Raw genomic sequence first — 71,491 nt, 5'->3', positions numbered from 1 at the left:
GTATTTTACACGATTAACCTGCAAAAATGCGAAACAAAAATGGCGAATGCCGGTTTATCATGCCTATCGAAATTCATCCAAAAAATATGCAAGTAACTAAATATTGATTAAAAAATGAAAAGGAATAGATGAAAAAACAAACATTTTAAAGGTTTCATATCATTTTAATCGCCGATGGCTCAAATTTAACGGATGAATATAAAGATTTTCTTACCTATACAAAGTAATCTCAAAAATGATCACCGGTTGCCTGACCAAGGAGTAGTTGCCAACTGCGCGTGCGCACAGTCTTTACAATAATTTTTACATATTTTTAACCGTTCAAAATGAAACCTAAAATAGCGCATTTATTACCAAACATGTATATTAAAATAAATTTCAAAATTAAATATTATATAAGCACAATATAATTAAAAGTAAAAAATATTAATTAACTTAAATATTACTCCAAATTTTGAATTGATTTTTTTGCATAATTGACCAGGTCCGCTGGTGCCCTAGAAATTTTGAGTACTGCTCAATACTCAATTCTCTTAGCTTATTGAATAAATAATGACCGTTATTACACTGAAAATCCATGGTAATATTAATCTAATAGTATTCACCCCTAACATATATTAAATTGGAGAACATGGTAAAGAAACCTAAATTAATATTATATCACGTGATAATTGGAAGAATTTTGCTAGGACGATGCACTGAATTTGGGTACTCAAATCCAGGTATAAATTTCGCCTCTATGTTTTCAGACGCTCTCGCTCGTCTAAACTTTCCTAAACGCGTTTGCTAAACCAAACGATGCTAAGTAAAAACTTAAAATGATAATTTAACAAAACAATGATTAAAAAAATACGAGGTGATGAAAATATTGAAGAACTTAAGTGGCACAAAATATAAAAGGGCATTGTTTAATTTGTGTTCATGGCTCAGCTTCCGATTGTATAGTCAATTATGAACTGTTGTGTGATACATTCCTCTACCCAAGTTCAAAACTAATTTGAGCAATTTTACAAATTATTACTCTGAGCCTCTTATCTAATTTTTAACTGATATTTCTTATTGTTTTTTTGTTTGCAGAATTTATGGATTTGTTTTTAAACACTTAGGCCTAATCAATACCATTATCATTATAGTTAACTATATCTATGTGATATAGTTATCTATGTCATAATAGTTATTTAAAATCAATTCAATTCAATTTCATTTTATTGCAAACATCATTATATAAGGCTAAGTAAAAAAAAAAATAGTTTCTCATTCTAATATTTTGAACAAAGAAGAATGAGGGCACTTTTTTTAATTTTTTTTTATTGCAAGTTGGCAAATTGAAGATGGTCCAATGGGAAATAGTACTACTTCCTCACTTTTACCAACTAGACACATTGAAAGCAAATAAAAGAAGCACTAGACACGATTCATACCATGCATCCCCAACCACGGATAATCGAGAGAGGAATTTTACTAATGCAAGCTAGCCAGATTTTCATACATTTTGTAAAATAAAGGATATTAAAAAAAAAAAAATTGGTAAAGGCAGAGAAATTGGATGCGCGAGGGGATGAGAAACTAGTGATTTTTTTTATTTGGCCTAATATAAAATGATAAATATAAAAAAATGCACATACATTAAATAGTGATTACATAAAAAAATGAAAAACATTATATAAAAAAATTCCAATTTAGAATTAAAAAAATTATTATATAAAAAAGAGACAATCTATCATAATTTTCATTACATTGTTATTGTCATAATATCATTCAAGATTCAAGATTCAAGAAATTTTATTTGTCTTCATAATACATACAAAGAAATTTTGGCTGTGCAGCATTTTAAAAATTACAATAATTAAAAAGAAACGTATACGAACACACAGTAACAATAAAAAATACAACAAGGCAACATACCAAAAAACTGGTCTAAAACAATAAATTTTTAAAAAGTTAAAAAGTTAAAAAATTTTAAAATTGATTAAAAAGTAAAACTTCGATTTATCTTTTAACACCGACATTAAAAATATGGATGGAATTTGGGACAAATGAGTTTCTGTAGCGACAACGCAGTGTACGAGGAGGGCAAAGTCTTATACCTGATCTATTAAAACTATAGCAACTGTGAAGGGGGGTGTGTAGGGTCTTTCATTATCATTTTCATATTATTATAATTAATGTGACTTTATCATTGTATTGTATTTTTTATGTTTCATTGTTTGAGCAGATATTGATGGCACTTGCAGCAATAAAGAAATTGAATTTATTTAATTATAAAATTCATTAACATTATATTATTATTATACTTATTAATTTATTTATCATTCTCATTATCATTTTTATAACATAAAATGAACATGTAAATACAAATAATGAGAAAAAGGCATGATGATTCCATGGTTTGACCCATTATTGAGACCAGGATCATTGTCATTTAAATTTTCATTTTACAAGGACCTCACCACATGAATATCGTTTGAAACGCATTAATGGTCTCTCAACGCACATGACGCTACCGCACTAATACAATTCTGGAATTTGAGCACCAGGATTCAGTAAGATAATAATAGAAGGATTATTTATTGTGGAGGAAGAGAACAAAAAAAGTCTCGGGAGTCCGCCTTGGTCGCTTGATGATAGGAACGGATAAGTCGAGATGCAAATATTATGGCTTTCTTTTTTGTAAATGTCTGCAGATTTTCAGGATGTAACTTAACATTTTCATCTGTTAATCGACTGATTGAACATATCGAGGATGCACACATTGGTAAATATATGGAGAGATACAGTGTTTTCATTGTGTGTTGTTGTGTATGGCCAGCACTGCAGACAGCGAGAGCGAGAGAGAGATAATCAACACTGCACCTGGTGTGCATCAGGCTAGGCCTAGGCCTATAAAGTATTTGTGATGAGTAGATGAGTCCTGTTGTATGCCATAGTAGATATGAAGATGATTGAGTGGATGTCAGTTGACCCTCTGCATGAGTGATTGATTGACATAAATTTTGCCTAGGCCAGAGAGGTCCTAGGCTAGCTAGCCTAGTGTGTGGTGAAGTAACAGTAACACCATAAATTAAAAATGCACACTTTTTTAAACTATGGCCCTGGGCCTAGCCTAGGCTAGGCCTAGAGGAGGCCTGTCAGGAAAAATTAGGTCTGGGGCCAAAATCGGTCCGCCAGAACGATTGTGGCTTTAAAATTACCTGCCAAATGTATTTCATGAGCCAAAATCGGTCCGGCACCTAGGCCTATTATAGTAATAAAGTAACCTGTATTTTTTGGGTGCAGGTCAACTCAGCCCTTAACCAACTCGGACCATACCGACTCGGCCCATCACCAACTCGGCCCATGAACAAACTCGGCCCTTGCCGACTCGGCCCTTAACCTACTCGGCCCATAACCGACTCGGCCCATAACCGACTCAGCCCTTGCCAACTCGGCCATTAACCTGCTCGGCCCATAATAACCGACTGGTGGACTAGGCTAGCCTAGGCCTAGGTTCTAGTAAAGTAATACTATTACTGGGGCCTGCCCTAACTCTGTATTATTGTTTGTTCCATATTACATATTTTGTGTTGAACCTTAAGCCTATGTCCTTTTTCTTTTTTATATAATGTTATATCGAAAATAACGGTCATATCGAATATATATTAAAAAAAGGGACATAAGGTTCAACTACAACTACGGGTGCATTCTGAAAGTGGGTCGCTACCTAAAAAAAGGTTGAGAAGCAAGTTTCTACAGTACCGTAATTCCTGAATCAGTTTAGGCTGTGCCCAGGCTGTGCCTACATTTTATTATTCATTGTCAATTGTGTGTTTTGTTGTCACAGTGTACTTTCTTGTATTCTTTTTTTTTTAAAACTTTGGCACTATATATGTATATATGCTTTTTTTTCGTCATCTGCATGCAAAGCAATAAAATTTTCTATATTTTTCTATGGACAAATATAATTTCCTGAATCTTTAATGATGAATCTTTTGTATCAAAATATCCTCATTCATTACATCGAAAGCCTTTGATAGGTCCGTAATAACACTGACATGATGATAGGATCATCTTTAACGATCTCAAAGATGGCATGCGAGATGGGGTGTTTTGAAGAATTCCGTTTTAACAAAACATTTATTAGTACTATACTACGCCTACTGTATGTGGATAATATTACCACAAAAAATTTCCAATGACACTTTATAGGATAACTTTTTAATAAATTGTGTGTATGTTTATACTGTAATAAGTTATTGCAAAACAGTTTGATAAGATTTGCTAAGATTTTCTTGCTCATGTTAATTTATATCAGAAATTTTCACACAAGGATCATCTGCCTTTCATGACAGTAGGCCTACTACAGTATATAGATAGGAAAAATGAATCAGTTCAGTATATTGAAACATTTATTTCCCAAGATTTGTATTTCTCTATACATAGTTTATTTCGTTTGGCAGTAGCCTGTTGCAGTGTTCAGCTATTTAAAAATAATATTTAAGGTATCCATATATGCTATGCTTAGCAAGTAAATTTTTCATGGATATAACACTTTTCGACGTTGTATGCACAGTTGGTTTGGAACTAGAGCCATCTAAAATATTTAAACAACACTCTTCACATTTCAGCATTTTTGTACCTCCTGAAATTAAATAAAAATAAATTTAAAAACAGTATTCCAAGGCTACAGTAATTACATTAAAATGTAAAACCCGTAACTTAGCATTTCATTTCATGAGGCTGTTACATCCAACTGGAGAGGGCAGCAGACACCATTTCTGGAACATCAGACAGTAGTTCCAGCCGTTCGATAATGGTAGTGGGACGAGTTGGCAAGGCCGAGTTGGTGTATGGGCCAAGTTTGGCAAGGGCCGAGTTAGTATATGGGCCGAGTTGGTTATAGGCTGCCTTAGTTAAGGGCCGAGTTGAGAAGGGCTGAATTGGTATATGGGCCGAATTGGTATATGGGCCGAGTCGGTTATGGGCCAAGTTGGTTAAGGACCGAGTTGGTATGGTTTGAGTCGGATAAGAGCCGAGTTGACTGAAAACCTATTTTTTTAGCGTTGTTCATATTTGTTTTTAATCAAATGATAGATTAATATCTCATCTCTATATAATATTTTTTCATTCGTTGTGTCACGTGTGAAATTGAGTATACTGTACAACCACAAAAATTAGTATGTTATTTTCGCTCTTTGTGCCCAATAAACTCTTTTGTGTAAAAAAAAAGTTAGAAAAGAAGTTAACGATATGATCGTAAATCGTGTTGGTCCGCTTTAGTTTATTTTTTACCTTGCTTTGTTTTGGTTGTGTGCTTGCTAACGCCGTGATGAAAGACATGAGAATCATTTCAAAGAAATTATTGACCCCTTTATTTTCATGTAATAGAACAATTACTGTATTTTATGACCTAATAACCCACACAATAATATGAAATATGTAAAACTAATAAATCAGTCTTGTGTTTCATTTTAGGCCCAAACCTAGGCCAAGCATGGCTGCAGTGCTGAAAATGATGCGTGCTGTGTGTCGCCTAGGAAATGCATTATCATGTGTGTTTGATAAAACATGTCCACAAAAGTTTAATACGAATCATTCTGTTACTGCAAAAGATTTTTCAAGTGTGGGAGAAGCATAAATTACTTCCCTCCGCTCCATTGGAGAAACAATCTTACCCTACGTGCAGCAGACACTTTACAAGTGGCTAGGCTGACAGACCAATTTTATCCAAGTGGGACCGAACCAACCCAGTGGACCGATTTTAGCGGCCAAAATCTGTCCGCCGGACCTTTCTTGGCCCAGACCAATTTTGGCGTGACAGGCCTAGGCTAGGTTAGCATTCTCGGATGCAACGGTAGGCTGGTTTCAGATCGTGGGGGGAGGGGTTCGAAAAATGGGAATGTGGAATCATACCAGAATGCGAAACAACAGGGTATTAATCAATTTTGCTCTGTGCTTTAACTCTTTATTATTTTGCATGTGTTAATGAATTTTTATGATAATATTAGAGTAACATATTACCATCTACTGGATTAGAACTTCTGGGTCAATAGTGTTTTAATTGTTGAAAGTGAAAATGGTGAATGGAATTCTAAAATTAAAAAGGCTCCAAAACCTTCATGTTCATACACTCTATGGTAATCCTTGGTGGTCACCAGGACCATGGGCCTTTCTGGAGTGTCAATGGCCGTATTCGACTGGTCCTTCTTCGTTAAACCCCGCCCACCTGCGCAGTGGTATAATCTTACTTAAAGAAAATGACCGGTTGAAAAAAATACTGGTAAATACTCAAAAAAAAAAAAAAATGGCTGCATAGTTACTGCGATACACGCTGTGTAATCAAAGCTGCTTCGGATTTTGACAGTATGGGTTTTTCGTAAAAAAAAATGTTTCATCCAGTTTTTGAATTCTGTTAGCCTACAGTTATTTTTTGACTTCAATGTGGGTAAATATTATGATTTTTATTTTCTGAAATATAATCTAAATTATATTAAGGCAAATGTTGTTGCTAAACTGACCAATCGGCCATATTTCTTTGGTCACATGCATAGCTCAATGCTGATTAACGCATTCTGGTACGTTAATTTTCGTTGTCAACGAAGTCTATTTTACGAACCAGTCGAATGAAAATAATACTCAACGAAAATTCGTACTCAACGAAATAAACCAGTTGAATAAGCCCAATGAAACTTAACCACTGACCAATCAAAACAGGGCTAAGATTATGTGCATCTCATAAGCATGTTGTCCCACAAATGTACATCTTTGCGTATGTTGTTGTACTATTGTTTTGTGGGACTTCTTTTGTGGGGCTTAGATGAAATTGTTCATTTTCAGGCTCTTGAGAACTATATTGATTGTATACTTAGAATGAAATACCCTTGCATACTGTACAGTAGGTGTATACAAATATCAGTAACTTGAGACTACATAATTATTGGTACAAGTGTAGCATTTAGAATGCTTTTTCAGTGATATCCAAAATGGACAATTTGCTGCTGAAACAAAATTAAGTGACTAAACTGAAAATGTTGTAACAAAAAAAACCAAGGTTTATTTAAGATGTTCTGACCAATGATGCAGGAAATTGCAAAATTTGTAAAAATAGTTTTACCATCAAAGATGTTGCACATTTGTTTTAAATTTATGCCCAGTCATAAACGATATCAGAAATGGCAGCTTGATATCAGGGATAAATTAGCCATTCTTTAGACATTGAAGAAAAATTTAATTTTACATTCAGCAATAAAAATGATACATTTTATAAAATTCAGTTGCGACAACAATTAATGATTACAATAATTAGACAAATTCTGTAAATTACTGACTAAAAAAAAACTATTGAAAAATGTTCATTGTTAATGATTGACACTGAATGAATGTACACCATGTTTTAATTTCTGATACATTTTTGTGGTTATTGCTATTTTTTAAATTTTTGTTATTTCTGATTTGTGTAACTTTTTTCATAAAAATTAACAATAATGTTATTATATTTGCTTAATTAAGCATACTTAATTTTGTTATTTTTTAGGTTTTCATGATTTTATTCAGTACTGCATTATGTATTGCTGACATTTCAAGACATTTTTTTCTCTAGAATAGATAAATAAATTAATAAATAATTATCCTGGTTGTTAAAAATATTCATATATAAAAGTGTGATTTCAATCCACATCCTGGAGAATTTTTTCTGCCATAAATGTAAATTCATTAATTTAAATACACATCAAAATAATGACACACAGTAGCGACGACTGCTGTCTGCCCAAGAGAGAGACCGATCAATGGCAATGATCTCCGACCTCTGTGTCTGTATATTTGCATATCCTGTGGCCAGGTGTGCTGCGAAGGGCAGGCCAGGAGGCTTGGAGAATTGTTGATATTCGTACAACAAATACTGTGCAGCTGACATTCTGGAATTTAATTAAGCTGAAAGAGTCAGCCTCTATAAATATGGTATCAAAAAGTGAAAAGAATAACAATTTTGAATGTCAATTGTAAATTTGTTCGCCAGTGGCTTACAATGTGTACCATGTATAATTATTGCAGTACTCTTTTACATGAATATACTTTCTCATTATTCTTTCAGACAAGGACCCTGGATTCCTAGAAAAACAAGAGCTGCAGCAGCCCACGTCTGTAGCACTCAGCTATGTTAAAAGGTTTGCAATTCTTCATTGAAATAATTTATTAATCCATTTACTTCAAATCCAACTTAAATTTGCCACTTAAAGTGTAGGTGGAATGTTGCATGATATATGTGATACAACTATCTTAATACTTATACTGACATTACCCAGTACTCTAAATCATATTAAATAATCCAACATAAAAATAATGCTATATTAAGACCTTTAAGCTTTTATTTTCATTACTTTTTTTATTATATTTGTTGACAAATTTATAGTTGGTAAAAGGAAAGTGAATTAAAACCTTTAACCCTAGTTTTTATACACTGGATAATACATACATCTCAACAGATTCTTAGTTTAGCACTAGATTATTATTTATTTTTCCCTTCTACTTTAGGTTTGTAACAGAGGCTGCAAAAAATGGCCAGCAAAATTCACCTATACCATCAAGTCACAGTCGAAAGAAGTTAAAGAACCACTTAAATGCAATGATAAGCCATGTGGTCACACCGGTCTTAGGAACCCCAAGAAGTTCAACACCAACAGGTGATTTTTATTTAATATAAATGTTTTCAAATAAACGTGTCTTTCGATTAAAATTTATTATGCTTCTTGGTATTTGCAATTCAGGCAGTGTCGTACAACGCAGAATGACATGATTTGTTGTCGCATCTGGTATGTGTGAGTTAGACGCAAACTAGGCGCGTCTTAAATATTAAACATGTCCAATATTCTCACGATTAACTAAAACTGTGGTGTTGGGCTGCTGTGTACACGGCGCTGTCCGTCTTTTAAGATAACATTGTGTTAAATTTGGTGTGTTTTTTTTTTCACATTTAAAGTCTATCAAATATTGACAAAATTTTGTTAATCATAATCCTCAAAGTGGTCCTTTTTTTTTAATACACGTTTTGCAGGTAGGTGGTTACGATGTTGCTTTAGTTAAAAAATAATCATTGAAACAAATAAATGTTTAAATTAAGTGACCAAGTTTAACTTAAAAATACTTCAATTACTGTAGGACATGTAGGATATATTTTGTTTGTGTTTATATTTGTAATAAATAAGATTTCCTCTATATCTAGGATTTCATGTTGTGGATTTCTATTTAGAAAATGTAGAATATGCTATGAAAATTGTTGCTCACAAAAGCAAATTCTCTTGCATGCACCACTAGTTTACAATTCTGAGATCTAAAAAAAAATTATATAAAATATGAATTGTTAAAAATATTAATTTTATATAAAATGGACTTTTTGTTGATTTCGGGTGTTTGGGTGGGTTGAGTTGTGGTCGCAAAGTTGATTTTTCTAGAATTGTCTATCTGCTGACTGGTAATTTATTACATGTTAACCCATCAATGCTATATTGTAGGAAGTGAATTCGATGAAGATTTTGGTAGCGAATCAGACAGCGATAATTCATGGACAACGCAAGATGAGTTCAGCTCTGATCTGATTCTACGCATGGCCAGCACAAGTGGCTCCGATGACAAACCTTTTGTCTGTCCCGTACCAGGCTGTAAGAAACGCTACAAAAATGCCAATGGGATTAAATACCATGCCAGGAACGGACACAGAAAGGAAATCAAAGTAAGGTTTATCAGGATTAGGATTTTTGGAAGGATAGTAGGATTGAGGAGCTTATCCAACATCCTAAGACTTCCTGAAAAGAAACATTTGCATCAGAAATATGACACTGTGTCATTCCAATCACCGATTAATGATTCATTTTTTAAAGGGTTATTTTTGCATTGAGAGTACTAAATTTATTATTACCCCAGGTCTTAAATATTTAAACTGGTATGCACAATGAAATAATCTTCTATGCTCCCTGAGATTAATATTCATAGTCATCTTGCTGTAGATTAAATGCAAAGACCACATAGTATAGAACATTCACATATGCTACCAGGTAGCTATGCAAATGATCTAGCAACTAAGACGGGCACTACAGCATGTAACTTAAACATTGGTGTTAGTTCAAGACTCAAGGTGTTTGTCTTCTGGGAAAGGGACTTGAAACCCTGTGGACTTATAAAACCCAGAATATCTTTTGTTCAACACAAAATAAATTAAAGTATATATAATGCTGCAACTTAATTATGTATTTCAGATAAAGAAGACATATAAATGTAGATGCGGTAAAAGTTACAAGACTGCACAAGGACTGCGTTCACACATGATTTCACACCATCCCCCGACAGTCCTCACCCCTTCTCCTTCACCTAAGGCAGTGCAGCCGATACAGATCCCTCACTCTAATTCTACTCCACTTCTGACTACATCCCTCACAAGCCTAAGCATTCCAACAACACCGCTGACCCCAACATCTTCCAAAGGCATCATTCTGACTCAGCTGAATAACGTCCTGGCTACGCCAACTTCCGCTGGGGTAGTGAAGTCTGTGGAGCCTGGAACACCAGTAACACCAGGAACTCAGATTAACCTTGGCTCACCAACAACAATTATGCCTAAAGCTGCTACATCTGGCTTTACTATCATCACCGTGCCGTCGCAAATCACGGGCAACACAATAACACCCGGCGTCTCTTAAAATATTCCAGAAAACTTTTTTATAAACATACATATGGTATATTTTGGGGAGGGGTGATTATGGTGATCTTGCAGAGCAAAGCATATGCAGTGCTCATCACCCGTCATCATAATATTGCAAAAGCGCCCTCACGTTCAAACAACCTTGAAGTGGTTATTATTTTCCAGTAAAATACTTTTATTTTCATTTTGTTTTCAAATTAAGATGCATCATATGACAATCTTCAAAAATACAAATCCGTGCAATTTATTCGCCGCTAAAGTATTATTACAATACAAATTTTTATATATGCTGTGATATAGATTATGACAACTCAACAATAGAGATGGGATTGAACTTCTCTAAAAAATCTAAAATTAACATATTTTTCCTAATATATAAAAAAAACCATTGCAATCATCGTTTCTATAGACACTTTAACAAACTTGCCCTAAAAATTTATTCCAAAATATTCATGTTCTCATAGTTGATAGATTAGTATTTAATATTTTATATATTTGTTTAGTATGGTGCATGCATAACGTTTTATACATCTCTTTAAATTAGCTTGGTTGATTATCAGTTTTTTACAACTCAATTTCTGCAAGCTGAAATCGGAAATTAGAAACGAATCTCTGTAGATAGTTTGAATATTTTTTTTATTTTGAAGATTTCAGTGATTCGTTTTGGTTTGAAACATGAGAAGCTTGTTTTTGTCATCATTGTGTAAATATATCCAGCTTTATCAATATGTGCAATTTTAATGGTCAAAAACCACAGAGCTGTATAGCAAAAGTTATATTTTGGATATTTTTTTATTGCTGCAAACAAAAGCGATTGTTAATCTTAATTTTTTTTTGTATTTTTTTCACTCTGGTTGTAATTAAGATGTTAATTTAATTGAAGTCGAATGTTGTAAATTTCAAGGGTTGGGCTGTTTTTTTTTTTAATAGATAAGTAGTAGATTAAACAAAATGTAATGAGAAAAAAATATGTTCGATGTAGATATTTGACATAGATTTAATTGTTGTGAAAATACAGTAACCTTCAATGTAAGCTGTGAGAAATAAGGTTGATATTTGTAATGTCTTTACAAATATTGTTGAATTTTTTCACAAGAGTTGCTTATTTGTTTTGGTTCAATGCATATCATGGTACTCGCTGTGTTTTTGTGGAATGATTAAAATTTAAATACAATATAGGAAAATGATGGAAATTCCTAAAGGCATCATTTAGATGTACGCTAGGACCCAAGAAAAACTAATTTTAGTCTCCGACATGAAACATGTTTTTCTTGTGCATGCCAAAGAAGAAAAAAGATTCAAAATTAATTTACAAAATACTGTAGTGTCTTTCTTTTGTTATAGAAAACTTAGTGTATATGAATGTGATTATGGTGCAGGATGAAAGAATATCTGTTGAGGTTCTTTTAAATGCATGGGACGTTGGCTGTTGTTTCAAAAGTTTAAATGTGAAAATGTAAAAAAAATGGTTTAGTAGTATACAAATGATAATTATATAAAAGAAAAATATATTATAGTAAAAAATATGAAAATGTATGTGATGTAATCCTAAAAAGGAAGTGACATCAAGCTAAGGGATTGTGGGATTGCAGGATTGCCAAGTTAAGTGCAAATACCAGTATTGTTCTAGCTGTTCACATCTGTCCATTCTTGTATTCTGTGATACTGTATTTTTTTTTCATGTTCTATCTTTTCACATGTCCTTAGATGTTTAATGTTTGTGTTTAATATTGTTTTGCATAGCTTTCATGTCACAGTAATTATTGATAAAATAAAGTGAGTTATTGATAAAATATAAACTTAAATATTTATTGTGTATGTTGTATAAAGTACAGTATTGTAGAGTATTGGTGATTACGTCTTTGTAGGAACACAATAAGGAACCTATTAGAAACGTTTTTGAGATGAAAAAGTATATAAAAAAGTGAAAAATATTGTATATTAAATCATTTTGTACATTATATATAATAGAGTAGTTTATTAAAAGTGAGCTATTATACTTGTTATAATGTTATGTAGTTGCAATTTCTTCATGTCGTAATGTTGCGGTTGATATGATTGTGTTATACTCGTTTACAGTGAATGTTCCCCCAATGTATTTGCATTGGCTCTATCTCAGGTACGATTCTCGTCTCAGTTTGATGAACAAATTCAGTTGATCACATGCATTTTCAGTAGTCTAAAGCAAAGCATACTTTAGTGATACCTTATTGCCCTGTTGTCTGCTGTATCTGAAACAAGTTGGGTGAAAATGTTTATTGAGTTAAGTGACAGTCACATGTATTCCAGTAATCATTTAGTAAGAGCCAACATTAATACAGCTTATCCTTTTGAAAGTGGAAACATCCTTTTTCTCTCATGCTGAATCAGTCTAGAAAAGTGATGATTGACAATTTCAACTCATCAAATGAAACCTTATCCATTACTTAAGTCCTTCAGAGTCCAACAGTTTTTGTTATGGCTTATATTAAAGTTGTCATGGTAACTAAATCAATGCATATCTAATGGACATATTTTGCATTAAAATGTCATTCAAAGGTTTCGTGTTAGATGGACAATTAATGATTGTTGTGGTCTGCAGATATTATGAATCTTTAATAATATCCTTAATATTAATCTATAATATTAACGAAACATGGGGGTAATTATGTAAAGCACTACATAAGTCAAACACATTATTAAAAGGGTAAGCAGACTACAGAAGGAGGTACGTAAAAGCTGAGTTGACAGAGTTTAAATTAGGGAAAACTCTATCAGACTTTTTTGTCTGTCAGACTTCACAGATATTGTTTGATAAGACTACTTAATTATGTCTGGGCATTTCATTTACATGATTTACATCATTATCATCATTTGTTTCATCATTTATCATTTCATTAATTCCCACCTCATCTTCTTGGACATCTTTCTCCTCCTCCAGGGCAACCAATTTCACTTCTTCAATAGACATGGGGTCCTTGCCTGTCCTCCAACGATACACTGTAGTGTTACCATGTTGAAGAATATAACCCAAAGCTGGACAGATTGGGAATTGCTCATCTGTACCACTGTCTTGACTAGAAAGAATAGTATATTTGTTAAATCTGCATACCTTATGTATCAATGAAAATTTCAAAAGGATTGTCATCATTATTACCATTGTCATTATCTCTGATTTTTCTATCCATTGTCAAACTAATCCTCGACCTGTAAATCGACAATTGTTGTAGTTTTCCCATATTTTTTATAGGCTTACATCAATGCTTTCTTTTGTGAATTTTGTAAATTTTTTGTGCATGTTTTTAGCGGATATTGGCCCATAATGGCTTTCAAGGCAATTAAAGAAATTGAATTGAATTGAATTGAAACATCATCCTGTTTGTTGATGAAGTCATTTCCACTGTGGCTTCTTTCCCCGCTGCCGCCCCACTGATAAAAACGTCAATTCCTTTGCACCTGTCTAGTAACAGATGATATATTTTTATCTTTGAAGTACACTGTGTAAGTCACTAAATTGGAATACACTGTGTGTTACAGCAATTCAATGCAAAAAGCAATGAGTGCACTATCTTCAATATTATATAAATACTATATTTAACCATAACTTTTAAAATATGATCCTCATGAAATAGAAACTATATAATTATGCAACATTGTACACATGTAGGCACTGTGAGTATAACATCAAATTAGAGAACATATTATTTGGGAATCAATTATTTGGAATTACCTGCCAACTGTAAATTGTACAAATGCCTCATAGAACTCTGTAACCTTGTGTAGCTTTTGTGCCTTCGATAAGATTTTACTATAAATCTGTGGAAGATCTGCTACAAGTTTTATCAGCTCTGTTTTTATCTTTTCTCCCTGAAAAGAGAAAAATCAGTTATTGGTGATAAGAAGGATAACAAATTATACACGAATCAGCTGTGATATTGTTAGTCTATGAATGATGATACCTGGATAAACCGATACATGACAGTCTCCTTTTTGTAACTGTCAGACAAGGTAGTGCATATACTGTATGCATATAATGGATAGTTTATTTAATATGTAAGTGAAAAGGAAAGTGGAAGGTAAGCATTCACAAAATAGAAGATGGGAATGATGATGAGGCCAAAAAGAAAGAAAAATATTCTCTTTCCAAGCATTAGACAAACTTTAAAACTTGTATTTCGAGCTCCTGCTTGGAAAAGACATATTTTTGTCAAACAAATTTGGGCTTTACTTCGTAAAGTACTGTACTTAAATTGTAATAATAACAGCAATAATTTGAAATGTAATTTTTTTCCAACCTTAATTCCAAGCTTTTTACAGGACGTCTGGAAGTCATCTTTAGCTGATGCAGCTTGGCTTATGTAATCCTTCTCCTTTCTATCACATTCCTGTTTATTGGAATCAAAATCATTCAAAAATGGCATTGCAACTGTGAATATTATGCATAGTCACACAATATTGAAAATCAACATGATAACAATTTTAATTTAATAGTAATTGTTATTGTCGTGAAGGAATAATAGACAATAACTGGATTTGCGTCAGGAGAAACATGTATAGGTGTTTTAATTTACATAAATATTTTCTACAAAAATAATAGTTATTAAAAAGATGATGATGATAATCAATATGAAGACTATGATTACAAAGAGTGCTATTTATAAAGGCAACAAATGCTAATTTGCTGTTTAACATACCGCTTGGAGTTGTTTACATTTCAAGATGCTCCTACGAATTGCGGGAATCTCATAGTTCACATTCTGGGTTAGCAGATGAGCAGACTCAGCAAGATATATGTTATCACGTTCGTATATGGAAACAACTTCTAGCCAATCCTAGCACAAAATACAACATCAATTACTGCAATTTAATACAAATTCCCTCATAATGTTTGTGACAAGGTAGAACTCCAGAAATGATGTATAAGACCACATCATATCAATCCACGTGGCCCTCAATGTGTTGTGTTACACTCTACACAATGTATTTATCATATAAAACCTGACAGATTATCCTTTTATGACATAAATATTTGTTATTATTATCATTTCATCATTAAATAGATTGTATTTTGAATGTTATATATTCTATTTTTATATATTTTCTGCATGTAAAATAAATGATTTTTAATAACAATATTTAATTGAAATTATCTTACCTTCATACGCTGCGATGAGTAACGGCCAAAGATATTCTTTGTGTTGGATTCAGAAACCTTTAATAACTCAACAATTCTTTTGCAATGAAAGTAATTAATATCTATAAACAAACAAAATACATAATCATGCATTACAATAAATGAACAATTTCTAATTATTAATTAGTCTAAATAGGTCTTATAAAATTACGTCATGACAGTACAATCTAGTGCACAATGACTGTCACACACGCAACCTTTGCAGTTTCTTCTATTGTCTGCATCCTCAGCGAAGAATGACAAATATCAATGATTGGTTAGAATTTCCTCTGTCAAACAACAATTCATGAGTATATACAGTCACTGGTTCCTGAGCAACATGTCGCTCTTCATGTCCGCGCGAATTACATTCAGTTTGTAGCACAATACTTATCCCCGGTGGAGGCATTTCTTCACACTAAAATTATCATCATGTGATTCACCATCAGGAATATAATAGGTTAAAATATTTTGCTGTCCCATGTTGCAGGCACGCTCTTTCTAAATAGGCCTTAATGATGCTATATAACTATACTTGCATGTTCCAACAACGAGCTGTTTTATCTCTTCCACCTCTGGCATATCTTGTATGGCGTTGTTGATTTTCTCACGCACAGTCAGTGCCACTGATGTCCACTTGCCTTGAACATGTCTGCGATCAATCAGCCAATCTGGAATGTTCAAACCAAACTCTTGTAATTTCTTTTATTTTAATGAAAAAAAACTAGTAGTGAAATTGAGATATCTTGTGCTAAAGTAGTCTTAAATCAAATACAACCTCATTTCATAAAATCCAACCCAGTAACAAATTACTATTTAAAAACACAATATTTAAAATAGAAAAATAATCAAAAATGTTAGCATATAAAACTATATATTAAATGAATCTATATTTTTGATTTCTTGTACAAGTAACAAAATATAACAAGTATTTAAAAAATGAGTATAAAAGTGTAAATGAGTATAAAACTCTAAAAATAATATGAATAAAGTGCCTCAGTGAACAGAAAGTTAAAAAAATAAAAAGATAAAATTGTGAATTTGCCTAAAAATTAGGCTACATACCAAGAAGCTTGTTGGATGAAATATCAATGGGAAGATTATCTACACTTGTGTCGGACATTATTCAAGTTTCAGCCCAGCTAGGTAGGAAAATGGTATGCACCTGTACAGATAATGATCAAAACAAATACTGTTTAACATTATGTTCTCTTGTAAGTGTAAAACGCAGGTGGACAATGTGCGGCCCTAGCGATTTTTTTTGTGTTCTGCGAAAATGAATTAAAACCCCTATGTGTGCGGCCTGCCAATCAACATTGGCTAGAAAACAGTTTTTTATGGCCTGACACGGACCATATGTAAAAAGTAAAATAAAACTCATAATAAATTGGTGTAAAAGCAGTTCTTGGAGGTTTTTGGAAGCACACTGGAAACAAGAAAGTTTGGGTGCGGCCCTCGGTATTAAATCAAAAATTCACTTTGGCCCTCCGACACATTTTGGACCACACAAAGCCATAAAAAAAATCTCCCTGTGAACCCTACATGGGAGGTTTATTCCAGGTCGTCGACCGAGGCTTCGTCAGCCTCTTGGCTCAGACCCTTTGGTTGGACATACCCCATGTCAACAAATTTCTGGCGCCTCCGCTGTTCCTTAACATGATATAGATAGACCTAGCTAGGCCTATAATAATAATTAATAAATAGGCTAGGCCTATTTTAATAATGGTTATGTCAGTCACAGCAGGGAGTTGTAAATAATAACTCCCTGGTCACAGGCCCCTTTTTTGCTTGCCAGGCCTAGGCTAGGCCTACACTAGAGACAGGGCCTTGCTTTCTTGGACTTGACCTAGCCTAGGCCTAGCCTAGCTTAGCTACGCTAGGTAGCGCCCTAACCCGGCCCTGCGTTTACACTTCCAGCCTAGGCCTAGCCTAGTCACGTTATCCGCTTTGCTGACTTTTTACTGATAAATACGTATGAACGTACGAACAAAAGAGTAGAAATTTTCATTTAATTATGATAAACAACAAACCCATATGTTTCTTCAGCACGTCAGCATGAAAACCAAAACAAGTGTACAGTGTTTATAGAGGGCGCTACATACGTTAAGCAATTATGCAAATAAGTTGATAGACTTCATGCATTCGGTCGGAACGAACTGTACTGCTGCTGGGGATACATAGTCTAGTCGTTGCCTAGTGAAAACAAAATGGTGGCATATACACGATAAGAACATTTCCGAAAGATGTTAACAAACATTACTACAGACGGGTTACTTCATATAGAAAGCGTTTGATAGTAAGTGCCTATAATACCACAGAATATTAGGCGCCATTATTGTTAGTAAGGTAAAAGTTTTTACACATTTGGCTAAGCTAGGCCTAGCTAGATAGATAGATAGGGGCTAGGCCCTAGCTAGCTAGCTAGGCCGACGATTGTTGTTAATGTTGTGAAAGAAAGGCCTCTCTAGAGACTGGCCTAGGCCTCAGGGGCCGAAGCCTCTAGCCTAGGCAAGATTGAGGGCATGCCTCACCACTAAGCCTACTACTATGTACGCCTAGTCTACCCAGTGTAGGCCTCTATTAATTATGGGTTGTAAGGCTTTTCATTTCTTGTAAACATTTGTTAATATCACAGTATCACCAAGTGTCAAGCTCTGACCCTGAACAAAAACTGTCATCAGCAAAAACGGCTTTTCTGTTTTGTTGACTTAGGCCAGGCTAGGCCTAAGTATCATATGAGTTCATAATTTTTTGAAATAGGATATTCCTTTACTTTAGGGAGATTAAGAATATGTGTTAGTTATGTACTACATAAATTTCCAACAGTTACCGATTTAATATCTACCATTTTATTTTATATAATGATCTAATATTTTTATAAGACACGTACATGAATAAATGATTTTTTTACACCTTCTTGTTGAACATTCTCAAGTTAGGTCAACACGTTTACTCGCTCTTCCACATTATTATTATTTTTTTATTTCAAAGACTCATAATGTCTAACAGCATGAATGGAACCAACAATGGACTAGCTAACAGTTCCAGGAATGGTAACCATACATTTGGCCTTCCAGTAGTCGACCCAGAGAAGCTGAAGAATCGACTGTACTCCTATGCTCCACAGCAGACCTCAGTCAACAAAAATGCTCTGACATTCAAACGCATCACACTAGCACAGCAGGTTACACGATCGGTACCGACAGCTCCAAAGCTTGAACCATTGGTAAATCACAGTATATTAACTCTACAGTACAGTACTACAATAGACTTATTCATGATAATATCACTGAATAAACTTATTACTTTCCAATTTAGAAAACTTTTTTTGTATCACAATCTTGCATTCTGTAAATTTAATAATATTTATAGGTTTTGTACTGATATACAATAAAAATGTTTAGTGCATTCTGATTATAAAGGGAAACTATTTTCTTGTTAAATCATTAAAATCAAAATATTATTATTATTAATGTCAGAAGAGTTTAGAAGTTAAAGGAATTGCAAGCTGAATAATACATTACTTTTAATAAAAGTCCACCAACACTTTAGGTGGATCACCTATTGAAGTAAGGACACATTCTTAATAATATTTAATATTATAAAATTATTTTTGTTGATGACTGAAGCCTGGATTAGCTAGATTTCAAAACTGGAATAAACCTGATAACATACGACAGAGGGCAGCAGAGGCAAATGAGCTCATTCAAGCTCAGAAATCGTTAGAGGAACCCGAGAAGAAAAAAAGCAGGAAGACTTACTCGGTAGATCCACTTGAGCGGTCCCTGAGTGGTTCCTCATTACCTGAATTACCAAGTGATTTGCAGAAAAAACAGGTGAGTTAAACATTATATTTTGCCTTTGATATAAACAATAAAGCTCTGTTCAGATGATCAAATTTCCTTGACAAAAGAACTGTTGTATGCCCATTTATAGTCATTATGTGCCTATTTATGGTCATGTTGTGATGTCATCATGACCATATTTAGGTATGTCACATGTTTTTGTCTAATAAAATTCGATAGTCTTGACAAGGCTTTAAAGAGTATATTGTCATTTAGGAGATATAAATCTCGCATGGTATTTTTATTCCCTCGCTGTGCATTTCGCTAGTGTCCTTGAGCAAGACACTTTAACTTCAATACTTCTCTTCACCCAGGTGGGTACCTGAGGAACTTCAAGTGCAAAAAATGTGCTGATATATTTTCATGTGGCAAACTATGGAATTTTCCCCATAGGCATCCTTCCAACTGGGGTAATAATGTGGAAAAGTCCTCTAAGACTTGTATAGAGCCTATATAAAAACATAGATATTATTATTATTATTATTAAGCTCTCTGCTGTTTGCCATGCCTGTGTGGCTACTTTTTTGTCTTCATCATTATTCTCCATTTTATATATGGAAGCTGTGTGGTACATTAATTAAAGCTTTGGACTTTTAGTTGTGATGTTGTGGGCTCGAGATTGATCCTTGTCACACTTCTTGTGTCCTTGGGCAAGACACTATGTTTGCCTTTTCACCCATGAGTGTAAATGGGTACCTGGCAGGAGGTGAATAATTTGGAATGGTATTGGGTATGAATACTCCCAGGGAGTGAAGGAGGTTGCATGTTGTGAGTGGTTGATTCTGTATCCAATGAAAAGGGGAAAAGTGCATTTAGCAGTTCTTTTGTTGGATATGTGCACTAAAGTACTATGGTAAATCAATAAATATTGATAAAATATCATTTCATCTATTTATTCATTAATAATTGTTGATTATGTATCATTTCATATATCCTGATTTCCAAATTGAAAGGAATCTCTTATGATTTTAGGATGCATTTGATCAACGATCCCCCACCCCACCATCTATCCCCCGTCGACCAAGTCCAAAGGGGCGTGTTCACAATAGAGGTTTCACAGTCAGCATCCCGATCTCACAGGAGGTTGAAGAGTTAGAAGGAGTTACAGACATCCTGGAGATACTGCAGCTTGTGCGTGATAAGCCACGTCTGGGCTTTCTTTACATGACGCCTGCTGTACCAAAGTCCTCTATTCAGTACCATCCATATAACCTCAAGTAAGAAAAATACATACTGTACATCAGTTTTAATATTATAATGATGCATTTTAGTGATAAGGACAATATAATTGATTGGTATATTTATGTTTAAAACTGTATATCACGTTTTCCAAAAATGTCTTCATCAAACGTTTTCACATCATATGTGTCAATATGGGCTTTGTCAACAATTTGTATTTTTAACATTCTGTAAGAATAAAAAAAAGAAACCTCTGTTTCAGTTGTTACATGGAGCGTACTTCCATATTGTTTAAAAATGTACCAAATTATCAAAGATTTAAGAACATTTTTTTTGCTAAATGTGGGCAATTCATGTTGAAATATTAATATATAATTTATTATTATTAATTATTATTTTTATTAGTTATTGTTATTGGTGTTCTTTTTACCGCTGCCACAGATATCCATTGTCATCATTTTTATGAATATTGTGTTTTTTATATTGTCAGTAATAATGAAGGTATAGAGGAAGGTAAAGATTGTATTTAATAAATTTCATTTCTTTGCCTAGAATTGTAACCCACAAAAACACAAACCCCTCTGATCACTACACAATCAGTAGGAAGGGTGTAACGCACATGCGTAACAGTGAGGCAGAATTCACTGATCTGGACCGATGGGAGCAAGAATACAGATACTTCATGCAATTAGTCAAAATACCAACATTTGCACTGTTCCGCAAGTGGAAGGCTTTTGTCACCTGGAAGAAGAATGTTCGGTCTCGTAAGATTGCAAGTTGCAAGAAACGGCTACAGGAGAATCTTTTCATAGTAAATCCAGTAAGTGTTAGGATTTTATTTTTAATGTATACCCTCATTGATAAACTAGTTAATGTATATCTAATAAATACAAAAATTAATAATATGCAATACTTGAATTGTTTACTATATTTAAGTACGTTATTAGGAACAAAAAAATCTTATTGAATAATGGGGTGTCAATCATAATTACCAACTGACCAATCAGAATGTGTTATATAACAGCCAGGAATATAGCATGTCCCATAATTATGCAATTTCACATACATTTATGCTTTTAAGTTCCCATATCTTAGCAACAATATTCAAGGGGCAAGGTTTAGCATAAAGGTTCATTTGGAAGCCCAAGACCATATTATTTGTCACAAGATTCCAAGTCATAAATGTAGTTGCATTCCTTTATGCTCACATCATAATTGTCTTGTTTCTGTTCCATGTGCAGTCTCTACGACCAGCTGTGCTGAATGTGCGTGAGATGTGTTACCGCATCAGTGATATGGGACTCTGTAAGGTAGAGAAAGGCAGGACGTACACCTTAGAACACTTCACTGGAGCTCAGTTTGTACAACTTAATGAGGTAGGTACTTATTTTTATTCAAATTGCTTATGATATCTGCATTGTGAGGTGGGTATTTAATAAGCCAATTCATAGCTTGAACTGCACATGCTTGTAGCAAGGTCAGTCAACACAAACAAACATACACACATCATACTGTAGGTTGTGATTGACCTCAATTGACCTTGAATATGGGCATGCCCAGTTCAAACTATGGAATTGGTTTATTCAGAGGCATATTCATGATGCATAACCTGGGAAGATTGTTTAAGACTAATCTAATTTCCCAGGTACCACATCATGTGGTATAACCTTGCAGAATTCATACCCATGATTTTTTAAGAATTTCAAAGCCTTCACACAGCAACACTTTTTCCATTTAAAATTATTTTTCTAATGTTCTGTGAACAAAGTAATAATTAAACAATTTTACTGTATGTATATATTTACAGGTTTCTGGTAGATTAGCTGAGTTCCGTGAACTGGTGAAGGAGGTGGTTCGAAGCGCATGCCGTACAGCTTTGTTGGAGGCTGGTTTCACTCCTGACGATTATTTCTTTGACTCTGAAAGCCCAACAGGAGGTAATTGATGACTGTAGAAAAATATCTTGCTGATATCATCAGTGATTTAGTGTTGATATGATCAAAAATTGTTTTGTTTAAATTTGGTTAATTATAAGTTATAAAAATCATATTTGATTCCAGATGATGGATTTCCTCCAGGAACTGCAGCTTCTAGCTACCTCCAAGGTAACTTTGATTTGGACATCTATGGAGATGCTCCGGATAAGATGACCTACACAGAGCAGGCTAACAAGAGAAGCCATTGCCGTAGATTAACATGGTAATAGAAGGAAAGCTATTTACAGGTTTCCAGACTGTGGGAAACCGCACCTGGGAATATTCACGATTGAATGTATTCGGGTCTATTGAAAGAATGACTTTTAACATTTAAATAACAGAATTAATACACAGAACACAATGTCTACAATATATCTTGTTACATCACAATGAATATAAACATGCCATGGGAACTGTCATAAATCATTTTGAATTGATACCTTCAAAGGGAAATGCATTTAAAATGGTTTGAATAGATTAAATGTTTAAAAAGTGGTATAACAATAAAATTGAGTAGTTGCACATTATATAAACTGAATTATCATGGGCTATGCCACTAATGATAAGGATATAATTTAATTTAATAGAACCACTGGAAGCATTTGAGGTCATTCTAAAATGTTATCGAGATTAAGAAAAAGGAAATAATATGCTATGGCTCACCTAATTTACAAAAATAGATGGGACATGGGACAATTTCGTATTTGCCTTCCTCTTAGCCATCCAGGATTTAAAATTCTAGGCTCTTATTTATCATATTTTATTCTATTTTTTGTTTAGTTTTATTCGACTTGCTGATTACCTGATTGTGAATACAATGCATGTGCTAGCTGTTAACTCTGTGACAACATTGTTAAACTATCTCAAAGAACAGTTGCAGAACACACCGACACTTGCTCAGATCCAGGGGAAAGAAGAATCTGATGAAATGGCAGAAAAAGATGAAGATAAGGTACATATCATCTGTCTTTATACAGTACAATACAAATGCTGTGTAAAAAAACATATGTTAGACTATTTTTGTATTAATATTCCAGTTCACACTCTACCTGACAGTATGATGCAAAAAAGCCTACAAGATTCAATTGAATGTTTTGTTTAAAGGGAACACATATACAGATATATTAACAATTCCAATGAGTTACAGATCAAAACAAATCTCATTGCTTCTTTACAATTCCTTCAAAATTCAATAAAATCATCCAATATATTTATTGTATTTGTCAATGCCCTATTTAGTGGGGGTTCGGGGGGGTTCGTTTCGTGAGGAGGGCGGAAAAGGAATAAAAATAAAATTATATTTATATTTATTTCAGGAATATATACTTCGTGATTACATCACATAGTACATCTTTTTACTATATTAAAAAGTATGCAACTTTAAATTTTTGGAAAAAGGGATTCCATGTAGCGGAGGACAGAATAAAAATAAATATAAATTTTTATTTTTATTTCTTTTTTTTCCAATTTTTTATGGCGGCTCGTACGCTAACACACTTATAACAACATTTTATTTTTATTTTGAAATCCATAATTTTGGAATCGGAGGGTTCGCTAAACAAGGTATAAAGAAGTCTCGCCTTATTTAAAGCACTAAAAATGTATATTTATTTATACTGTAAAAGGGCCTGAGGCCTATCACACTCAATAAAGTCCCCATTTAGGGGAGAGAAGAAGAAGTATGTGGGTTTTGATAAGGAGTTCCGCATAATCCCAAGCCGAACCCCCCATTGAAATTCCTAAATACGGGCCTAATGCTTACCTGGATGAACTGAGTATTGCTAAATAAATACCCCACAAACAAAGTAGAATCGTCCATATGAGACTTTTAATTGGCAAGAAAACAAAATTTCATCCAACTTTTTAATTAAATATTCGCTTCAACTTAACTTAAGTTGAAGTATTCAACAGATATATAGATGAATATTATATGAATTTGGATATATAATGTTATTATTATTATTATTATTATTTTAGCTTTTAATGTTTTTAAAACATTTTTCTTTATCGACCATTAAAAAATGTAAGTACTAATTTCTAAAATGAGGGAAATTTTTTTTAAAATCTTATGTTCAGGTAATAAATGACATGCTGCCAAAGTTGGCCAAGAAACAAGTGGACACATCGATTGCTGAATCCCAGGATGCCCAATATAAGTTGGAAGTAATACCAACGACGACCACCGAATTTGTTGAGAGCTTGGTATTCCTGGATGAAATCCAGTTGAGAGTAAGAAATTCTAATTATCATTTCTGTGCTACTTTCTTTTCACTATCATAATAATATACAATATGTTTAAAATAATGGCAATTAATTGATCAATTTTTTTTTATAGATTGATGGTCTTGAATCAGAAGCATTGGTCATTAAAGAAATGTATGAACTCATCGACAAGTACGAGGTTCCCACTCCTCCGGAGGATTTTGCTGTCTATCAGACTTTGTCTCCCTCAGTGACTGCAGTGCGCAATGCAATTGACAAATCAGTTGGTGAAAGAGACTCTAACATTGATAAATTTTGTACTCATTTGGATAAGGACATCATGGATTTGAACAAAGAAGTGAAGAGTGTTAAGCAGGAGTCTCAGGTATTTAGCTTTATTGATGAGATAGTGTCATCAGCCGTCTTTGGTTTGAAGGTTGTTGTGTTGCCACTTGGCCATTTTTTTAATTTTTCCATAATTTCTTATGTTTAGCCATTCTTTGATTATCAAACCACATCTTCCTTGGTCTTCTTCTGCATGCATCCCTTTTGGTAGATAGTAGATAGACTTGCAAATACCAACTTTAAAATAGGTTAATATATGGTATATTTAGAAATCCCTTATTAGGTATTCTATGAAATCTAGAGCTGTTTCATTTCTAATTTCACTTATTTTTGTATCAAATCTTTTGCCAATCTTGTTTAATTATCTTCTCTTAGACTATTACTCCTAAAACAAATTTAGACCAAAGGCAACCAAAACATGATTTTGTTATTGCTATCAAAATCCATTGATATTTTTACATATGATGTTAATGTCTTATTTGAAGAACCCGCTGATTCTTGATGTAAGCGCAGATGTGGTAAAAGTGACCTCAATTCTTAACAAATTGGGTGACAAGTTGGACGAACTTCAGAAACATGCCTTCCAGTACAAGACATATCAGAAGAACTTCAAGGTAATATCCATAATTATACTGAATAATAATGATAAAGTGATAGTAATATGATTATGATAATAATAATGGTGTTTACTAGTGTATTACACAAATCCTTCAAACAATGCACCAAAAAATAATGGTATTAGTAAGGCAGTACTGCACGTTTGTCATGCCTTCCATAGCGAAATTTATAACAGTGCCCTGCTGTACTCATAAATAATTAATTCTTAACAAAGAATATATACTTTATTATAATTGAAAATTGACATTGTTATATCATACTTTACATACTCTTATTCCATGCTTCTACGATTAACAAATCAGAATTTGATTGTTTTCTATTGTGCTCTTGGTTTGAATTAATAGGTTGAAGTGACCAAGTATGAGGAGCTGGAGGAAACACATGCTGAGTTGAAGCTGAAACAATTGCTGTGGAACTCATTGGAGGAATGGGATGTTATTTCACAGGATTGGACTGAGGTACAAACTCAATTGCCCGTAGTATACTTTACTACAATAACCCATGTTGGGAATATAATATCTACTTACCTTTATGAGGTTAAAACTGCAACAATTTATCTTTGATATTTTCAGAAACCATTTGATGATATAGATCCTGAGACTATTTCAGGGACTGTACAGAAATATGGCAAGTCTGTGTACCAACTGGAAAAGGGACTTCCTCCAAATCAAGTTGTGCCAAAACTTAAAGCAAAAGTTGAAGACATGAGGGAAAAGGTACTGAAATGAACAAAATAAATTAAATTTTTCGGTAATACACAAACCAAACTCTAGAAACGCACCTTTAAACTCATTGATAGAACTAAGTCTTGTATTTCTATTGCAGCTCCCTGTTATCACTAACCTCCGCAACCCTGCCTTGAAGCAAAGACATTGGGATACAATTGAGAACATCTTAGATCATAAATTCACTTCAGATGAAGTTCTTAATCTAGGCCTCCTGACTCAATTAGATGCCTTCCAGTTTACTGAGGCCCTGGAAGAAGTTTCTGGACAAGCATCAAGTGAAGCATCACTTGAAAGTCTGCTGAAAAAGGTAGGTTGTTTTTTAGACCACTCAACTGTTCTCTTTTGTGCATGTTTAGGAAGTATTTACATAGCATAAAGAAGAGCAATGGACTGCTCATGATGTATAGAGACCAATCATCAACAATCTACTGAAAGCTCTCCGACCAGTATTGCCACCTATAAGTGCTTGCGCATTATCAAACCAGACTAGTAACATATCCCTTTTAATATTTTTAGCTATTGAATTTTCATTTATAAGACAAACCTATCTTAGTTTGTTATCAATTGTTATAGTTTACATTAAGAAAATAGTTGTTGAATTTCATTTTTAAATATTTGGTCACCTTTAGGTTGAAGATGCATGGAAGACGACAGAGTTTATTGTATTGCCACATCGTGACTCCAAAGATGTCTTTATACTCGGTGGTACTGAAGAGATCCAGGTTCTTCTCGATGACAGTACGGTTAATATCTCCACAATTTCCAGCTCAAGGCATGTTGGACCAATCAAACCTCGTGTTGAAGAATGGGTGAAGAACTTGGAACTGTTTAACAAAACTTTGGTAAGATCTAGAGATTTTACAATAAGTCATACAAAAGTGCCTGAATAATTCTTTTATGCTTCTTGAAATGAAACATGAAGATGTTTTCCTGTAAGTGGCAGTAATGTGTAGCCTCAACATCATGATGGGAGCTGACTTTAAGGAAGTAATGTATGTAAACCTATTGTATGCACTTGTCAGAGAGCTATTTTAATGTAGTTTTCATTATTATATCTGCAGGAGGAATGGCTAAACTGTCAAAGAAACTGGTTGTATCTAGAGAGCATCTTCAGTGCTCCTGACATCCAACGTCAGCTTCCTGGTGAAGCCAAGATGTTTATGCAGGTGGACAAGTCCTGGAAGGAGATTATGAGAAAAGCAAACCGACTGCCGCTAGCAATGCGTGCTGCCACACAACCAGGACTACTTGAGACCTTCCAGAATAATAACTCCCTGTTGGATCAGATCCAAAAGTGCCTTGAGCAGTACTTGGAATCCAAAAGAGTTATCTTCCCAAGGTAGATACAAAGACAAATTCTTTAAGTACCATATTCCTGTAGAAAGTCAATTTATGGTCTATGAGTCAATTTCTAAGATCAATTAATTTCTCCCAAATTTTACAGATTTTACTTCTTGTCCAATGATGAGTTATTGGAAATACTTTCCCAGACAAGAAATCCACATGCTGTCCAACCACATCTGCGCAAATGCTTTGATGCCATTGCTCTTTTGGAGTTTGGTTCTGCTGTTCCTCAGTCTAGTGAAGGAAAGTTATCTCCAACTGGAGAGAAAGGTTAGTTTCATCATATCTAGTATATCTTAATGTATGATCTATTTTGTGAATACTGTACCTTGATAAATCAAGTTATTTAATTTCTTTCTTAAGAGATAACACCCATTAAGACATTGGAACCGTCTGTTCCTGTTATGAATTGAGTATAGCAGTGTAACACCATTTTCAGTGTCTATAGTAAAGACTAATCTCATCATATTTTGACTTCTATTTCAACAGAGGCTGAAGCTGCTAAAACCAGCACAAATGACATCCTTGGCATCATATCGCCAGAGAATGAAAAGGTTGGTCTAGGCAAAGGTCTGAAAGCTAGAGGAAATGTAGAAGATTGGCTGGGCAAGGTTGAAGAAGCTATGGTTACCTCTTTGCGTAAGATCACCAAAGCCTCTCTTGCTGACTACAGCAGCAGACCTCATGAGGAGTGGCTGACATTGTACCCATCACAGGTCGTACTCACAGTCTCCCAAACTGTGTGGTGCCGTGATCTCAGTGCTGTGCTTGAGGGAGACTTTGATCGTCAGGAAGCACTCAAAGATTTTGAGCAGAAGTGTATCAAAGTAAGTGTTCCATATTATAGAAGAAAGTGTGGAGGAATAAAAGAGGATGAAAGCAACTCATTAAATATGTTAACATGAAATATTTTTGTAATTCTGTAGGGGAGATATGACTCATAAACATAATTACTTCTAAATTTGTTCCAGAATTTGAACGGTTTAGCGGCCATGGTTCGCGGACAGCTACCAAAGCTTGTCCGTAATGTGCTATGCGCGCTCATCACAATAGATGTCCATGCACGTGATATTGTCACATCCATGGTAAAGAACGATGTGAATAATGTGAACAACTTTGAATGGACAAAGCAACTTCGCTACTACTGGGATTTAGACCTCGATAACTGCGTAGTCAGAATGTCAACATCACAGTATGTATACGGATACGAATATCTTGGGGCGTCAGCAAGACTCGTAATCACTCCATTAACTGTAAGTTCCACAGATTTTTTTAATTATTACTACTACTGCTGCTGTTATTTCTTCAGCAAAAACTTATACATAAATTCAGGTAAACTAATATGGCTGTGCTAAAATTGAATATTCGCTTGATGACCTGATATCCGCCAACTTTCTTATGCAGAATTTATCTTGAAAGTTATGAAATTGTCTGCCCCAAGTATGTCACGTCTCAGTATAATCACCACACTATTGTCCTAATTTTTCTTTTTACTTATTGAATGTAACGGGAAGATTTCAGGACACTATTCACTTGGGTGTGCTCACTTTACACTTGCACATTCCTAAATTAAAATCACAATAATTTATTTTAAAGAAAAGCCTAAAGAATTGTAGTCCAGCCTTAAAAAGTTCTTCCATATGTTTATGATTAGGATCGTTGTTACCTGTGCCTTATGGGAGCACTCCAGCTTGACCTTGGTGGCGCACCTGCTGGCCCGGCCGGTACAGGCAAAACCGAGACAACAAAAGATCTCGCCAAAGGTCTAGCCAAGCAGTGTGTGGTCTTCAACTGCTCCGATGGCCTGGACTATAAGATGATGGGCAGGTTCTTCTCAGGTTTGGCCCAATCCGGTGCTTGGTGCTGTTTTGATGAGTTTAATCGTATCTACATTGAGGTGTTGTCTGTAATTGCCCAACAGCTTATAACCATCAGAAACGCTAAGGCAGCAAAGGTAGGTGTTTAAACTGATAGTATCAGTTAATCTATTTCTCATTTATTCAATTCATTAATCAATTTTAATATATATTTATAAGATTTGAATCTAAATGACAAAAACAAGTGGATATGCAGTAATAAAATTTAATATTGTTTAGTTCTCTTTTTAAATTTAATTGTACAGGTAATTGAATTGTATATTTGTTATTGTATATTTTTTTAGATTATATTTTAATTTTTGTGTCATTGATATATTGTTTTCGTATTGTAAATTTAGTCGTTTCAGTCTTGTACTGGTGACTGTTTTTTATGTTCTTATGCCTGAATTAATTTTTTTTTTTAAATAAATAAATAAAAACATTTTGGTGATTTTGTTTCTCAATATTAGGTAACAAGGTTCATGTTTGAAGGACGTGAAATTAAATTGGTGGCAAGTTGTGCTGCATTCATCACCATGAATCCAGGTTATGCCGGCCGTACAGAGTTACCAGATAACCTTAAGGCTCTGTTCAGACCCATTGCAATGATGGTACCCGATTATGGTAAGTCTCACAACTAGAGCTCTTTTCATTACACAACAGATTATCCTTTGTTTGCTTTGATATGAGACAAATATTATTATGAATTCTAATGTAATTTAAAGTGGCTCTCCATAAATCTAATATAATTAATTTCATGCTAGTTCTCTACTTTAATTCTTTAAAAAATGTAAAGATCCATTTTTATTTACAGTGATGCAGCAGATGTCTTGCACATTTACATCTCTGCCACTGCTGACTAGGATTTTTATATTGCAATGAGAGATCAAACCTTAAAAATTGTACATAGACCATCTTTGCTTCTCTTTATTTTAATTGCAATTTCATTTCTTTCTCCATACTAGCTCTAATCGCTGAGGTGATCCTCTACTCTGAAGGTTTTGAGTCTTCACGCACCCTAGCAAGGAAGATGACGCAGATGTACAAACTGTGCAGTGAACAATTGTCTCAACAGGATCATTACGATTTTGGCATGCGTGCTGTCAAATCTGTGCTGGTTATGGCCGGATCACTTAAGCGTGACAACCCTGATCTTGGCGAGGACATTGTACTCATTCGAGCTCTCAGGGATAGTAACTTACCCAAGTTCCTGGCAGATGATGCTGTCCTGTTTGGGGTGAGCTATTATTTTGGCATGTCTTTATTGATAAGCTTTATTTGATTAACCTGCGACGGACTAATGTCCCGTCCAGGGAGAGTACAACTCTCATCCACTTCACACTACAGAAACTGGGGATAAGCTCCAGCTCTATGAGCCCCAGTGGCTCGTAAAGGATTTAGTTTTATTTGAAAATATAAATATTGTCGTAAGTCTTAAGTAGTAGTATTATCAAAGATATAAAGGGATGTAGATACTATCATGTATTTCTTATTTCAGGGTATTCTTTCTGATTTGTTTCCGGGTGTTGTTCTGCCTGAGCATGATTACGGAACTCTGCAGAAGTTTATTGTGCAGACGATACTTGATAAGGGCTTGCAAGCTGAAGATTGCATCATCAAGAAGGTTATCCAATTGTATGAGACGATGATTGTCCGTCACGGTGTCATGTTGGTGGGGCCAACTGGAGGGGGCAAGACTACCGTGTATGAGGTAAAACATGTTGCAATCCATTTTAGAATTTGGTGGATCTGGAAGTTATTCTGAATTAATGACTGGAGTGTTAATCTTTAAGCATAAATATTGTGGAGTAAATAAATCAGTGTACATCAGTTTTTGTGACTTTAATCATAGGTCATCATAGAACTTTCATTCATTATATATTTGTATTGTTTGTCAAGGTTCTTGCAAAGACAATCATTGACCTGCATCTAGCTGGTGAAGACAGTCCGTATTACCAACCAGTACACACCTATGTGATGAACCCGAAGTCAGTCAGCATGGGTGAGCTGTATGGAGAAATCAACACTCTCACTCTGGAATGGCAAGATGGACTCATGGCAACTATAGTCAGACAGGCTGTCAATGTAAGTTGAGCGGTGTGGTGGTTGTAAGGTGCTAAGCCTTTCAATCTTTTTTTTTTTGGTTCTTTCTGTACATATGGGGCTCTGGATCAGAAATTAAAATACTTGCTTCCATTCCAAGAGTTGTGGGAGAGGGTAACATGCTTACATTCTACTTGCAGAGTTGTGAATTTACTCCTCAAAAGTAATGGTTGGAATTATAGTTTTTTTGATTTATTTCTTTGACTGTAGGACACAACAGAGGATCATAAATGGATAATCTGCGATGGACCTGTGGATGCGCTTTGGATTGAGAATATGAACACTGTACTGGACGACAACAAAATGTTGTGCTTAGCCAACTCAGAGCGTATCAAATTGACAAACTCAATTCACATGGTGTTTGAAGTGCAGGACTTGGCTGTTGCATCTCCAGCCACTGTTAGCAGGTAAACCTTGATCTATGAAAATAATGATGAATAATAATTATAGTTTTATATTTTAGGTTGTCTAGAAAATCAAACAGTAAAATATGCTAGAATTAACCTCTAAGATGACAATTATTAAATTTCTTCTAGCTTCTTACTCTATCTCAAGTTTAAAAACTGGCCATACATTATGTTAACACTGCTTATTAAATATTGCATGATATTTGTTGCTAGGTGTGGTATGGTGTATATTGATCCTGGTGAGTTAAAGTGGATGCCTTATGTACGAACCTGGATGGCCAAGTTCAAGAACATGTTGAAAGAAGAGACATTCCAGTTCATCAATGACCTTTTTGAGACTTACGTAGAAGAGGGCCTAAAATTCGCCACAAAGAAATGTTTCCAAGCTATCGTACAGGTAAGAATGATCATAATTAACAAACTATAGTTGTGTACCTGTTGATTTCCTCCACCTTGTATGCACACTAAATTATGTAGATCATGGTTCATTCTCACTGAATCAAGTGGACCCTGGCTCAGTTCTATGTAGCCGCCCTTTAATGTTTCAATTTTAAAATATTTTTTACGTTGACAGTATTTTTTTTATAATAATTATTCAAATAATTTCACTTTTCAGGTTGATATCAACAAGGTAGCAACACTTTGTTGTCTGCTAGAGGAGCTTCTTTTCCAGAAAGGCCGCAGCAAGATTGACCTGACAATGGACACAAACAAACTTCATCCCTTAATTTGCACAACATTTGTGTTTTCGTACGTTTGGGCTGTTGGTGGGAACCTACTGGACAACAGTTGGGATGCCTTTGATTCGTTTGTTAGAAATCAATTTGAGGATAATGGTGAAGCAAAAGTAAGTATGAAGGACGATTTCATGAATATTTATCTAAATAAACCAATAAATTACAATTTGACTGTGGAACTTACTCATCGAGCAAATTCGTGGAAAATAATGGTACGGTAAATCTTAGAATAAGCGCCAAACATTATTATTTTTACTAAGCACCACTCACGAACAAATGCGTATTAACTCGCTTATAAACTGTCTGTGTGTATCTTCACTACTATGGAAAAAATGCTTACTGTGAAAGCTGTCTGATGCAAGATTTGGCATTGAGAACAAAATATAGTGAATTTCCAAAATTTTTTTCATTTTTATAAGCTTCCACAAAATGGTGACCTGTGGAGTGCGTACATGGATTTTGACACAAAGCGCATGGACATGTGGGAGAAGATTATTCCGACTTTCAAATATAATCCGGAAGTTCCGTTTTTCGAGATGTTGGTTCCAACTTTGGATACTGTTCGGTTTGGTTACATGATGGAGAAACTGTTAGCTATTGGACGTTCAGTACTATTTACTGGAACAACAGGAGTTGGCAAGGTATGCCTATAGTAAATAAGTTTAACATTAAATGTTTTTAAAATATTTGGAGTTTAGTTGTGACTATAGTAACAATATTTAACATTCTATATAAAAAGTAAAAAGACATGCAGCATTATACTAACAGATATTTTATTGACCACAAACTTTCGTTCATTCAGTCATCTGACGAAACGAAAGCTTGTGCTCAATAGAATATTTTTGTTAGTCTTAATAATGCTGCCTGTTTTTACTGTTTATATAGTTCTTAAAGCTCGGTTTCCATACATTCATTTTACGCTATCGGTGACAGCTTTCGGTGATGATGATTGGTTGGTCGAATCAGAGATTGCTTTGGGGACTGCTACCCACTGCAGCAATTGCACTGAAAACAGTGTAGAGACAGTGTAGCGATTTTAAGGAATCCAGGCTTGACTCGGCTAACCCATTAGTGCATATATAAATGAAAGAATATAAATCTTGTCTTATAGTCTGTTGTTGCAAGAGGTCTTCTTGATGGCATTGCAGAGCAATCTAGCTATGTCCCAGTCTACATGAACTTCTCTGCACAGACCAGCAGCATAAGGACCCAGGAGATTATTGAAAGCAAACTGGAGAAAAAGCGGAAAAATATAATTGGTAGGGGAATGATTAAATTAAAATTACATTATAATTTGTCCAGTTCCATAATGTTTTTATGTGGTAGATTTAACATGTCTTGATATATCATCATAGAAGACATGATCTTGTGTTTTACTAAAAAGGCAGCCTTATGGTCTCTAGATGAGGGCACATGTCTTATCACCTATACCAAGTACACAAAGCATATCGTTTCAACTTTACAGTAATATGAGGTGTTATATGCTTTTTTTAATGACAGGTGCTCCGACAGGTAAAAGGGTCATAATCTTTGTTGATGACCTGAACATGCCTAAACTGGACACATACGGATCTCAACCACCAATTGAATTACTCAGACAATTCCAAGATTTCAAAGGCTTTTATGATCGGGAGAAGCTATTCTGGAAGGATATTCAGGCATGCTTTTATATTTTATGTTTTAGTAATAAAAATAAGAGATAACTACATTTATTTATTTATTTACATTTTATCATTTTATACATTTTTAAGTAATTTTGTTAATGACATTGCTCTTGAAAGAATCCTAATAAAATTCATAAAATCCTGATAATTATGGAATTAAAAATATAATTGTTTTGTACAGTATATTTATGCCAATTATTTATTTTGATAAAGCATAACAAAGTTATGATACTGTAATTATGGTATAGCTTGAATTAATGTTTACATAACATTGCTATTTTCTGCTATTATTATTCTTCTGCCATCTTCTTTTGGAAATTACATTTCTTTTAACATTACCTTTGATTGTTTTTGCAGGATGTGACACTTGTTGCAGCATGTGCACCACCTGGGGGTGGTCGTAATCCTGTCACTCCGCGTCTGATGCGCCATTTTAGTATGTTTTGCATTCCAGTGGCGACAGATCATACACTCAAGCATATATTCAAGGTAAGTTCTTTTCAATCTTCTAATGCAGGTAATTTAAATATTTTATTCTCAAAATCTTTATTAAATAAAACATGGGTGTGTTGTTTATAGGTCATTCATTTTTAATCGAATGGTTCGGAGAGAGAAATGCTTGCTTTATCTGCGGTTTTGAGATCAATCTCAATGATGCCTTAGGCAAGGATTTTTTCATATACAAAATCAAATCACAAAAAATGCTAATTTTATTTTAGTGTGAATTACCTTACTAATTACTGATCAATATGCGACTCATTTGCTTATTTATGTAGTGTTCATTTATTTATTAGTTACTTTCAGTGGAATTGACAAGTTCATAATAGTATCACTTAATAACATAACTTTAAAATATGCAATAAAAACAGTTCTGTAATGTAGAAATATGTACCTAACTGCATGCCAGTTGTCTACATTACCCAAATACAAACTGATTTAATTATTTTCCGGCATTTTCAACTTTCAGTCAATTATAAGTGGGTTCTTCCAAGAATTTGCACCGGCAGTGAAGCAATCTGCAGAGGCAATTGTCGGCGCTGCTGTTGAGATCTACGGCCGTATGAGCACGGACCTGTTGCCTACGCCGGCCAAGTCCCATTATGTCTTTAATTTGAGAGATTTATCTAAGTGTGTCCAAGGTATGTATCTTGTAACTCTCAGATAAATTGATGTTGGGTTGATTTTTTTTTGGGATTTGTAATCTTATTCTTAAGAATGTTTTATATGATTTGTTACTCTGTAAAAAGAAAAACAGTCTACCTCATTAGACAAAGTTCAAAGTTTATCAACATTTTATTATCATTAATCGCAGTTATAAGTAATATAACAACATTCATTTAGGAAAGATGGGTACGATGATTGAGTATTTGGGTAGGGTTCCAAAATCTTTAAGGATGCATGAACCTGTGTTTTTCAAAACAGTTTGTTTTTGGGTGAGTTTTACATTTTTAGAAATCGCATCATTGTTATTTGTTTATGTTGTTTTGACACAGGTGTATTGCAAGCTGATCCTAGTATAATCAGAGATCAGACAGCCATTTTCCGGCTTTTCTGCCATGAATGTCAGCGTGTTTTCCATGACCGTCTTATAAATCAGGCAGACAAGAACTTTTTTAATGAGATCACTGCAGAGATGGCCAGCAAACACTTTGGCCAGAATGTTGAGCCTGAATCTTTTGTGACAAAACCAATTATTTTTGGAGATTTTATGAAGATGGGAGCAGATCCAAGCGACAGATTCTATGAGGATATCACAGATCTGAATAAACTAAAGACAGTCCTGAATGATGTAAGATTCTTTTTGCTCTATACCACTATTTTTTTAACTTTTTTGTCATCCACACTTAATGTAAAAATGCATGCCTTGCCATGAATTGGGTGGTTGCTGATGGTGCACCAGCTTTTGAAAGCCAATATTCTTCACTCTCTTTTATGTTTGTATTTTACCTGAAAGTATTTACATGTTTGTTGAATTAGTTTAACTATAGTTGATTTGGATAAACACACACACACACACTTAAAAAGTACCATGTGACAAGTCATGTTTACTGCTTGTAAATGCCAAGAAATTCTTAATACTTACACATTCTATTGTTATTTATCTTTTAGTATCTTGATGATTTCAACATGAGCTCTTCAAAAGAAATGAAACTTGTATTCTTCTTGGATGCCATGACCCATGTTGCTAGGTAAACTTTGTTGGTAGTAATTATTTTGTATAGATTTGTTTGTTTTTACTTTATTTTGGTATTTTTGTAATTATTTATGTATTCCTTGTTTTTTAACATTTAAATGTTTTTAAATTTTAAACTGTTTCTCTGTGGTTAAGGTAGGCAAAAATAGCCTGCTTGTCAATATTTTCTGGAGCATTATTATTTCTGTTACTTTTCATAGGATTGTCCGCATGATCCGCCAGGAAAGAGGAAATGCCCTGCTAGTTGGCGTAGGGGGTACTGGAAAACAGTCACTGACACGCTTAGCCTCCCATATCTGTGGATACCAATGCTTCCAGATAGAGTTGAGTAGAGGCTACAACTACCAGTCCTTCCATGATGATCTTAAAAAGCTATACATGCTTGCAGGGGTTCAGAACAAGAATACAGTCTTCCTTTTCACTGACACACAGGTATTTATTAGTAGAAACTTCAAATATAACATATACAATTTGTTTACTCCTCTTGAAAACATGGGTGTATATAAAAGTATATTTTTAATTTTATAAATCTGATTCTGGTGGATTGTAATGTAGCAAATAAAAATCCACTGTGCTAAATGCTCTGCTATAGTATTGGTAGAAATATTAATTATGTATTATAATTAATAACAATTGATAAAAACAATTACATAAGGCTTAAATTGTATACAAGGCTGAGAACAATCTACTATCATTAAATAAGTATATTAACATTTTTTTAGTTTTATTGTGTTACAAATGGTGAATTGGTTTTTCAGTCTTCAGGCCATTACTGTATGTTATACAGTATGTTTGTGCATTTTAGATAATTATGTGTTGCTTTTAACAGTTGATTTGCTCAACCAGCATAGAAGACTAACATTTGATAAAACTTTCATTGGTAGATCATGATGTTAGGTTATTTAGGCTATGTTCAGACTTGGAGATAAGCCAAGCTTACGTTAAGCCCAGCTCAAGGTTAAGTTGGGCTTAACTTTGCCGACCTTTCAGACTAGCGACGTTAACCAGGAAACGAGTTTCGAAACATTGCGCTCCAAAAGTACGCTTGCTCACAGAAAGCATAATTGAATGGTGATTGGTCATTTTTTTACCCAAAGTCAACGTAAGACCATTACGGCGATTAAAGCCCGGCTTAAAAAAGTTAAACACGGTGGCACGCCAGGCCTAATTACTATAGGAACACATCCCGGCTTGAGATAAGCCACCTAGTTCAGACTGGCATGTGGATAAACCCGGTGAGTTGACCTGGGTTTATCCACCTATTCTGAACTAGGCCTCAATGTCTAATAATAATACTAAGTTAGATTTAATATAATATAATATACTAATCTACTTAATCTTTGTTTTGTAAGATTGTTGTGGAAGAATTCCTTGAAGATATTAACAACATTTTAAATTCTGGAGAAGTGCCAAACTTATTTGAATCTGATGAGTATGAACAAGTGATCATTGGAACAAGACCAGCAGCAAAGGAGGCCGGTATCCCAGAAGGCAATCGAGACGAAATCTTCACATATTTCATCAACCAGGTTCGCAGGAACCTTCACATTGTGCTTTGCATGAGCCCGGTTGGTGATTCATTCCGTGCACGTTGTAGGATGTTCCCATCACTGGTGAACTGTTGCACAATTGACTGGTTCACTGAATGGCCAGAAGAAGCTCTTTTGTCTGTTGCAACTAACTTCTTTGAACATGAGAATCTTGGAGCTGACGATATGAAGGTAGAATAGCAGATATATTTGAATATTTCCTTACCAACCCTCTTGAGGCCAAGTGGTCTGTAAGCCCTAAGCATAGTATATACTTTAAATGTGCCCTCCCCTGTGAAATACAGGTGTAGCAAACTGTTGTTTGAAGGTAAAAGGTAGCTGTTTGTAGAATGCTATACATTCTTTGAAAATGAGCAGGGGATTGTCTGTGCCTTCTCAAACTCACCACTAGGGGTGCATTGCTGCTGCCCTGTGTAGCCAGGGGCACAGCTCTGATTCTCTAGGTACTCAACTTGAACAAATAGAGATACTATTGCTTACTTACTTTTTTTGGTTCTGTTTTGTAGGAGAAGATATCCAATATGTGTGTTGAGATCCATACCAGTGTGAGCAGCATTGCAGAGCGTTTTTACTCTGAGCTTCGTCGACGCTACTACACGACACCAACTAGCTACCTTGAACTTATCAACCTCTATCTCAGCATGCTGGATACTAAACGAAAGTATGTCCATGTTCATTTGTTTAAGCAGACATTCAATTCTTAATGGTGTATACTTACTTGTTCTTATTGATACTGAGTGATTAATTCAGAAGCATTTTTTTAACAGGCAACTAGTCAATGCAAGAGATCGTGTAAAAAATGGACTCACTAAATTACTAGAGACAAATGACCTCGTGGCTGAAATGGAGGTCACACTGACAGCTCTCGAACCTGAGTTGAAGAAGAAGTCTGCAGACACAGAACTGCTGATGGAAAAGTTGTCAGTTGATCAAGAAAAGGCAGATCAGGTAGGGTTCTGTATTTACCAGTTAACTTGAGCAGAAAGTTATTTTTTACCGATTTGGATTTATTATAACTTTACATGGTTATGCTCCTGACAATAATGGTTAAACACATTGGGTATTAGATATCGGATGACCAGCAGAACCCACAATACACAGTGCATAATACAACATATTACCACAGTATCAATGTTATTAAGTGACACATATAATGTAATATGACTTTATGTTATTTTCATAGCTAAACAACTTGAATATCTACATTTATAAACGAAGGAATACGTGTACACAATAAAGTTGATAGTATGTCAGATAGCTAATTTGTTAAACTATTTTATAATGAGTAAACGAAGGTTTTTAGTTAAATAGTTTTTAATTTGTATTGTTATGTTTTGTATTTTAACCATTGCAATAATTTGTTGAATAGGTACGTAAAGTAGTGTTGGAGGATGAAGCTGTAGCCAAGGTGAAAGCAGAGGAGACGCAAGCCATCGCTGATGATGCTCAGAGGGATCTCGATGAGGCACTGCCTGCCCTTGAAGCTGCTCAGAAGGCCCTTGATTCACTGAACAAGAGTGACATAGCAGAGTTGAAGGTGTTTAGCACGCCACCTGATCTTGTCATGACCGTGATGGAGGCTGTCTGTATTGTGCTCTTTGTGAAGTAAGTGTAATAATAATTAAGATGAATAATAGTTTTAATAGATTACTGATTATTATGATTTTAATGATAAGGAATTTTTTATGATGATGACAATGATACTGATGGGGGTGGTATACATTTGGGATGATGAAGATGATGGTGATGATTCTAATATTGATAATTACTTTAAAGTAATAATGATGACAATGATTAGTGCTTATGATGTGATTTTTTTTGTATTTGAAATGATTTAATTGTAGTAATTCCATTTAGGAATAAAGTAATTTTGTCTATTATCTTTACCTTTTTTTCTCAGACCTGATTGGCCGAGTGCTAAAGGGTTGCTAGGTGATCCAACCTTTTTAAAGAAACTGATGGAATATGATAAAGACAACATCCCAGATTCTCTGTTGAAGAAACTCAAAAAGTACATTGATAACCCCAAGTTTGTTCCTGATATTGTTGAGAAAACCTCAAAGGTACATAACACTACCTCATCTGATTCCATTTATTGATCTAATTTTAAGCCTAGTAGACACGCTCTGTGGACACTTGCCTCATGCCACGCCAATCAGCTGACCATCTGTGGCGGTCTTGTTAGAAAATCCATAACACCATGCATGGTCACGTCACTGTCTCATTGAATCGTATCAGCTGTTGACGCCAAAGCAGTCAAAAACATGTCTATTTCCTGAATATTTACCTGAATAAACCGGTATATGCCAATTTTTATTTAGGAACTTACCTAAAAAAAAATGATGGAATCGTCCAACCCAGGCTTATAATGCAACAATTTTATGTAACAGGCCAACAACATCACTTCTGTTTTGTGTGATTTGAAAGTTACCTTTATTTTCAGGCATGCAAGTCAATGTGTATGTGGGTGAGAGCTATGGATCTGTATGCCAAGGTGTTTAGGACAGTGGAACCTAAAAAGAAAAGGTAAGAATAATTCAAACGTTTTCTAGTAAGGTGGCATTGTATAGTTATTATTTTTATGATTGATTGATTGATTGATATGTTATTTGGCTCAGTTATTAATATTTTGATTGGCTTATGTAAAAAGATAGAAATACATTTTATTTTGATTAGTTAGGCTGATTCAATTCAATTCGATCCAGTTGATTGGCTGAGAAAGCAAGGGTTACTACTCATATGAAATTCACTTACAAACCATACATTAAATGGATAATCTTAATTTTCTACAAAAGTTTACCCCTTCCTATCTTCAAAATGATGGAGAAAATATTTTTTTTTTCAATTTGTTTGTTTAATTTGTTTGGTTCATTCACAGTGAGGTGATTGGTTGTTTTATTGACTGATCGATTGGTTGATTGATTAATTGATTTCCTGATTGGTTGTTGTTGAGTAACTATTCATTTTTATATGTTAAATACAGATTGAAAGAAGCTGAGGAGGAGCTTAGCAACACTATGGCTGTTTTGAAAGAGAAACAGGACAAACTAGCAGAGGTAGAAGGCAAGATTGCAGAGCTCCAAGCCTCGTACGAGGCCAGTGTTAATGAGAAAGAATCCCTGAAGAGGAATATGGCCCAGACTAGCGCTAGATTGAAACGGGCTGGCAAGTTGACTACTGCATTGGGTGATGAACAGATCCGTTGGCAAGAGAGTGTTAAGGTATGGAGTTATTATTTCAATTAAGGATTAGACATTGATATTATCATACCCATGATAAAAGATATTATCAAGGAATATAACATTTAAATGCAAATGATGTTAATACTGTCTTGACTTACAGGATTTTGAGAAGCAGATTGGAAATGTTGCGGGCAATGTGTTCGTAGCAGCTGCTTGTGTTGCCTACTATGGTGCATTCACAAGTTCCTTCAGACAGGAACTTGTCAACCGCTGGATGGTTCGATGTCAAGAGCTGGAGATCCCAGTCAGTGAAGACTTCAGTCTAATCAAGGTCCTTGCTGATCAATTTGAAATCAGGCAGTGGAATTCTGATGGGTTGCCCAGAGATACAGTGTCAACAGAAAATGCTGTTCTGGTTACTAGAGGGCGACGTTGGCCTCTAATGATTGATCCACAAGATCAGGTGAGTTTACTCTTGTGAACAATTTTATAAATTTTTCTTGTGTAAATTCCAACTGAACATTGGAAATTACTTGTTGTTTTATCATGGTAAATTTTTGACTCATATCTTATCGCAATTGATTTGAAAATCTAATGAAGAATATCCCATAAGATAATTAACTTTGATTTTGTAGGCCAATCGTTGGATTAGAAATCGTGAGTCCAGAAATGGTTTGAAGATTATTAAGCTGACAGACAAGGATTTCTTGCGCACTTTAGAGACAGCCATTCGTATTGGATTACCTGTCCTTCTTGAAGAACTTGGTGAATCTTTAGATCCAGCCCTCGAACCAATTCTCCTTAAACAAACATTCATGCAGGTAAGCCTAACATTAATGTTACCTTCACAAAAGCATAACAATGCCTGTTGGGATTTATAAGCCCAATGTTATGTTAATTTTTTTTATAGACTAAGTACAATTCTAACTATACTATTTTAAAAATAAACTAGAGTAGGTAAACTAATGTGTTTTGTCTTGATTTAGGGTGGTCGTCTCCTGATACGACTCGGAGATAGTGACATTGATTATGACAAAAACTTTAGATTTTATATGACAACAAAGATGGCGAACCCACATTACCTTCCAGAAGTCTGCATCAAAGTGACCATTATAAACTTCACAGTAACCAAGTCCGGACTTGAAGATCAACTCTTGAGGTAACCAGAGAGACTTTTTTTAAGGCTGTGGCTATTATTACACCAATTCTAAATGTATTTCTAATTATGATTGGATGTTATTTTATGTATAGATTGGATTTGACAATAGAGTTCGCCATCCAATTTGAGACCATCTTTGTTACCTGAAAATTTGGGGTGGTCTCAGTGTACGGTCTCCAAATAGAGGGTTAGCTTTGTGTTAAAATATTGAAGATTGTTATTTAGTTCTTTGAAAAAATGGTCTCGATTTAGAGTTGTATTGGAATTAGAGGCGGTCTCGAACTGGAGTGTGCACTGTAATATCCAATCAAAAGTGGTGTAAAAATAGCCACTACCTTTTCTTAAATAGATAATTATTTTAAAATTCTTATTAAATAAACTCTAATAAAAATTGATAATCAATATTATAGTAGTTGCTATTATAATATTATTAATATTATTTGTATTGATGTTATTTAGTGATGTTGTGAGACTTGAACGACCTGATCTAGAAGAGCAGCGTAATCAGTTGATTGTGCGTATCAATGCTGATCGCAACCAACTGAAAGCAATTGAAGACAGAATTCTCAAGTTGCTGTTCGAATCTGAAGGAAATATTTTAGACAATGAAGAACTGATAAACACACTCAATGAATCAAAGGTAAGAACTTTCCTTAATGTGTAGTGCAATAATATTAACATTTGTTTTGTGAATACATAACTTGATAAACTAATAAAATTCTCTACTAAGTGAGAATATCATTCAAATATTAATGGAACAGTCAGCTCGTGAAATCATACTATAATGCTCCTAACTGAAAAAATTATAAATATGAAATGTTGCACACATACACAGATCCATATGAAGAGTGGGCTATTAACAGGATCTAAATATTGATAATAAAAAGTAAATTATTAGCAGAATTTGTTAGATAACAATTTTTTGTTGTTAGATAACAATTTTTTGCATTTTTTCAAGGTTACCTCAGGTGTGATTACAAATCGTCTGAAAGAAGCCGAGTCTACAGAGGAGAAGATCTCATTGGCCCGGGAGAAGTACCGTGGTGTTGCTTCGCGTGGTTCAGTGATGTACTTTGTGGTTGCGTCATTGGCAGAGATCGATCCTATGTACCAATTCTCCCTCAAGTACTTCAAGAATGTAAGTAGTCTCTCCTCAACAGTCACTGTTTTTGTATTTAATATTGTGCTATAATAATGTAAATGGTTTTTTATGAGCTGAAGTCATTTTCAATCGTCTATGCTTCTTGTGAGGGTCTTGGTTCTCCATCCTCTTGATTGGTATTACGGCACATTTATGTACATACACTCCATGAGTGTTAGGATAAATTAGCATACTGAACATCTTGCTTTCAAATGTTTTCAGTAAAGCTCTGCTGAGATTATCATTGTTTTCTTTGACAAAAAACTGTGTATGCCCATATTTAGTCATAGTGTTCCTATATATGTTCAAGAGGTGATGTCATCATGACCTTATTTAGGCTGTCACATGTTTTTGTCAAATAATGTTCGATAGTTGCGACATTGCTTAACTACATGTATTGCATACATGGTACCTTTGTTACATAACTAGCATTTATCATATTGCTAAGACATTCATCAAGAATGGCATTACATTAATTTTTGTCACATAAATTGGCAACATTTATGATTTCTTTCAGCTGTTCAACACTTGCATTGAAAACAGTGAGAAGAGTGATGACCTAATGAAACGGCTTGGGATTTTGCTTGAGCAGACCACAGTGGCCGTCTACTCTAATGTTTCACGGTTGGAACTGCAGATTAATTTTTATACAAAGATCTAATGATCATATTGAAATATTGTAATTAATAATTAGAAATAATTCTTTTTAACGATACTCTTGGGGGAAGAGGCACAAATTCATCTTGCCCTCGGACAGTAGCTATGTGATCAATTAATAACAAATATGTCAGCCGTAATAATATGATGCGAAGGTCTAAGATTTTCACACCTTCTGTTTGATAGCCATAATAGTAATGCTTGTACTGTATATTTAAAAAACTTGTTTCTGTAATTTAGCTTCTGGCTGCAGTGTGATATATAATACCCCAACCATTGGTAGAAACTTATGAAACATAAACTATTTTGTTTCTAGATGTGTATTCCATAATGCTGCAAAAAATCTATAAAAAGTCATATGCTAGATCTTTAGATTTTGTTTTCTCTATCAATCGTCAATGCTTCAATAACAATTAGGAGCTGTTTTTGGCATAAGCCACTAATATATAAGTCAAATTTATTGTTATGCTCCTTGGTAAAGAGAGACAATGTAAATATATTGCCTGGCCCAGGGACAGAAACGAGTGACCAGCTTTGGACATAAGTAATAATGTACTTTTCTTTACAACAGTGGTTTATTTGAGGTGCATAAATTAGTGTTCTCATTCATGCTATGTGGAGATATCATGCGCCTGGATGGCAAGATAACTGATAACGAGTGGAACTTCTTCTTAAGAGGTGCCGCAGTGGTTGGCCAGGTGATGCAATTTATTTGAAAAATTCATAAGTTTAAATTAAACTTTATATGTGTCTGCAAATGTTAATTTGATAATCACAATATTCTAATTGTATACAAATTTGTTAAATTGTACATTAAAATCTATTGAATTATGTTCTTTTACACATTTTGTAAGTTGTAGCTATGTACACAACAAGTAGAATTTTGAAATCTGTTTAGTTTTAATGTACAATTCTGTTTTTTTTTTCTTTTAAAGGACGAAAAAGTGAAGCCAGATATTCCATGGTTGACAGAAGCAACATGGAAAATTTGCTGCGACCTTGAACAAAATATTCCAGCGTTTAAAGGATTGACCCGTGATGTGATTGCCACACCAGTAGCGTGTAGTATGGGACGATTACAGGTATAGCGCCTTAAAGCTAGTTTTAATTGTGAATATAGGTATAAATGGCCAAATGTTTGTTGTTATGATCTTGTTTGAAAATGCAGTTATGAGTTTCTTCTTCTTGTTATCCTCAGGTTCAAGCCAACCCGGAGAAGTGGGATGGATATGGGCCAACTCCACCTCCCTATGCTCCTCCACCCGAAGTAGAGGGCGACGAAGCTGCACCGCAAGATGATGGAAAGGTCAAAGGTCACTGGAATGAGCGTTTGACAAGCTTCCAAAGGTTGATGATGGTTAAATCATTCATGGAAGAGAAGGTATATTGGAATGATTTGATAACTTAAAAAATTGGTTTTATTTTAATTTTGTAATTTACATTGTTCTTTAAAACAGTTTTATGATATTACTGTTGCTTGTTTTTCAATGAGATCATAAACTACACATTATTTCTTGTACTGTGTTTTAAGGTTGTGTTTGCAGTCACTGATTTTGTGAGTGAGAACCTCGGTAAACGTTTTGTTGAGAATCCTCCGATTGATCTTGCGACTCTGTACCAAGACATGACGCCATCCACACCGCTGGTCTTTGTTCTTAGCACTGGATCAGATCCCATGGCAGCGTTTCAACGATTTGCCCGGGAGAGGAATTACCTGGATAGAATCCAAGCAATCTCTCTTGGCCAGGGCCAGGGACCTGTCGCAGAAAAGATGATAGAAGCTGCAGTCAAAAATGGGGATTGGATATTTCTTCAGGTAAAACACAGTAGCCTGTGGTTTTCAAACTTTTCGATAGTGATGATTGTAATGAAAAGGGCTTTTAAACATTATAAATTAGTAAGAAAGCTATTACAAAATCATTTGTAATGAATCTGTCCTGATAGGAATAAAATGAAATAAACTAAGAATAGCTTCATAAAACAGACTATTGTAGAGGAAGCAAATGTTTTTATGTTGTTCACAGAGTAAAAAAAACATTCTGTTTAATGGCTTGCAAATATCAACATATCTCTGTAATTAGCCATCTTTATTGTGTATTATCGTGTTTCATAATACAATAATACACAATAAAATAATACAATAATACAAAATAAAGAAGGAAGAATACAGAGATAGGTTGATATTGTTGTGTATTATCATGTTTCAAAAACTCTTTCTATATTCATTTTGGTAGAACTGTCATTTGGCCGCATCTTGGATGTTGAGCATGGAAGAGATCATATTAGCAATGGGAGAACCAGGTGCAGAAATCAACCCTGACTTCCGACTCTTCCTCAGCTCCATGCCCACCAAAGTGTTCCCTGTCTCTGTGCTTCAGAACAGTGTGAAGGTCACCAATGAACCCCCGAAAGGCCTCCGGGCTAATATTCGACGGGCTTTCTTTGAACTAACACCGTCTCATTTTGAAGAACACAGTAAGTTCTATGAAGGTTACCTTCTTTGTTGACTGGTATAGGTGTTGTTAAGTAAGGTGCTTTTATAAAGAGTGAGGTAAATGTTTGGACTTTAAGACAACTTCCAAAAGTGACTTATGAAAGATGAATTGCAATAATAATTAGCGGTCTGATTTTTCTACTCGTACTCTTGTCATGAGTTCAGAGTGTCATTATATAATTGGCCAAAGTTTTCTACACAATTATAATGTACTTCTAGTTCAAAATATATACCAAATATCCTTAAGTATCAATAATTTCAAATAATTATGTGTATGCATTTTCCTGTTGATCAGATTTTTAGTAGCATCCAAAACAATTCTTTGAGTAATGGTTGGCTCTTCTGTTTTTTTGTAGTTCTTGGTATTAAGTGGCGTAAAATGATCTTTGGCGTGTGTTTGTTCCATGCCATCATACAAGAGAGGAAGAAGTTTGGTCCACTTGGCTGGAATATTAAGGTAAAGTTTAAAAAACAAATAAAAGACAAAAAATGTAATAATTTTAATATCTAATGAAATTATTGTGGAAAACATCTTTTTATAAGAAAAGTTTGATAATGAAACTCAACATTTAAAAAATAAAAATTGAAAAAAAGACATTAATCAAAATAATTGTTAGAAAATTTAAATTCATTGTTATAAAATTTAATATATTAAGTGCTTGCGGTACACCACAAAGATAGTTCTGAAAAGAACTGTTGTTTTTGTTGACAATGTTGTGACGTTGTGATTGAGTTGCTTCAGTCGTCAGGAGAATAATATCTGCAGAGAGTTCAAACAAAAAAAATTAATGTAAAAAAAAAAATTAATGTTAAATAGATCATTTGTGCATAATTACCATTGGTTTCTATTATTAGTTTTTACCTGCCATATTTTATGTTACAGTATGAGTTTAATGATAGTGACAGAATGTGTGCCCTGGAGAACCTCAAGATGTTCCTAGATGATGGAGAGATCCCATGGGATGCACTGCAGTACATCACTGGAGAGGTATTGTGCTCTCATTCAGATATTGAATTTGTATGCAATCAACACAAACATGTGGATGTCAAATGGATTTTGTATATTTATAGTGCATAATATGGAGACAAGCCTAGATAAATATATAATTGCAAAAGATTTTTAAACAGAATGCAGCCTGACAGAATGTATCATTCCTCCATCATGCTGTATAACACAGGTGGGCATAGTGCGGCCCGAGAGTGGTTTTTTTGCGCCCAGGAAAATGAATTAAAAACCTAATGTGTGCGGCACGCCAAGCAAGCAACATTGGCTAGAAAATACCTTGTTTTTTACAGCCCGGCACCGATTATATGCAGAAAGTAACATTAATACTGAGAATAAAGTGGTGTAAAAGCAGTGCTTGGAGGTTTTTGGAAGCAAACATCAAAGTTTTGGTGTGGCCCTCTGTGTTAAATCAAAAATCAACTTTGGCATTCCAACCGATTTTTATGCCCACCCTTGCTGTATAACAACACCATAGGCAACCTACCTCATTTTCAGCAATATGCTATTTTTTTTTTCCGTGCAGATCACATATGGTGGCCGTGTAACAGACGCCTGGGATCAGCGGTGCTTACGTACAATACTCAAAAGATTCTTCTCGCCCCAAATTCTAGATGAAAATTACAAGTTTTCTGAATCTGGTGTGTTGTGTTTCTTCCCTAGCAATTTTTCTTTCTAATCTTGTCTATCTGCCATTAAATAATTAAATAAAAAATTAATAATAGTAATAAAAATAAAAGAATAGATGATGTGTTTAAGGCTTATCCACACATTGATAATGTAGACAAATGGCGGTCTTTTTAAATATAGCTAGTTAATAGCAATGGTTTCTAATTATGGATCATTATATTGTGATGATTATAGCTGGCTAAGCGTTTATGAGCATCTACCTGTGTATTAAAGCATGCGATTGCTGTTTGCAACCGACTGCTTTCAACAGACATTGAATGGTGTGTTACTTTATTAGTGTATGAGAGCCATTTGTAGATTAACAGTAGAAAGTAATCAAGGAATTTTTTTCTTTTGTAGGTATCTACTTCTGCCCAGACTATGATACCTTGCCAGAATATCGGCAATACATTGAAGATTTACCAATCATAGACGAGCCTGAGATATTTGCTATGCATGAAAATGCAAACATTGCATTTCAGGTTAGTAACAATGATATTAATATATTAATAAGAAAATAATAGGAATAAATAAATTATTTTTACAATGGTAAAAGCTTGTACAGGTATCCACAAGATTTTTTTAAATAGTAAAAGTATGCGTGTTATTTATAGCATATCATAATACTTGATTTTTACGATTTTGTTTAGAAACAAGAAACAAAGTCCATGATTGACACTATTTTGGAAGTTCAACCTCGTCTGGCTTCTGGAGGAAGTGGCAAGACCAATGATGATATTGTATATGAGCTCGCAGAAAACATCCTTGGCAAGGTGCCAGAAAAACTGGACATAGAGATTGCCAACCAGGAGATGTTCAAGGTACAATTGGCACATACAAATACCTGTTTTTTGGGGGGTTTTTTTGCATCTCCAATAGACTCGTTTTCAGGGAAGAACCTGGAAGTAACGATCACAAATTTAATTACTGTATGTTTGTTCGTTGTTGATTTTCTTTATGGTGGCACCCTTTAAGCCTTGGCATTTTGGATGAAACTAAGAAAAAGGGCTTAGCAGTCAGCGTGTTAAAGCTTGTTGGAGTGTGAATATTTTTTTTCTTTAAATTATGGGAACTTGGGACCTTGGGTTTAGAACGTGGGCACTTAATGCACAAGTTAAAATTCAAATTTATTCATTCTTCACATATAAAATGTAAAAGTAATAGTAAATTCACTGATTTACTACTGTAATTCTGGTACAGAAGTATTCCTGTCTGTAGCTTTCTCACTTTATTTTCTTTTGACTATGATTATTGGTTTTTTTTTTTCAGACTGATAGTAAAGGACGTACGAACTCATTAACCACCGTACTCTGTCAGGAGGTTGACAGGTTTAATGGTCTCCTGAAAGTCATTAAGGTAAGATTCTTATACCTGATTAATGCAAGATAAAATGTCAAAGTGAATGCATGTTAAATGTTTCAAAGACTTTCAAAGACTTTCAAAGATCTTCCTACCGAAATCATTATTTCTTCACATAAGTAATTTAAAACTTGCTAATTTATACACAGGCAGTGAAGATAATAAAACTGCAGTAAAGAAATGTGTCCTGGATGTGTTATAGGCCTCTGTGATTTTTTTTTTACCTCGATAGTACATGGGACATTGCTAATCTTAAATTGGTATATTTACATTGATAATTTTTCCCTAGTCTACTGACGATTTTGTTACATATATTAGCATGAATGAATTTATAATACCCCCATGGTATTAGTCATTGAAAATTACATTATAACAGGGAATGCTGGTTAAATTTTTCATAATAAGTTTTTGTAATTTTCCAGAAAAAGTGTGTAAGTTAGTGAAAACAAGACTATTTCTGTCTGTGTCTCTTCAAAATTGGATAAGAATCATCCTTATTATTTAATTCAGTTTAAACTATCTTTATTGACATAATTTTCAATGATTGCCAAATTCCTTCCTCAGAACTCTTTGAGGACCATTCAGAAAGCTATCAAAGGATTAGTGGTGATGTCAGAAGAATTAGAAGCTGTTTACAACAGCTTTCTGAATAACCAAGTACCAACCCTATGGTCCAATGCAGCTTACCCCTCCCTCAAGCCACTTGCTTCCTGGGTCAAAGATCTAGAACTCAGGTGTGGATTTATTGGGGTAAGTCACATGCTATGCAAATTTTCTAATATTAGAATTAACGCTTCTATCAACTGTATAAAGTAGCTCAGCTATAAATACATACAGTAGTGTCATAATCATTTGTTCTTTATTTATAAACATGGTTTTATTTTAGTCAGTGAATGTGTCATTTGTTGTATTAAATTTGTTATTTAAAAGTAAACTGTAGTACTGATTGTTGTATTAATCGTGGTTATGAATACTCAGATGATTTTGATTGATATGGGATTTTTACAATTTATTTCTTCAGCATTGGATTGAGCATGGACCCCCCAAGTCATTCTGGCTGTCTGGGTTCTTCTTTCCTCAAGGTATTTATTGTTGGAGGAAATGAGGGTAATTTATATATGGTGATATAATAATGCATTCTGCAGAAAACCTCAATGCACTGTATAATAACAAAATACAGAGGATACATACAAAAATCCCACAATAGGGATGAATGTTGTTGATTATGCTAATAATATTGATAATAATGAGTAGGAATATAAAGTAATATCATACTTTATTTACTTTTTTTCAAATATCAAGTATAACTTTATTTCAATTCAAATTCAAACATCAAATGAAATAGTAAAAACAAGTAGCATGGCATAAATGAAAGAACAGAGATGAAGAATTGAGATAGAAAGGGACATTCAAAACCAGCAAAGCTTTCCCCCATGAAGTCCTGTAAAACTATACCCCGCTGTATTTTTACAATAAGATTTTCAGGGTTAAAATAAAGAGGTTAAAAAAAATAAAAAAACTTTAATCAAAGTTACACTATAATAATACATAACATGACTGTAATGAAGATAATGATTATGATGATTTCGATGAAAATATGAATTATGTTTAAATTTTGTGTTCAGGTTTCTTAACAGGGACACTTCAGAATCATGCAAGGAAATACGACTACCCAATTGATCAACTGACATTCCGCTTTGATGTTCTACCTGTCTATAGACATCAAGCAGAGGTTGCTGCGCTGATGGAACAACTCTCATTTGGACAGAAACTAGATGCTGATAAAGAGGTAAGTTGAAGGAATACACACGCGTTTCCATCACAGAGCATGCTCAGATAGTAGACAATTATTTAAACGTATGCATATCAGTTAACTGTGGTATATAACTAGCATAGTCAATGTTAGTCTATAATACAACGATAAAAATGATGAAAAAGACAGCGTTTTACAAACTAACAACATGCAATATTCTGAAGCTTTCAACCAGATAGACTTCTTCAGGACACATTTTCCTGATAAAATTACTGTGAATGTAAGCTGTAGAATATTGAATCTATTTTTGTGAATATTTATGCAGATAAACAAGGCACAATGGGTTTTTTAAAGTGCACAGATGTGGACATTGGACCTCCATTTTAAGTCCTCATCCAAGAAGAGTTGGTTCTACCAACCAAAAATTTAGCATGGGGTGTCAGAACCAGCACCGATGTTAAGGCTGTAGTTAGTGGCGCCCCTGCTTCATTATCGGCCACTCAGCTCACCTAAAACTGAAAGTAAAGCCCAGTTTTTCATCATTAATATGTTTAGTTAGTATAACATATTATAGGTTGAGCATGGTAAGCTTAGGAGTTGTGGTGATTAGCATAGACCTAAACATACTACTTGTACTTGTATATACCTGTATATATTTATTTTTACATCAGTTGATTTCATATTCTATGTATCATTCACTAGATAACATGCAGTTGTGTCAAGGATGATGTGAGATTCTGTTATTCATTTAATTGAAGTTGAATTTTAAAAAACTAATTACAGTTGTTTATTTACAAAGTATTTGTTTTTATAATTATTTAACAAGTTGTATTAAATAATGTTAAGCTTTTAACCAGGGTTGTTTTCACGATTGCCTGTTATAGTGACCATATTCAGATTGGTAGCTGAGTCGTGAAATGAGGCTCCTTAATGCATCTTAGCCAATCTCAAATTTTGACAGATCTGGATGCTTCATTGCAACAGGCTATGCAGACCAGAAAGGATGACAGCTAATAAGGAAATTCTGACTTGTTTAAAAAAAGAAAAAATGATATTACTAATTGTTAATTGTTGATTTATAAAGTTATTTACATTTATAATTGAATTGATTGTTGACTTAAGTTACTTACATTTATAATGGATATTTATTAATAATATTCATCGTATTAATTTTTTTCGATTATTATTATTATTTTTTTTAATTAATTAATTAATTTATTTTCATAGAATAATTATAAAAACCCAATACAGATAGATATTTAATATTGTTTATAAATTTGTTTATTTTTAAATTGTTTTTTAGGTATTTCTTGAAATATGATAATTAAAAAAAAAAATATTTAACTTTTCATTATTTTCTCTTTCAATCATATTATTTGCATGTTTATTCACATTTTCATTGCAATTCTCTTGTCCTCTTGTCTTTTGACTCCTCCCGGGGTCCAATTACAGAAGGTTACTTCTTCAGATGATGACGATGTAAGTAGTCTCACAGTGCTGTTCGGAAAAAGGAAAAAAAGCACTCTTGTGTGTTGCCACTAATATCCAACCATGCACTTTGCTAATGCTCACGTCTCCAGCGCAAGGAGATTCAATTTGGGAAAATATTTTAGCAGCAAAGAACTGTGTCCATACAAAAGGGAACTAGCATATATATTTTGTATGATGTTTTAAAAAAAAGTCACATGCAAAGGCAGTCAGCATAATTAAATAGTATTCTTTTTGTGTCTTATTATAATAAGATATATGTACACAGAGATTATAAGAGTATTTCAGTGTAAAGAGTACTGCTTTGTTGTTCATGTATTTTACTAGGCCTACATGTTTATGATTATGTAAAGGTGTCTATTTTGGGAGTACTTTAAATGGTACCTGGAAAATCCAACTATTACTACAGTTTGCTCTCAAATGGGAACACCAATAAAGGTTGATCCTACCCTACATACACAGGTTATTATGTTATGTGACTGTTCCATTAATTATTATAGGGGTGTTCTCACTTGAGATAGGAATTTGCAATAGCTGGTTTTCCAAGTAAACATTGTTGTATTTTTCCTTTTTCCTTTTTCTTCTCTGTTCTCTGTATCACCACCTAATTTCTCTTTCATTGTCATCACCAATTGTCTGATTTTATTCTGTTGTACCTAACATCTTTACTATTTAATAATAGTTGCATAATTGCTTGTGGAAACTGTGTTTTGTTGTTGTTTTTGCACATACACCATATATATTCTCCATAATTGCTTTTACCTTAAATCAAAAACAATGATCTTTTGAATGAAATATTAAATTGCTTACAGTTCAAAATATGGGATATATTTTATGTTTGCTAAATTATTTGTGATATAAATTATATATCTGCATTATCAACATATATATTTTCTTTATTAATAAACATTTAATAAAAATTTTTTTTATCCTAACATTATTTTTGCTAATTATGATTGAAATTGCTTGGGTTGGAGTAATACCATATCAACAGAGAATTGTTTTACGAATAAAGAATGGTGTTTTGGATTTTGGAATAGATATTATACATCATTAATAATAATAATATTATGGTATGGTTTGTAATACTGTGAATTAGCATGCTGATATGTTTCGATTTTCCAAAAATAAACTTTCAAAATGTCACCTAATTTATGAAATTAAGTCAGAATATATAAGTGGATATCTCATCCAGCAGGTGGTGATGGTAATGGGGATGATGGCGGGGGATGATTTTGATTATGATGTTCTGATGATAATAATAGTAAGACAATCAAAAGTCCAAACCTGATCGACTAATATTCTAAAATGTGTAGGGTCAAATTTTACCTATGTAGGGTGACATCCAGGGCCTTTGTATGTGGTGAACATGAAGAAAAAAGTAATAAAATGAAAGAGATTAAAACGTAATATTGAAATAATATTAATAATATGGATAATGATTAGAAATCCCTATTTTAGTGATAAAAATATTATTGGTAATGTAAATTTGATACTCCTTTTCCACTTAGCTACCAAATTTAGAAGATGGTGTGTTGGTTCACGGACTGTACATGGATGCATCCCGCTGGGACGATGACTCAATGCTACTGGCTGACAGCTTTGCTGGTCAAATGAATCCTCCTCTACCAGTCATGAAGATGGAGCCAGAAATGAATTATGAAGCCAAGCCTACTGATTATATCTGTCCTCTTTACAAGACAGGCTTGAGGGCTGGAACCCTGTCTACAACAGGTATTTTGTCTCCTCTAGCACTGAGATCATGACTAGCAACACTAGCATATCCAGTAATCTTGTTATTAGCATGTGTTTGTTTTCTTTTTTTTTTTATTAGAGATATGGTTTCGTGTATTTGTTTAAACTAATGTTTTACAGTATTGTTTTGTTATTGTAATATTTCATCATTTGCATTGTTTTTGTTTTATTTTAAAGCCTAGATAGTCCAAAAATATTGTTTATATACTATTCACTACTACATGTATGAATAATAGTACAATTAGTTGATAAATTTGTCAACCTACCAAGATCTACAAATTATATAAACTTGAAACATTTTTAGCATGTGTGACCAATTCATTTTTAGTATCACTGCTTTTATATTTCAAATCAGAATTTTATCTTGGCAAGTTCTTGTAATTTAGGAGCAACATAGGCTATTTTTTAATTGATAATGCTATTTATATTTTGACATTCACTGGTTTGCTTATGTCAATTTCAGGTCACTCTACAAACTTTGTTGTGGCTGTTCATTTGCCGTCCAACCAACCTCAAGATTACTGGATTTCCAAGGGTTCGGCTCTCCTATGCCAGCTCAATGAGTAGAAGCATTGAAAAGGCTCCCAAAGCTTTGGATCAGTTCCATTGTGTAAGCCACTCACAGGTCAGGTCTGCCCATGGAAGTATCAGAGATAAATATTATTCTCTACTTCAGTCTTCACAATAGCTCCATAAGACCTCTTTAAGTTTTGAATGTTCCTTCTCAAAATAACTATTTACTCTTGGTTTAGTTTTGGAAATATAGTCCTATATGCTGTATGTATATTGGTACCAGATGGCCAAATAAAGACACACTATATTTAATATAACGTTTAAACAAAGTATGATAAAATATGTGTTAATAAAAGTATTCTAGTGTTTATATAATAGGTTAAGACTCTTTTTATTTTTTGCAATTTTCTCAAGGTGTTTATACTGATTTTATTTGTGAGATAATTGTATTAAACCTTCTGTTGATTGCTGTGTATATCTGTACAGAATAAGATAACTATTATCCAAAGCTTCGCAAGAATTTATCTGCATTTCTTCCAAATATTTTATGGAATATCGCATACGAATTTATCCATCCAATTATCCTTGAAGAACGAAACTGAATTTTCCGTCCATTTATCATCAGACAATAAGTATAGTTTATGTCCAATGTACACATTTATAATAACCTTCAAATTTTTATAACTATTCCAATTGATTTCATGCAGATAGAGAAAATATATATATTTTATTTAAACATTAAGAAGCGGTGTAATATTGTTCGTTTGATGCCGTCCAAAAATGAATATATTCTATTTCACTAAGTTGTCTTTGAGAATGTTGAAATTAAATAAATATAATTGATAATAGAATGAATGTTATGTAATTTATTTTCGCTTTTCTGTGACATTTCACTAGTTAACACTTAAACAATATTTCATTTATCCTCAGAGACCTATTATAGGATTTATAGGAAGTGTTTTATTTGGCATTCACCTGCACATTATTTTTGGCAAATGCTACTCACATGCTCTAAGATTTTTGCATGTCGCTGGTAATGGACCTTTCCGTAGTGTCAGTAAAACTCAACTGACCAATCAGAACTTGGCTAGGAATATGCATGTGTGTGCTTATGTTTCCACTCTCCTTTTGTGGGATTTTGCGAAAAGGTTCCTTGTACATAGATTTCGGCACAAAAACGATCATTTTCAAGTACAGGAAAAAATACATAGCCATACATTAATGGAAAAGAGCAGGGAAGTACAGCATCTCCCAACTCACCACCAGAAGGACCCTGTAGAAATGTCTACAGACTAATACCCCATTCAGACTAGCTTCGCATTGCGATCGGGTGTAGCAATTGCGACACCCAATCGCAAAGTAAAATCATGTCTGAAAGCTCGCCAATAGTAGTCGATAAGTAATTGATTTCGCAATTGTTACCCCTGTTGCGATTGGGTGCTACAATCTTTATTACTCCCGATTGCAACAGATTCCACAGGCACTGATTGGCTGAGGTAAAAAAAAACAGGACGACCTATATCGTTGCTAGAGATGTAAAGTATCAAAGTAAAAAGGTGTCTGAATGCTGTCGAAGTTTGCGAATGGTTGCAAACAATTTGGACTACAACTGTTTACAACCGGTCGCAATGAAAAGTCTAGTCTGAATAGGGTATTTGCGGCTTCTCATTCTACAGCATAAGTATCCATGGTCAACAGGAATATTAGCAGCAGCTAATACTGTATTAAATGTAGGGGGCACTGAAATGATTTACTCCTTCCAAATATGGATGAAGTGCTTTGCTCTTGGTGGACACACTTCCATGGCAAATTCAACAGCCTTTTCAGTTACAAAGGTCCTAAAACTGCCCCAGAGGTCTCCCAAGAAATCAGCATAGTTGCCAGCACTCTCTTGAACAAGCAGAAATGAACCCTTCAAATTTATACCGTAGGCCTATTTGTTTTCACTAATGTATTACACTATTCATTTTCGAAGTCAATTTGCCATAGTATCAATTAGATGGGTTAAGATCTTCCAGTAGCTTCTCTCAACATTGGACAGTTAATTCAATTGTCATCTTTCTCCATCTTTACCGATCATTAACAATATCTGCCAGTGTTACTGTAATAGGGTGTAATGTATATACTGTATAGAGCCGAGTGCAGAGTAATGTATCCAAACCAGTGCAAGTTGAAATTTGTGATAATACAGTAATTGTAGAGAGTAAAGTTTAGGTAGTCAAACCTGTAGGGTGCCCATCCATCTCTCGTAAGCAGTGGAGAGACACAAACGCAGATACATGTAGTGTCTTGCACAGCCAAGTTTTGAATTGTATATAATTAACATTGCATAAGATGAACTGTACAAAGTATACAGTAGTATGTTTGAGTATGAAATGACATTTCAAGGCTTTTTGCTAGGGGCAATTTGAAACTAGAAGTGTAGTTGTGAAGTAATTCCCTGTTATTATGGAAAAATAATGCATTTTCATAGACAAAGAATAAATTACCAGTCGCCTTGCTTGGTAATAATGATTATTTCAATTTTAACCTTAACAACATAGAAATTCTAGGTCAAAATTAACATACAGCAGACACAGTCTGTCCTTTTGAATGTGGAGGGAAGTTAAATAGCTTAGTGATGAAGATGCTTTGCCTTCTAATCCAAAAGCCATGGGCTCACTCTCCTGTGTGACACTAGGACTTTTTTTTATGACTAAAAGCAACTCCACTTGGTTTTTAAAGCATCATCCATCCTGTAGTTGTCAAATCACTTCCTGTTGGATGTGAATAAAATAAATAAAATAAAATATGGAGTCAATAAAAATATAGACACACATGACAACTTCTGCTTGTACTGTAGTATTTATTAGCCGACAATTGTTGCTTGAACAGTAGTAACAGTAGTTGAATATATTATGTGCCTAATCGTCACAATTTCTTTTATCAGCAGCTGTCATCTGCGACTGTTGAATATCGCAGTCTATTTCTTCTTTTTCGGCTGCTTTTTAGCGGCCTTGACAATCTTCTTTTTCTTCAGCTTTTTCGCTTCAGTGTTGCGAATCTCCAATAGCTTGGCAATACGCTTCTGGGTCTGAGCGTATGGGTTCAGCTTGAACATCACACGGATGTTCTTCAGTGGATTCTTCTTGTGCACCTTGCGTTTGTTGGCGGTGTGGATGGCAGGTCGCAACTGTTTCTTGATCTCGTCACTTCTCAGCAGACGGCTCAGATCGGTATTTGTCATCTTTCCCATTGGAAGACTGGAGGGGAGAAATAAAAACCCAGTAATTAAAAAAATTTCTACAATTATTAATGCAAGAAAACAGCATGATTATCAGCAGGGATAAAAAAAAATTAACACCAATGGAATATCCAGAGATCAGTACTTCTTGGGGAAAAATCATGCTTGTTCATAAACACGGACCAGAAGTTAACTCATCATGTTCTCTGTTCTAGTTCTATTCAGTTACTCATCAACACTTGTTCAGCATCAGGATGAAACCAGTGTCGGGCTGTGAGATGGACGAGTACACCAGGGTAACCCCCTACTCGTCTCCAAGGATGTACTGGGTTCTATATAGTGCACATGAGCCAATTGTGTACATTGGGCCTACGGTTTATAGTCCTTATCCGAGAAGACTTGCTCCACCTTCAGAACCATAGGCGAGCATGCCGTTCAAACCAGCGCCAATATTATGGCTGTAGGTTGGGGAGCTACTGCCTTAACTGCTTGGCCATTCGACTCGCCTGTGTAATAATGCTAAGCATGCTAACTCGAACAGTGAAAATACATTATCTTGCCTCACAAACAACACTTACTTGTAGTTTGTCTTTTCCTTTGACCCTGTCTTCCATGTGCCGTAGATGTCGTTCAACTTGCGGAAAGCACTTTCTGTCCAAATACAGAAACGCCCGACATGACCACCTGGGGCAATTTTCATCAGGTTCAATTTGTTTACATTTAGAAGGGTAACACCTGTAAAAGGGAAAGGAAATTAAATAAAAGAATGTAATTTATGATAATTTTGATAGCAAATGAATGTAGTCTGCATTAGAGACTGTTAGAAGGAATAGTATCTAGTGTCCTGGATTTCTTAAAACCATTTTATTAAAAAATTACAGAGATCAGTACTTCCTGGGAAAAATCATGCTTATTCATAAACACGGACCAGAAGTTTACTCATCATATTCTCAGCCACATAGTTCATCGATGCTTCTCTAACATCAGCTAGTTAAACCAAAAGAGAAAATCGAAAGACGCATACCAGGTATGTTGCGGAAAGATCTTGTGATGCCGTTGTCCTGTGCGTAAATAACCAAAGGACCTTGACGCTGGACATGACGACGATTTCTCAGTTTGCCTTTACCGGCACGCATTCTCCTCGACTTGTACACCTGCGGAAGGAAGTTATTCGCTACTGTAAAAACAATTACTGAACTTACACACTACAGTATAACCTTACACACCTAACCCATTAATCTTGTTTTAATCAAGCAAATGCTCACCTTTTTGATATCATCCCAGGCTTTGAATCTTTTCAAGAAAAGCACTGCTTCCTTTGTCTTCTTATACTCTTGAACTTTGTCACTGACAACCAGTGGTACTTCAGATGTTTGTTCAATGCGATGACCTGATTGGACGAAAAACAGTAAAAAACTATTAAGCTATTTACTCACAAGAAATTTCAACTTTAAAAAAAATGCCTACTCTTGCTGCAGTGATCAGAACTTCTTAATAGCGTCATAGTATATCAGAAACACGGACCAGAAGTTGGCTCATCTTCTCATGCAGCAGAGTGGCAACAGTTTCAAATGGGGAGAAAGCTTACCCTTTGACATCACCAAAGCTGGAATGGCGGTGGCTGCCAATGCAGAGCACATGGCAAATCGCTTCTGGTTGGTGTTAGTGCGATGGTGCCAACGACGCCATGTCTTGGTTGGTGCAAACATACGGCCACCTCGACACATGTTTCCAAATGCACCCTGACCGGATCTGTGGGTTCCACCTCCACGGACACGGGGGATTCTTGCTACAGCGCGACCTGTGCCCCAAGATTCAGCACTGGTTTGATGTCCTAAAAAATAATCATTAAAAAATTATTATTCTTACAGTATCGACAAAAATTTCTTGGGGGATAAAAAAAAACTGGTAATAATTTTTGTACAACAAAAAATAAATGGTTTATTATGGTACTGTAAACTACAGAATACAAAATTGTAAAGATTTATTTTTTCATCTCGCATTTAAACAGCTCACCAATAACAGAAAAACACAATTTTTTAATGTCACAAATACAAAACTAAAGTTAACTCATCACTTTAACAATGCTTATTTCCATATATTGCAAGGAACCTTTAATCAATGAAAGCATTAAATCACTTCTTGTTAATAACCTCTTTCAACACTACTACTATTTGTTATTTAACATCTAATATTCTTATATGGCAGTAATTATATGACATCAATATCTAATATGGCAGTAATATATGACATCAATATCATATATGGGCAAATTACACATTTTGTTGAATAACATTTAATAGTATGGAATGAACTTATGAAAGAACATACCAGCTTTGACACTGACAGCATACGCCTGTCGGGTATTCTTGCGCATGTTGCTGCTAACAAAGTTAACAATGTCTGGTCTGATAGGGGCTGTGAACACGGCTGGCAATGTGACATTGTTGCCGCTGGCTTCATTCTTTTCACTGTACACCGTGATTAGCGGGCGAGCTGCAGCCACCGCCTAGGGGGAAAAAATGACTAAGCGATAAATATTTCACTATATAGGGATCATTAAACGCCGTTATATTGTACTTTTTTGATAAAACAAATCTCATTTAAACATTGTAGGGAAAATTTATATTAGTATTATAATTTAACAGAACATTTCAACTACATACATTTAATCAACATAATACTCACGGACCGGTTTTATTGATTTGGCCTAAGGCCAAAAAAAAAACCAAATTGTTTGTTTGCCCTTCTTTAAAAAAATGATAAATAGGGGTGGGTGGAAAAAGTTTTAATTAATTAATTTTTTTTTTTTTAAATACTCATCAGATTGAATAAAAATAACCCACAGAGGCCTAGAATGGCAATATCTTACATCAGACAACAACTTTAGATTAATTTGTAGGGATCTGGCAAAAAATAAAGATAAAAATTCACTCACATTTTTTTTTAATTTGTAAGGAAAAAAGCTTTCTTGAAGTTTTTTTTGTTTTTCCGCCCCTATTTTTTCCAGTGAGTTAGGGGCGGGTGGAGAAGGGTAAACAAACAATTTTTTTTTTTTTTTGCTTAATTATCCAGAAATGAAAAAAAAATTAAAGCATCAGCTTCAGTGCAGTCCCATTTCGGTTTAGCATAAATTTCAAACCTGAGCACTCAGTTTTTAACAGTCTTTTTTGTACTGATCTAGGCCTATTCACTTTATTCTCCAGATTCTCAAACTGTAAAAAAGACCTGAGCGGGGAATATAATATCCGTGCAAAAATTACGAACAATTTATCTTCCTCAATATCTAATTTAGACTAGGCACTGGGGCCTATCATTTTGATACATTGCAATGTACCACTCCTCCCAAAGTTAATAATTTCTTCCCTTTTCTACACTTGTTTCACATTTTGTCTAGGCTATTTGCTATTTTTTGGTACTTTTTCCACATTTTTTCAGTGCTGCTGCTTATTTTTTTGACCAGGAACTGCTGCTTATTTTTTTGACCAGGAAGTAGGGCCAGAATGTTGTATGTAAGGATCACTGAACTAACCACGGCCAAAAATAACCCACTGCTGGTCAAACAAGTGAAGTCTCCAACCAAAAAGTAAAAATCAGGACTTTTGCTGATTAAAAGGATAATCAGTAACTAGGTTAGGGGACTAAACACTTGTGCCCGAGCATCTGAAATGGGACCGACCTTCCATATGCTCCTGACTGATCGCCTTTACTAACCGGCATTTGTAATGCCAGGGTGCAGGAGTAACCAAATGGCAGCTAGGCTAGCTACACTGCAGTGTAGTGAGTGAGCCAGTATATAAACACATGGGTTGGCCTAAATGTGGAATGGTTTTTGGGTACACAATTGCTTGCATATTTTTTGTAAATTTACAAGTACGATGAAGCAAGTTATTAAAATATACACCTTCTATGTAAGGTACCTAACATTTTACGGTAAGTTTATCTAATTTTTACCCAACCATATGCATACCATTTTGATTTTCCTTTCGTTAAAATATCTACTCCTTACTGAACTCGTGGAGTCGTGGCCAAAAAGAGCGATTTGACGGCAAAATGGCGACGGCCATGTTTTGTAAATGATTATTTTTTAAATAAAATACAATTATAAAGAAATTTGCAAAAACATGCACAAATATTAATGTAAAAAGATTAAAATTGTTTACAATATTTAAAATAACATTTGTTTAACTTTTTTTGTGTTTTTATACTAGATATCTTGTCGCAACCATAAACTGATGGATCATTAAACAATATGGCTGCCCCCTGGCGCGTAATTTGTATTTTTTAGAGTTTGCGATTATACCAACTTGGCATATCCAGTAAGGAATACACATTATAGTTGGATTCTTTCGAGTTTATTAAATATGCACTCAATTATTCTTTTTAAAATTTTGTTTGCTTTGGCCCTGTTGAGATCTTCTAGGCCTAGCCTAATAAGTAATCTTGAATGAAAGACAGAACAGAGAGAGGCCTACCTAGTAGGCCTAGGCCCTAGGCCTTAGGCCAGTGCCAGTGGTGAAGACCTGAATACTACACCTAGACTTAGGCCTAGGCCTAGTTATTTTTATTTATTTATTTTTTTTTCGTTAGGCCTAGCTAAGCTACTCTACTATATTATATATACAGACGTTCCAACCCTGGAACTCAAAATACTTGGAGGGGCCTGATCATTTGTATTTTGATGTGCTTTACATTACGCTATTTTTGTCATCATGTGAGCTGCTGCCAATAATTTGATTTTTAAGCATGTTTAAATAATGGCAGTGACTATGTTGTACCAGTCTTACATGAATTCCTAGGCCTAATTAATTCTGATTGGATGTCACTTGTGTGTATGTACAAAAAAAATGTGATTTGCCTTCATACAGGGTCAGCAAACTTTTAAATTGATTTCTGTAGTAAGGCGTGTTACTGTACATAACTTTGTATTATTTGGTATTTGCGGTTTTTTTCAACAGGCAAAGGACAACACAATTTTGTTATGATTTTTCATCAGTATTAATCATTTTTAGTTTTTAAACAACATAGTAAAGAAAAGTCCATGAGGCCCCGAAAGTTGATGAGGGTGGGGATGTGAAATTAACTAGGGATTAGTTTTATTTTGTCTATGTAAATTTCTTAAAGATTATATTTGAATATACGGTACTTAATCATAGGATTATAAGTTTTATTGTAAATTTTTCTTTGATATTTTGTGATTATGATCTTGTTTTTAGTTGGCTACTAAATATTATTAATAATAGACTATTGATTTTCTTCTACTGTACTGCTGGGCCCTGTTTGGAGAACAGTAGATTTTTTACTAAACAGGCTCCCTAGTACTGAGGGTCTGTCCAGATTATTTTTTTTATAATTCATTTTTATTTCGATCAACATGGCTAGCTTTTGAACAGAATTCATCTTTATTTACTTATTTTTTAAAAAGTCTAAAAGATTTGCAGTTAAAGTATATTATACCGGTATATATATTTTTTCCCCCTCTGATGTTGATCATTGTTATTATATACTTTATTTATTTTCTTATGGTAAACTTTTACACTGCCAGGCTGTAGATAAATTGCATTAACATGCTTGGAGGCTCCTCAACGCTAAGGCTATGCCTTGTGAGGAGCCGCCGTGTGAAATATTTAATAAAAATTTTTTTTTTTTTAAATGTTTGTATGGTATTTAATCATAGGATCATATTACTATACAGGCTTTCAAGTACAGTACTACATATATGATCACCCAGTGCACTGTACAGTAAACTTACATTATCAGATATCACTTTCTTTATCAATTGCTTTTTCTAGCATACAGTATTTACAAGATGCAGAGTCTCGTGCTGGAGAATTTAAATTTCAAGAAGGTCTATGAAAGGTGGGTGAATATAAATATATAGGATTTAGCTTTTATTTATTTATTTAGCTGTTCAATATTATACGACACATTTGTGTGATGTACTACTACTATTTTTTGTCAGTCACTGCTTTGTTGTTATCTTTGGTGAAATAAATGTTGCATTTTGATTGATTTATTGACATGAATTTTGATAGTGCATATTAAGCTCTGTCCAGACTATCAAACTTTATTTGGTAAAAACATGTGACATGCCTAAATATGGTCATGATGACATCACATCATGACCATATATAGACACATCATGCCTATATATGGGCATACAACAGTTTTTTTGTCAAATAAAATTTGATAGCCTGGAGCTGCGCTTAAGCAGAATCATCAAATTTATTTGTTGCTTCAGTTTTGCAAGTGAAACTACCATTGCACTTACTATAAATTCATCATGGCTATGGAGAGAGCAACTTAGTATATTCGGCAAATCTGGTGGTAGCCATTGTGTGTGCGCTGAACAGTGGAGATCTCTGGGTCCCCTGTTCAATTCCCATCACTGCCTCTCTTTGTGTTTCAGCTGAAGGACTAAAATACAAGTTACAATAGCGCACCGTCTTTCGGATAAGACGTTTAAGCCGTTGGTCCTGTGTGCATTTATGGCCCATGTGCAAGTTAAAGAACACAGTACACTCTTGGAAAAGAGTAGGGGATTGTCTCCCGGTGTACTGCCCAATCACCACCAGAATTACCCCAATGGAAATAAGTCTTCTTCTAGACTTGCGTGGGCTATCCTTGGTGTTTACACTGAATAAATCCAATCCAATCAAAAACTCAACAAAAATTGTATTTTGTATTTTAACAACAAGCAAAACAAATTTTATTTTTGATTACTATTTATGAATGATTAGAGTATGAATAAATTTAACTAAATTGTTATACTCTTTGTAGTTGTTTATATTATGTTTAGGAATGTAGTGGGTGACTTCTTTAATTAAATGTGTTTATTTACAGTAATTGTTGTGGGCTTATATTTTTATTAATCAGTAAATTAACGGATAGTATTTTTCAATTAATTCTCTAGGCTAGAGAAGAGAGAAGATCTGAGTGTCAAATACTTGGATTTTCAACTTGAGGTGGTGTCTTGGGACGAGGTGCCAAGTTCAAAGTTCATCCCAAGTTCAGTAAAAGTTCATGATAAGTTTGTATTGGCTTATAAACAAACCACACTCGAGGTATGCATAACTTTCAACGATTGATTATATACATTCAGGCAATTTTCATGATCTTAGCCAGAGACTATTTTTTACCTTGTTTCGCGAACTTATTTTTTTTTTAATCGTCAGAGGAGGGCGGAAAAAAAATTGAAATAAAAATTTGTTTTCTTATTTTGCAAATAGTTTTGCCAAAAGCATCCAGATGGAGGAGAAAATGAAAATAAAATTTTATTGTTGAATGTAAACAGTGTAGTAATGGGACAGTTAAATGCTTTAAATTTATATAATTAAGAAGAAATATGCATATCTTATTTTTTGAGATTTCAAAGAAGCTTTGGGCGTAATTAAATTAAAGAAAAACTTATTTTTTCATGAAATTTCCATTTTTTTTTGTGGCGGCAGGTGTGCTAATTGGCCGAAAATAAAATTTTATATTTATTGGAAATCATCATTATTTGCTGGCAGCGGGTTCACCAAACAAGGCATAAAAGAACAAAACAACTTTATCTAGGCTTCACTGTTCTTTCAACCAACTAATAAATTAGAATAATATTTTATATAATATTATAATATCTCAATCTATGGATTTGTGATGCACATTTTATGATTAGTTGAACTCATGAGAATGACTAAAAATCTTTTAATTTTATTTAGAAAAGTGAAGAAAGTGTTTTAGATGACTCAGATAGTAATATTGATGAGATGTGCAATGGAAATAGTGTTCTGGATGATTCTAAAGAGGAGTTGAATCTGCATCCTCCTGTCAGCATGGGACAAGCAAGGTAATGTAACCTCTCACTGTCAGGCGTCCCTAGGAGGAAGAAGCCACTTCTGGGAAACCTGTTAAAATAAGCTTTCCTAACACATATGTATACTTACCTGGATAAACCAACTAATTGCCTTTGTTTTGAAATAGGACATCCCTTCGACTAAAATAGGACAGTCTGACCCAGAGCACCATGTATGAACTGTCTCCCTTTAGAACAATTCCTCATTCCTTAGAGATCCAACTGATCAGTGGGAGGGTGGGAAAGGAGGAAGGTTATCCAGGTAAGAATCTCCAGATTTTCAACGACTCCCGAGGTAATGAGAGACCAGGGACGACCCCTGCACTGTAGTGTTTACAAAATGATAGACCCGAGACAAGATTATTTTAAGACAACATCAACACATTTGTAATGATGATGGCTACTTCAGCAATTTGTAATAGCGCCCTCATTCTTCTCTATACTTAGCATAGAGAGCGGCAGATATAAATACAATATTTTTAGGGTGTTAACTGCTTTGATTGATGCTGTATTAAAGATATTACACTCACATTAAAATGAGTTTTATGCACCACTAAAAGTAAGTACATATTACAAACTTTTTTTACTTTCCTTTATTGGAATTTAAATGGGTAACGTTTATACCATATCATGAAGTAGATAAATAGTGTGAAAAATAAAATTTAGAGAAGGTTTACAATTTATATAAGTATCTATTGTTAACACTATTGAGATAGTGAAAGTTTAAAATCTTGTTTTGATTTAATATACCAACAAAGTATAGTACTATATATTACATATTTTAACATAAGATAGGAACAACTAGAAACATATTTCATTTACACACAAAAACACAAAAATACAAAACAACAAAGAACTTATTTATCTTAAAAATGTTATCATTCAAAATCATAATTATCATTTTATACAGAAGAGTTCTTGTTAATGTTTTTTTTTAATGATGTTGTGATTTTACCAGATCTACCTTAGAAAGCTGAGCTACAGTGTGTGTTCTTTCAATATCAATGTTAATGTATTCTTCATTCTTCATATCAGGAGTCTTTTGTCATTATTTTGCTTGTGGAAAGATGAATTAACCTGCCCTACGACCCCTATGTGGGTTATGTGTGACGGCAAACCCCCTGAGCATGTTTTCCTTATGGGTTGCTCGTGGCTGAAGAATGAAGCACGGAAAAACATTATTAATACTTACACTATATCATGCCAAGGTAAGACTTTTTTCATTTCTCTAATTACTTGTACAGAGTTGCGTTCAATGTCATTAGAGTCCAAACAAAATACAGGCAAATGTATAATGCGCAGATCATGACAACACTCTAGTAAACAGCAATAAAGAATAAGAGCAATAATTTATGCGCAATTTATAACCACAGGGTAAAACAGATAGGAAAGCAGCCAAGGTTTAAGTCTCGTTATCAGACTACCCTTTCATCACTCCCTTTTTAATTACGGCACCTTGAGCCTTGAGTTATGTTTTTCTGTCATATTTTAAAGCTAATGTTTGTCTAGGCTTTGTCTAAAATGAATATGTTTCAGATTTTTGTCTTGTCTTTCGTTTTTTTAGTCCATCTTTATTCTCTCTGTTTTCATTGTTTTCAGTTTTCTAAATGTGGTTCTAAGTACATAGGTACAGTAGATTTTATGCTCACAATTTACTTAAAGTTAAAAAAAAAAAATAAATTAAAAACTTCCACCATATGAAGTATGATCACATTATGTTTTTCCATGATGTTGGCAGATGGACAGTACCATACTTTTCCAAAATCTGTTCATTCATTTTTTCATCTGACAAACAAAATAATCTGATAATGTAAACTTGACTTTAACATTATGTTTTTCTGTCCTAAAATGACAAATTCACATCAAACATATATACAGAATTGTGTAGTTTAAATTAAATGTCTAGTCAATTAACTGGCTATAAATGCAATGAGGACCACTCAATTATAGTGTTAACTCTTTGAATACTGTAGTTGAGCGATTAGCGATAAATTGTTGACAGATTATCAAGATAGATTACTATCCAAATGATGCCATTAGGTCTCCAATATACAAATCAGGTTAAACCTATTTGAGCTATACATTAATATTGTACCTTGTTTTTTAAAAGTAGGAATAAGTGCAATAGCAATAGAGTGGAGTTGCTTGGTGGTTAAAGATGCTTTGCCTTCTAACCCCCAGAATTCTGATGTCAAGATTTTTTCTCACTCCCAAAATCAAGTCCACTCCCTAAGCCTTATAATGAGGCTTAGTTTATGTATCTTGTGTGTAGGTTTGTCCTGTGAAGGGATTTGCCACTTCAAGTATCTGTTTGCTATTTGGCATATCTTTGTCCATGGGCCTAAAACAAATACTAATAAACTATTAAATAAATATGGTACTTACAAATTTTAACAAACGGTAGAATGTTGGACGTACATTTTTCATTCATTACTCTTCTTGACATTATCCACAATTTAAAGGCCCATTGGAAAGCTATTCTAAAGATGTCATCTTTTCTTAATTTCTTCTCGTAAGCAAAAATTTCAATATTACGATTAGTACGGTTGTTTGAAAAACTGAGATACAATATACATGCTGATATGTGTTGTGTTGTGTGTGAAAATACAGCCTGTGCACAGTTCATGTCCTGGGCAACTAACTGGCAGCCCCATCTAAGGCCTTAGCAGTCTTTGGGTGGGAGCGTGAATAGTAACCCAGCAGCAAATAAAAGAAATAGCTGAACAAAGGGCGGATGAACTCCTCGGAGTCAACAGCCAAAGCATGCTTAGTTTAAGGAATAGGATTAACAGGCCCGTAGCCAGGCTCTTCCAAGGGGAGGGGGGGTTTCCTGGGCGTGAGGTCCACGGTCGAAGCCCCGGTGGGGTTGCCAAAACCCCCAAAGCAAGAGAATTTTTGTGCTTTATGGGTCTAAATAATGCTATAAAAGCAGATATGTTTGAAAACGTCTGTGTCTGGGTGGGTCTGCAGTGCATTAGTTGGGTTGGAGGACTTATTTGGGAAATTTGAAGAGGGGGTTCACCAAAAAAGAGGGGGGTTTTCTAGAAAAGGGGGGTTCTCCCGAACCATAAAACCCCCCCCCCCCTGGATACTGGCCTGATTAATTTGTCTATAAGTATTATATTTTTTCATGTTTATGTTAAGCGCATAGAGGTCTCCGTAATATGCGCTCAAAAAGTCAACCATTATTATTATTGTTACAGGTAAATTTGTTAAAACTAGATATCTTACCCTAGATTCCCATAATTCAATTCTGTTTTGTGACGTACAACTGGCCATTAAACTGGACATAGTTTGATGAGAAAGAACACTTTAGATTATTCCATGACTTTGGTGAACTACTTTTCTGGACATGAGTCCAATGTGAACCATGCAGTAGGCTCATCAATACAGTGATTGATGTATTATATACATACAAGTTAATACTGTCAGAACCCGATGAGTTCACTGGATATTCAGTATGTTTAATGAGTTACTTGTGGAAAAGTAATTTTGGTTGGAATTGAGTTACTAGCCTGATATGACATTCAAGCTTGCGCTGATGGCTAGGATAAGATTTGCTCTCAAATTTTAATAGATGCAGACGCTTTCTCAATAGATTCTATCAGACTCCCGTAACTACAGTATGCTGCCTTTAATCTAGTAGTTTTTGATGATGCGTAGTTTGATGATTTCAATATATAGTTAATTGTCAATTAAAACTGAATCCTAATTGTACAAAGTGTTCATCATTTAAGCAACTATTGCAGATGATGTGTTCTATTGTTCTCAGGTCCTTATCACAGCAAAATTGCAATCCCAAGTGTACAGCAACTCAGAGAGGAATTCAGCCAATCAGGAATCTTTAATGTAAGTCATCTATGTCTTCTTTAATTGGCTGTTTCATCAAACTGCAGACGTATTGACTATTAATCTCTTTGCATACAGTAGTCTGACAGTCAACAAGTGCTTATATAATTTATTTGGCTATGAACTGCACCTTAGCCAATCAGAGATTTAAAATCTTTGAATATTTATGTTATAACAGGCAGAACTATGGCATGATTCCAAATTTAACCTTCTGCAAATCAGAATCTTTTTGTCATAACGATGATAAAATCAGACTATAATATTAATCATAGTTTATTGAAGATGTCAAATATAACTTGGTTGCTCTTTCTGACTGTCTAAGTGATTTTAATTTACTGAATAATAGAAATAATATTTTATTACATGTATGTAATTGTCCCATTTATCAATAAATGGCGAGTTGAATGGCCGAGCGGTTAAGGGAGGCGCCGCTACCTATAGCCATAACATTCGGCGCTGGTTCGAACGGCACGCTCGCCTATGGTTCCGGAGGTGGAACAAGTCTTCTCGGATAAGGACTTTAAACCGTAGGCCCAGTGTACACATTTGGCTCGTGTGCACTTTAAAGAACCCAGTGCATCTTTCGAGAAGAGTAGGGGGTTACCCCGATGTACTGGTCCATTCATTCAGCCTCTCCTGCGTCCTAGCTTGAATTAGGTAAAGTAGATAAATCGAAGACAATTATGTTGTTATATTTCTATCGCAGCGATTCATATTAGATACAAGATAGGTTTATTGTCAAATTAAAATATGAAATTAGTTTTTCTCATGGCAACAAAAGTACATAAACAACAAAGAAACATACGATCAATGATGATTAATTTTACATCACATGTACAGTAT

The 71,491-nt window shown here is 34.3% G+C and overlaps 6 protein-coding genes and 1 non-coding gene across 8 annotated transcripts in view; 3 read left to right on the top strand and 4 right to left on the bottom strand.

Annotated features, from left to right (window-relative positions):
- The window catches only part of LOC117103507 (ATP synthase lipid-binding protein, mitochondrial-like), a 3,056-nt gene extending 2,762 nt beyond the window's left edge, over nt 1-294 (bottom strand). Inside the window, exons 1-2 of the mRNA XM_033244062.1 lie at nt 215-294; nt 1-18 (exon numbers count right to left, since the gene is read on the bottom strand). The exon at nt 1-18 is cut by the window's left edge and continues 57 nt beyond it. The gene's annotated coding sequence lies outside the window, so the exon portion shown is untranslated. The remainder of the gene's footprint in view (nt 19-214) is intronic.
- Nucleotides 295-2,533: 2,239 nt separating this feature from the next.
- Nucleotides 2,534-11,216, top strand: LOC117103504 (juxtaposed with another zinc finger protein 1-like). Its single transcript, XM_033244059.1, has 5 exons — nt 2,534-2,755; nt 8,069-8,141; nt 8,509-8,657; nt 9,486-9,703; nt 10,227-11,216. Exons 1-5 carry the CDS (start codon nt 2,656-2,658, stop codon nt 10,665-10,667), a joined length of 981 nt encoding a protein of 326 aa, XP_033099950.1. The 5' UTR covers nt 2,534-2,655; the 3' UTR covers nt 10,668-11,216.
- A 2,241-nt stretch (nt 11,217-13,457) lies between these two features.
- On the bottom strand, nt 13,458-17,989 carry LOC117103505 (CDK5 regulatory subunit-associated protein 3-like). 2 transcript variants are annotated; one of them, XM_033244060.1, is made up of 8 exons: nt 17,852-17,989; nt 16,887-16,986; nt 16,361-16,492; nt 15,804-15,904; nt 15,343-15,480; nt 14,944-15,033; nt 14,379-14,515; nt 13,458-13,725 (listed from the first exon to the last, which is right to left on the bottom strand). In XM_033244060.1, exons 2-8 carry the CDS (start codon nt 16,942-16,944, stop codon nt 13,473-13,475), a joined length of 909 nt encoding a protein of 302 aa, XP_033099951.1. In that variant the 5' UTR covers nt 16,945-16,986; nt 17,852-17,989; the 3' UTR covers nt 13,458-13,472. The 2 variants fall into 2 exon arrangements, with proteins under 2 accessions (XP_033099951.1, XP_033099952.1); XM_033244061.1 differs by having other exon boundaries at nt 17,806-17,870.
- A 39-nt stretch (nt 17,990-18,028) lies between these two features.
- On the top strand, nt 18,029-56,607 carry LOC117103522 (dynein heavy chain 6, axonemal-like). Its single transcript, XM_033244094.1, has 66 exons — nt 18,029-18,167; nt 18,811-19,047; nt 19,451-19,657; nt 20,639-20,883; nt 21,398-21,665; nt 22,087-22,221; nt 22,653-22,782; nt 22,906-23,044; nt 23,602-23,773; nt 24,898-25,050; nt 25,157-25,408; nt 25,854-25,982; nt 26,331-26,444; nt 26,559-26,702; nt 26,812-27,021; nt 27,344-27,556; nt 27,776-28,053; nt 28,159-28,328; nt 28,548-28,885; nt 29,030-29,311; nt 29,713-30,012; nt 30,385-30,538; nt 30,880-31,151; nt 31,413-31,625; nt 31,814-31,999; nt 32,228-32,424; nt 32,638-32,821; nt 33,041-33,271; nt 33,581-33,802; nt 34,273-34,420; nt 34,662-34,819; nt 35,183-35,314; nt 35,793-35,964; nt 36,319-36,614; nt 36,935-37,014; nt 37,220-37,451; nt 38,372-38,740; nt 39,076-39,230; nt 39,337-39,517; nt 39,939-40,174; nt 40,470-40,632; nt 41,013-41,095; nt 41,553-41,790; nt 41,912-42,214; nt 42,387-42,572; nt 42,738-42,910; nt 43,370-43,550; nt 43,869-44,048; nt 44,569-44,675; nt 45,280-45,406; nt 45,644-45,790; nt 45,907-46,089; nt 46,240-46,524; nt 46,943-47,183; nt 47,559-47,659; nt 48,086-48,190; nt 48,732-48,846; nt 49,235-49,356; nt 49,525-49,695; nt 50,144-50,230; nt 50,798-50,983; nt 51,255-51,315; nt 51,859-52,022; nt 53,439-53,465; nt 54,986-55,208; nt 55,693-56,607. The coding sequence occupies exons 2-66, from the start codon at nt 18,820-18,822 to the stop codon at nt 55,794-55,796; spliced, it is 11,988 nt and encodes a 3,995-aa protein (XP_033099985.1). The 5' UTR covers nt 18,029-18,167; nt 18,811-18,819; the 3' UTR covers nt 55,797-56,607.
- A 1,960-nt stretch (nt 56,608-58,567) lies between these two features.
- LOC117103503 (60S ribosomal protein L4-A-like) lies at nt 58,568-63,019 on the bottom strand. The gene is made up of 7 exons (XM_033244058.1): nt 62,936-63,019; nt 61,297-61,474; nt 60,554-60,799; nt 60,231-60,355; nt 59,990-60,119; nt 59,544-59,700; nt 58,568-58,984 (listed from the first exon to the last, which is right to left on the bottom strand). Exons 1-7 carry the CDS (start codon nt 62,936-62,938, stop codon nt 58,705-58,707), a joined length of 1,119 nt encoding a protein of 372 aa, XP_033099949.1. The 5' UTR covers nt 62,939-63,019; the 3' UTR covers nt 58,568-58,704.
- On the bottom strand, nt 60,443-60,512 carry LOC117103524. Its single transcript, XR_004444610.1, has one exon. It is a non-coding gene; the product is annotated as a small nucleolar RNA SNORD18 (small nucleolar RNA).
- Nucleotides 63,020-63,202: 183 nt separating the features above from the next.
- LOC117103515 lies at nt 63,203-70,886 on the top strand. The gene is made up of 7 exons (XM_033244082.1): nt 63,203-63,284; nt 64,758-64,824; nt 65,879-66,029; nt 66,666-66,793; nt 67,835-68,007; nt 70,572-70,648; nt 70,827-70,886. Exons 2-7 carry the CDS (start codon nt 64,775-64,777, stop codon nt 70,884-70,886), a joined length of 639 nt encoding a protein of 212 aa, XP_033099973.1. The 5' UTR covers nt 63,203-63,284; nt 64,758-64,774.
- Nucleotides 70,887-71,491: the final 605 nt, after the last annotated feature.

Source organism: Anneissia japonica, unplaced genomic scaffold (genome assembly GCF_011630105.1).
Source record: "Anneissia japonica isolate Jap-2015-1 unplaced genomic scaffold, ASM1163010v1 scaffold288005_len623695_cov211, whole genome shotgun sequence".
Lineage (NCBI taxonomy): Eukaryota > Metazoa > Echinodermata > Crinoidea > Comatulida > Comatulidae > Anneissia > Anneissia japonica.
Note: the sequence above shows the minus strand (reverse complement) of the source record. Positions and strands in the feature narration are given on the sequence as shown.

Excerpts from the sequence above, each read along its gene's own strand:
- LOC117103522 (XM_033244094.1), top strand. The coding sequence starts at position 18,820 with ATGTCTAACAGCATGAATGGAACCAACAATGGACTAGCTAACAGTTCC. Across the intron at positions 42,573-42,737 it reads TTAAACAAACATTCATGCAG|GGTGGTCGTCTCCTGATACG; the intron begins GTAAGCCTAACA and ends GTCTTGATTTAG. Across the intron at positions 52,023-53,438 it reads AACTAGATGCTGATAAAGAG|AAGGTTACTTCTTCAGATGA; the intron begins GTAAGTTGAAGG and ends GTCCAATTACAG.
- LOC117103505 (XM_033244060.1), bottom strand. The coding sequence starts at position 16,944 with ATGTCCGACACAAGTGTAGATAATCTTCCCATTGATATTTCATCCAAC. Across the intron at positions 15,905-16,360 it reads ACAGCTCGTTGTTGGAACAT|ATATTAATTACTTTCATTGC; the intron begins GCAAGTATAGTT and ends GTTTGTTTATAG. Across the intron at positions 13,726-14,378 it reads GTACAATTTACAGTTGGCAG|TCAAGACAGTGGTACAGATG; the intron begins GTAATTCCAAAT and ends TATTCTTTCTAG.
- LOC117103515 (XM_033244082.1), top strand. The coding sequence starts at position 64,775 with ATGCAGAGTCTCGTGCTGGAGAATTTAAATTTCAAGAAGGTCTATGAA. Across the intron at positions 64,825-65,878 it reads TTCAAGAAGGTCTATGAAAG|GCTAGAGAAGAGAGAAGATC; the intron begins GTGGGTGAATAT and ends TTAATTCTCTAG. Across the intron at positions 66,794-67,834 it reads GTCAGCATGGGACAAGCAAG|GAGTCTTTTGTCATTATTTT; the intron begins GTAATGTAACCT and ends TCTTCATATCAG.
- LOC117103503 (XM_033244058.1), bottom strand. Across the intron at positions 60,120-60,230 it reads CCTGGGATGATATCAAAAAG|GTGTACAAGTCGAGGAGAAT; the intron begins GTGAGCATTTGC and ends TTCCTTCCGCAG. Across the intron at positions 59,701-59,989 it reads ATCTTTCCGCAACATACCTG|GTGTTACCCTTCTAAATGTA; the intron begins GTATGCGTCTTT and ends TCCCTTTTACAG.
- LOC117103504 (XM_033244059.1), top strand. The coding sequence starts at position 2,656 with ATGGCTTTCTTTTTTGTAAATGTCTGCAGATTTTCAGGATGTAACTTA. Across the intron at positions 8,658-9,485 it reads AAGAAGTTCAACACCAACAG|GAAGTGAATTCGATGAAGAT; the intron begins GTGATTTTTATT and ends GCTATATTGTAG. Across the intron at positions 9,704-10,226 it reads GACACAGAAAGGAAATCAAA|ATAAAGAAGACATATAAATG; the intron begins GTAAGGTTTATC and ends TATGTATTTCAG.